Source organism: Triturus cristatus, chromosome 2_2 (genome assembly GCF_964204655.1).
Source record: "Triturus cristatus chromosome 2_2, aTriCri1.1, whole genome shotgun sequence".
Classification (NCBI taxonomy): Eukaryota; Metazoa; Chordata; class Amphibia; order Caudata; family Salamandridae; genus Triturus; species Triturus cristatus.
The window spans coordinates 1,073,406,505-1,073,478,593 of record NC_140582.1 but is presented as its reverse complement, the minus strand read 5'-3'; positions in this window follow the sequence as shown (position 1 = coordinate 1,073,478,593).

The window sequence follows — 72,089 nt, the reverse complement described above, 5'->3', positions numbered from 1 at the left end:
TATAACAACATAACAGGTACTTGGGGGTACAAAGTGATTAGGAGGAAAATTTGCCCCGATCTAATCATTGAGTTCACTCAATCTTCCTAATTTATGTACCATTCTTTAATTTCCTTGTTTCCCTCCGTGCATCTGAATAGAGTCCGGGGACATTAAGTCGATGGTTTATGGGAGCAAACTGTTTGATTTGGTGAGCTTTTTAATAGGCTCATTGGAATTTCAAGGTGTCAAAACAGATTCCAAAGTATATATTGCCCAAGACGGTTCATGTCTGTTGGGGTGGCCACAACAGAGAGATCTATTAATTAAGTTAGATCCTAACCACCCTGATCAGGATCTAGGAGCGCAGGTGAATGTGAACGCGAATGTCAACAAGAGGTGGGATTTCCAAGAATCTTCAAAAAAGAGTTGGATTTACTAAAAGGGCATGTGCAAAAAATTATTTTAGAGTAAGGGGCTTGTCCAAGGGTGCATAAACTGCATACTGCAGCTTTGGTGTTGAAGAAGCCCTTGTAGAGGGAACAACAAAGATTATGTGAGGAAGACATTGTTGAGGAAATCGAAGCCTCCCAGTGGTTGGTCCCGGATGTCTTGGTGAAAAAGAGAAACGGAGACTTGCGCCTGTGTGTGGATCTTTGTGATCTCAACTAAGCCATTTAGGTGGATCGTCACCCCTGATCCAACCTAGGTGATTTGCTGTCAATGATCAAAAGGCTAGGTTTTTCTCCACATTGGATTTGTCGTCAGTGTATCATCAGATCTCCTTATGCCCAGAGTCCAGGACTTTTACACCACTTATTACAACAGGAGGCGCTTATTGATTCAAACTCTTGCTATGTGGGCTGGCATCCACTGTAGCAGTGTTCCAAAGTGCCATTCACCACCTTTTCAAGGAGGAAAATAGTGTAACAGATTTTTAAGGTGATATTTTGGTGTTTGGAGAGTGTGTGGAAGAGCATAACAAAGTCTTACATTAATTGGAGAGAAAGGGGTTGAGTACTTAGATCACTGTTTGGATGCATATGGGGTGGCACCTAAGTTGAAGTTAGTGAAGGTTGTAGAACATGTCCCATCCCTCATAATAAAGACCAGCTATGTTACTTCTTAGGGCTTGGGGAATTTATTCTGGTTTGCCCCAGTGTTTGTAAATAAAACTGAATGCATGAGGAAGTTAAGGGTGAAGAATGTCAAGTTTGAATCGAATGAGGAATGTGAGAATGAGTTTGTGCAATTGCAGAACAGTGTAGAATTGGCCCCAGCTTTAAATCCTTTTGACACATGTGACAGGAGTAACATTTTCACTGATGCTAGCAGTGTGAGGTTGGGGGTGGTCTTCACGTCGTGCATGAATTGCAATGAGGTAACCATTGCATATGCTTCGCTACTTTGGAGGGGCGGAGTTGTTATATTCCACATTCAAGAGAGAAAGATTGGCATGTTGTTGGGATGTGAATCACTTTTGGAAATTTGTTTGGGGAATGTGATTCAGACTAATCATCGCCCCCTGGTGGATTTTTCATTAATAATGGCACCTGTCAGGCTTCATTTAGGATCATGAGGAGGGTTTTGAAATTTTTGGAATTTACCTCCACAATAGAATATGGTACAGGCAAGAAAAATGTGCTGCTGATTGACTGTCAAGGTTACTAGTAAGTAGTCCAGATGAGGTTGGTGTGGGGGAAGGAGAGTGGCTCTTGACAAACATTTGTGCACTCATAGATGGTCGCATATGACATGAGGAGGGACTTCAAGCATTAAAGGATGATGGCACACTGCAAGGGGCCAAGGGATATATGACAAGGGGTTGGCAAGCGGAGGGGGTTGGCTTCTGATTGGGCAGAATCTTTCAGGAATGTGACTGCAGAGCTATCTGTAGTAGGTGAGGTGATACTAAGAGATAAACCCTTGGTTGTACTGGAAGTGTTGAGAGATCACATGAATGAGTGCAGCCAAGTGTAGAGTGAGGATCAAGTATTGGTGTCCAGTATTGGACACGGATGAAGAAAGAGCGATATAAGAATGCGTAACAAATCACAAAGAATGGTGGGCCATCCGCCATTTGGAGTTACAAACTGGATGCCCTGTGGAAAAAAAATTGGTCTACATATTTCTAGTACCTATAGGATTCTAGGCTCTTATCTCAAATTTGCCATGGTAGCCATTTATAATTTTTAAAGATGGCCAGAGTAACATTTTCTGATCGTGTGACCAAGATGTCATCACATTTTTTTAAGAACTATGGGAAAGGGAGGGAATACCTGAGTATGTTGTGACTGACAATGGTGTACAGTTTGTGTCCCATGAGACAAAGGATGTTTTAAAAATCAATGGGGTGGAGCATATGAGATTGTTGGTATATTATCCCCAGAGCATTCGTCTTATTGAGAGATGGTATAGGACTCTTAATGAGGGATTACAATTTGCGTTGAGCCACGGCAACCAGTGGAGTACTGCAGTGAAGAAATTGGTATGGGTATATCGCACTACACCTCACAGCACCACAGAAAAAGTACCTATCGAAGCTGTACGAGGAAGAAAATCTAGAGGGTTGATTTCCCAGGGTATGGAAAAGGACACTTATTGGAAAGGTGGACAGATTTCATGATGACATTTGTGGAAGGAGAGTGGATGCATGTACAGAAGGGGTGGAAAGAAGACAAGGGGTTGGCAAGATTTTCAGAGTCTTTATAGGTGAAGGTGAAAGTCCGGAGTTCAAGGAGTGAGGAGGAGGATTTTATGTGTAGCAGTAGGCAATTTGATGCTTTAGTAAAGATGTAGGAGAAGGTCTGACCGGCTGATCTGGCTTTGCATATGCGAGCGGTGTGTGCAAGTAGAAATCTGGCTGAGCGGAGGTGTCTGGCGAAAGAAGATATGGCTACTGAGGTAGACTGGGCCAGAGATGTAGAGTGCTTCCTTTGAAGGTATGAGTGAGGAGTTTGAACTGTACATGCTTGTGTTTAGGGAGCCAGTGGAGCTTCTTGAGGTGTGAAGTGATGTGTTTACTGTGTGGAAAGTTGAGAGTGAACTCAGCTACCAAGTTCTGAATGGTTTGCAGTCTTCTGCTGAGTTGTTTGCTGATCCTGACATAGAGGGTGTTCCCGTAGTCCAGCTTGTTAGTGACAAGGGCATCGGTGTTGGTGAGCCATTTGAAGATTCTCCACATCATATTCAGGGTGTGAAAGCAGGAAGCTGTAACAGCGTTGACTATGGTGGTCATGTTGAGATTGCTGTCAATAACATCTGAGGTTCTTGGGAGTCAGTTCAGCCAGCCAGGAGGTGGAGTGCCACTGTGATCTGTTTTACTCAAAGATCACAACTTCTGTCTTGTCAGTTTTGAGTTTGAGACAGTTAGTATACATCCGGATGGCGACTTCAGTCATGCAGGCGACAAACATGTTCCATGTATTGGTATACTTGTTCAAAAGGGAAAGTGTGAGTTGAGCATTGTCTGCATCTTTTGGTGCAAACATGATGGGGACATGGGTCTGATGGGTCCCTGGAGTGGATGGACAGTATGGTGATGGCAGTTTCATCTGAGGTGATGGCGGGTTTTGTGGTAATGGTCAAATCCTTGGTTGAAACGGTGAGTCATGTAGTCTGGTCTGCTGGGTTCAGTTGAGGGTCGAAGTTGCTATATATGGAGTTGATCTTGCTTTGAAAAAATTTTGAGAGCTTGTTTCATAGGTCCTGAGAGGGGGTGATGCTGTTGGGGGTGGCCGTTAATAATGTGTAATCTTTCATGATGGTGAAGATCTTTATTTTTACCATTTAAAATAATTAATTCCGACCTCCGTCTCATTGCTTAGGTTTCAACAATCTTTATTGCTACAAAACAGAATGGTTACATAGCCACAGAACACATGAAGTACGTTCACACAAAGACATAAATCGTCTACAACTGGAAATCAGTTGTACATGTTATGTGCCCACCACATCCTTTCAGTGTCACCCAATAAGCCACAAGTCAACAGGTATCACTCTTTGAAGAAACAGCCATGAAAAAGACGAGGAGACAGGGGAACAGAGAGGGAAACAAGGAGGGCAGCCCATGCTGAACAGAGGCACACGTAGAACACAACAAGGGCATCCACACAAGCTGTGCCACACGGACAGTGAGAAAAAGAAAATAGATCTTGAAGTCTCCTTTATCAAGAAGTCAGCCACAGTCAACCTCGGGAAGGACTCCTATCATCCTAATCAAGAAGGACGTCATTGACTCAGATTACTCTCAATCAAGGATTAATGTTTATTTTTACAGTGAACACAAATAACAGAGGTATACGCCTAGTGTTAGTATCATGCAATGTAGTTGGTCTTCTCGAGGTGCCATTATAGGCATTCTTCTTAATTTATTTTGTCATACCATAAACTCTAGTTTGCCACCAGAATGTATTGCACTATGATTTTTTTTGACCCAACTGTGTTCAAACACAGACAGTGGAAGTTTTGCAAGTCTTTTTCAATATCCTATGAGGTGAAAACATTTTCTTTTCACAGTTATGACCCGATTTGAAGTCAGTCTGATTTAGGTGCAGGGATACTTAGTGGCCAGAATTAACATCAGTATCCACGCAACAATATCTGGCTATTACAACTTATATGGCTGTAATGGGAAAAATATGCTTACTTGGAATTATTTGGTCAAGAACTGCATGTAGACCTCTATTGTGTTCTCAATAACAGGCCCATTCCACTCCTTTTTACCACTGCTTTGCAAAGGTGGTAAATGGGAGCAGTAGATTGCTGGAGTATGGGGGCAGAGAGAGGCATGGAGTGCATCGAGGATCAGGGAAGACCACTGCCACCCATGTGGGAACTTTTTTTCATGCTCTCTGTGGAGTGGCAGGTGTTGGGTGGCAGTTGGTCTGAGGCCCACTGGCCCTGCCTTGACTCACATATGTTTTACTGTGTGCTTTCTGCACTGTTCGGAATGCCACACTGCCTGACTTGCTATCAAGCACTAAGACAGAAACCCTCTGGTTTAGAATAAACAAGCGTGAATCCTCTAGCAACGAAGCTAGGAGATGTCGAAATGCTTCTTCACTTTAAATCACTTAGGGGTCTATTACGATGTCGATCGTAAGGCCTAATACTTCAAATCAGAGGCCTTATTACCGACATTGTCGGTTTCAATTCCGACCGTCTGATTTTGATTCTGCTGGTCAGAATTGAAAGCATTCTGTCATTCTGGCTGGCTTCTTAGAACCACCCCATAATCCAAATGGACGGCGGTTTACGCCGTACAGATTACGATGCACGGTTTAAGGAAGGGTTTCCATGCCGCCTTTCAGACATGGAAACCGTGTCGGAAAGCATGTTTGGGGGCCTCTAGCAGGGCTCCCTTTCCTTTGCGACCTCTGGTTGGTGTCCAAGGGGGCACCTATGGTGCTCCCCTGTTAATCCCTGCACCCCTTGGTGCCTGCCACGGTGTAGGTATTAACACCACATCACATTTCCCTATGGGAGTATGTACTCCGGCCGGTTTATGGCCGTAACACAGGCTCCCATATGCAAATGCTGGTGGCATCATACGGAGGCGGTCGATACCTCCAAACGGGGTAGGTTGGTCCCGTTTCCGAGATGGTGTCGTGCAGACGCAAGTCCGCCTGGCATCGTAATAGGCCCCTATGTGTCTCCACATTGCTGTTAGAACCATTTACCATCATCATTATCATTAGGGTGGGGATAAAACACTTGACTTGTAAAACTAAATGACAGGAATTGTCTTAAGTATTCAGTCACTTTAACAATCATGAAAATGAAAATCACGCATTTTTCCAACTAGTAATCCTTTATGGAGCTGTATGTATACTTGTCTTTAGGTCAGAAGTGTCACCAGAGGCTGTGCATTGTGCAATAGACATGAACCAGTATAGCAGAAATATGCATGCAGCTTCTCATTGGAAGGCCACTCGTCATGGGGGATCCAGAGGGGGGAGATATAAGTAAGAGGTGGCATTATTCTGGGGCAGAAAAGAAGCGATTACTGTGAACCCACACCATTTCCACCCACTTGCCTCTTTCTCCAGTGTCATGTTCTCCTGGTCCCCACAGATACACTTTATCTCACCATCTGTGCACTTTATGCGGCACCACAAGTGTGTACATAGAATACTTAGCAACACAACTAGAAGGGGGGAATTTTCACTGAGGAATGTAGTTGGCTCCAGGAGACTCCAGGGCATGATTCTGTGCAGCGCTGCAGAGAGAGGATAATAGAGGGAAGAGACCAGAAATGACGCAAAGGAACTGAGACATAGACACATAAGAAGGAGTTAAGGAGAAATACAGTATGTAGGAAATATGAAACTTAGATCAAAATATTCTAGCTCCTAAGTGATAAACTCTCTGGACCCTACTAACATATATGATCATCCAATGTTTCCCTCTAAAGCCCTGACAAATGTCCACAAATGGTACAAATGCAAACAAAACGTGTTTTTTTTTTTCCTTTGCATACTCACAGCAATTGGCAAAACAAGAGCGTCACATAACACCAACAAGTCTAAGCAAGCATTTTAAACACTGCTTTCTTAAATGCACCATCCAACACACTAAAATAGTTCTTTAGCCAACAGGAGCGTGCATTTGACTCCTCCCTTTCTACAGTTTGAGAAGTCAATCAGGAAAAACGCTCATATAAATGGACCAATCACGATATGATACACAGGCACACGCAGACCTAAAACTTGTCTTTAGGAGGCTTTAGCGGCACCTCTGCAAATTTATATTTTAATATAAAATTGCATTATACCAATACTGTTTGGCTCTGAGTTTTTAGCGATTGTTTATATTTAGATCTTCAAATAAGTATAAACTTCAATATTGGTAATGAGGAGAAAGAAAACACATGGTGTAATTAAGAGCAAGGAAACATACTGAAATAAGGAGCAAGAAAACATATACTGCAGTGAGGAGCAGTGACGCAGGCAGTGTACAACACCATGGCGACTACACCTCAGAATTGCCATCGAGTTATACCTCAAGGAAGGTAGAGCGCTAAATAAACTCTTCTGCTCAAAGTGCATATCCACTCAAAAGAGGATATTTCATATTTTTTCTTTTGCGTGTCATAAAGGAGAGGCCGTGCAATAGGTTTTCTATAACTTTAAGTTATTTGACAGTTGCAATTGTTACAGCTGGCCCCTGTGTCCACGAGCAGACAGGGGCTTTACATCAAACCCATCTGAAAGGTTGACATTTACTGTGATGATGAACCGGGCGGCCGCAGTCATCTATTAAGGAAGCCCTTCCTGTCTGACGTGCTGCTGTGTGCCGGTTTGGGAGGACCCGAGCAGAGCTCTGCAGGCCGCGCACCTTTACAGCCGGGACATTTTTATAAAAAGTCACAAAAACTCGCAAGCGCAGCTTGAACAAACAGTAAGTGTAAATATAAAAAAAACAAAATGAATCGTACGTTATGTATCTTTGTAAGAAACTTTTCCAGCAACACAAATACGGAAATCTTTAATATATCAATTGTTGTTGCTGTTTCAGTAAAGTCCACACTCACTTTGTCTCTCCATGTACCACCCTCTGAAGACCCCAGGATCTTTTCTGCGCTCTTGAAGTCTTTATCCATATGCACAGTAAAATCGCATCACAAGCAGTGCAGGCCTTAAAGAGAAACTGAGAGAAACTGCAGAATGCAGTTTACAATAATGTAATCTAGGAGCTTGAAATCTGTTCACCGTCTAGAAAATGTAACCAAACCGTCAAGGACAGCTTTGTGAATAATTAGCTAGTTCATACAAGTCATTCTCAAATATTGTTGTCTTCATGTCTTATTTCCTGCAACAACAAACAAGCATTGGCATAGCCAATAGGTCTCGCTTTTGGGACCTTATAAGTATTTAGTTATGCAGCACAATATCCTTGGTGCAATAACATCAACTGTTGCATGGCTAAAAACTTATAAGGTCCCAAAGGCAAGACCTATTGGCTATGCCAATGCTTGTTTTTAGAGGCCTGGCATGCAGTTTTAAATGTAGGCTGGTAAGAAAGATGCCAACCCGAGGGGCAAGGTCTAGAGAGAAATACGATAAGAAGAGAGGTGAGTTATAATGAGATAGCACAAATAGAAAGGTGAATCACAGAATGACAGGTCAGGTAAACAAAGTAGCGAGGCAGGTAGAGCCGGTGGGATGAAAAATACAAAGATATGAGAAGTAGAGAAAAAGAGGTGCCGATGAGGTAGAGAGATGAGGCTAGTACAGAGGAAGTGCGAGGGAGAAGTAGAGAATGGTGAATAGGGGAGAGAGAGAGACAGAGGTAAGACAGATGTATTAAACCAGCGAGACATTGGAAGCAGAGAGAGTGAACGGAAACAGTGAAGGAGATAGAAAGAGAGATGAAAGCCAAAGGAGTGATAGATGGAGTGGAAGAGGGAGAGCATTGTAGAGAAAGAAAGAAAATAATGGGAAAGGCGAGGGAAAGAGGACATCAATAAAAAGAGAGACATAGAAGGCCAATAGGTGATGTAAATTGAGAGTCTAGATAGTGTATGAGAAGTGGGGAAGAGAGAGATGAGGCAGTGAGTTGTGAGCAGAGAGAGAAATGAGTGCTCCATATTAAGCAAACTTTGATTCTGAAAGAGACTCCTATATATATATGTCAAGACGCCTAGGGGGTAGATAAACGCGTCCTGATGCTGATACGGCAGAAGCAATATGATGCACAACTAAGCGGGTTTAAATAATACCGACAAGAGGGAAGACGGGGTGTTAAGTCTCCTTACGATGACGCCACTGCGTAACGTAGGTAAATATGCCAATCAAAACAGGAGAAGGAATGTCATGTGATCGCAAATGTCTAAAACAAGTGAAAAAGACTAGAATGTCTATCTTGATGTGATTAAATAGCGAGTACTCTAGTTTTGGTAAGCTAATTGTGAAACAAGCATTGGCCGCGCGGCCGTGAAAGTAACGGCCACGCGGCCGTGAAAGCGAAAGTAATCGCGATCAAAGCGAAAGTGATCGCGATCGCGAGGACGGGACGCGCTGTGTGGTAAGCATGCCAGTGGTGCACGCGCAGCAGTGATTGGCGGCTGCGCGCGTGCACGTTAGTGAGTAATGTTTAAATATATAAATATCTGCATCAGTCTCTCACTTTGTGTATAAGTGGCTGCATGGGTTGGTGAGTAGCTACATGAGTGTCTATATGGGTTATTAGTTGGTTTTTTGAGTATCAGTATGAGTGTCTGAGTGTCTGTATGGTTCGGTGGGGGTATTACTTACTGCATAGATGCATGAATGAGTGACTTACTGTTTGTATGTGTTGAAGACAGCATGTGTGCAGGACTGTATAGGTGGATGAGTGTGTCTATGGGTGTGTTAGTGAGTGAATGACTGTCTCAATAGTGTCTTTATGAGTAATTACATATGTTTTAAACTAGTATGCAACATCAGAACAAACAATGCGAAATCTACTGTAGCTAACCATTTTCAAAAAAGTGGCCACAACATAAGCCAACTCAAATTCATGGTTCTAGAAACGGTTAACAAAACTGAAGAAAGAGACAACCACAAAACATTATTAAAACGAGAAAATTATTGGATTCGTCTACTAAATTCCATGAAACCTCATGGGATGAATGATCGCATGGAATTTACATGTTATCTCTGACTCAGATTGCCTACTTGAAATTATCTTGGAAAATATCATTTAACAGTATTTTTAACTACTATTAACACCCTGTATGTATCAAGCACTATATGTTTTTTTTCATATAGTTTGTGGTATGAAATCAAGTTGTTTATCTGATTACATTGAAACACACGCACTACTAGATCCATAAACCTCCGCTCTAGTCAACTCACATCACCCGCCGTCACTTTCACAGTCTCATTTCGATCTTTACACCTCTAGCACATTTAACTATACGCCTACAGACGTACTGACATCATCCACATGGAATCTCCAATTCAGCCACGGACACCGAAGGAGAGTGTTTGGCTACCGATACACGTTTACGGAACCCATTTGAACCGCATCACACAGACTCACTAGTAAGTATTTATCACGAAATATTTAGTGAACCGGGAACATTCATTAATCAACATACACATAATTGTATCTGTCTCATGAATACCAACCGACGAACATAAGAGCACCCGTACAATTCACATAATCATGAAACACCGGAACAGACTAATAATTCACACAACCACAAATACCGGAACACGTTAGAGATTCACAACAAACAGGAAGAGCCACAAACTTATGTTATGTACCTCACACACTTAGTCAGACCACGAAAATGTAAATAGATTGTTTTTTGTTCTTTAAACATACTGCATAAGGGATACAATGAGTTTATTTTGTTCATTTTGTTCTAGACAAACCCCTGACGAAGGCTATATTTCTAAGCCGAAATGCATTGGGATATGTGAGACCCGTAGAACTTGTTAATCACCGCATCTTCGCTTTAAATAGATTAACTAAAACGTCGTGATGAAATAAACGAACGTTCAACCCAATTGACAACAGTGTAACTTTATTGAAAACTACAATTATTTGTTTATTCGATTCAACAATGAAAAACATTCCTTTATTCAACCAGTGCCCAGGGGACACACCCTATGTTTAGGGTTTGCTATACTAGGATTCATTCGAGGCGCTCACATCAGAGGAGCGACACCCTGGGAGCACGGACAAAAAATTCCATAAAAAATTAACAAAAAATTAGCATCATCTGTTAAACCGTTCTCAAAAGGAGCTGTGTACGTGTCAAACAAATCTTCTAATTGTGAAACAAGCATTGGCCGCGCGGCCGTGAAAGTAACGGCCACGCGGCCGTGAAAGCGAAAGTAATCGCGATCAAAGCGAAAGTGATCGCGAGGACGGGACGCGCTGTGTGGTAAGCATGCCAGTGGTGCACGCGCAGCAGTGATTGGCGGCTGCGCGCGTGCACGTTAGTGAGTAATGTTTAAATATATAAATATCTGTATCAGTCTCTCACTTTGTGTATAAGTGGCTGCATGGGTTGGTGAGTAGCTACATGAGTGTCTATATGGGTTATTAGTTGGTTTTTTGAGTATCAGTATGAGTGTCTGAGTGTCTGTATGGTTCGGTGGGGGTATTACTTACTGCATAGATGCATGAATGAGTGACTTACTGTTTGTATGTGTTGAAGACAGCATGTGTGCAGGACTGTATAGGTGGATGAGTGTGTCTATGGGTGTGTTAGTGAGTGAATGACTGTCTCAATAGTGTCTTTATGAGTAACTACATATGTTTTAAACTAGTATATGTGAGTATTGGTGTATATAAGTGAGTATATGTGAGAGTGAGAGATTAGAAGAGTTCCTGTACAAATAAGTAGGTGTTTCTATAAGTGATTGTTTAAGAGAGTAAGTATGTGTAAGTTTCTGTAGAAGTAAGTGTGGTAGTGTATGTATAACTGCATATGCAAGTAAATGGATGTTTGATACTTTGTTTGCATGTGTGACTATGTGTGTGAGTAACTGTATGGATGAGTGGTGGTATGTAACAGGATGTATAGGTGTATGACTACATATGATGAGTGAATACATGTATGAGTGAGTGTATAGGGCCTGTTGGTGAATGAGTGGATGTGTGTGTAGATCTTGGAATTACTGAATAGGTGTGTTGTAACTGGTATTGGTGTGTCCATTGTTTTGAAAATGTTAGTTTGTATTTTTGAGTGTGTGTATCAAAGGTTATATTAGGGTGAGAGGAGGTCTGCCACTCTATCACAAGTATGATGTCATCAGTGATGTCATTTGAGATGTCATCAGTGATGTCATGAGTGATGTTACTGACCATGTCATGAGTGATGTAATATGTGACGTCATCAGCAGTGCATTGCGGGCACGCGAGTTATAGTTAGCTGAACTAACTAGAACGGGGGAATTTCTATGGTTTTGTACGAGTGAAATGTCCAACTAACTATAACGCCCCTGAAACCTGTTTTTTTCAGTGATATATATATATATATATATCATCTATTTATAATGAGAACTAAACAACAGTATCTTGTGTGTTCGAGACAAAAAATTATGTTTTGTAGGAGGCGAATATGCTTTCATTAGACAAGGTACATCTTTTAGGTATGGGCCCCTGCACATTTATGCAAATATGCGATAGGTGCATGCAGTGGAGTCATTGATTGAGGGAGAGGGAGGTCATGCACCAAGCTTGTACCATGTGCAAGGCTTTGGTGTGGGCACACAGTGCACAACGTTGCAAACACATCTTCAGGCAGAGTTGTTTGAACGGAATCTAGCGCCGTTCACGAATGCCAATCAGTAAGTGCAGTGGCCATTTTGAAGAGCTTAGAATAGTCAGGAGTTTTCAAAGGTACGCTGTGAAGCCATATTTTAGAAATCATATTGGGCTTGTAAGCAGACTCTTCTGTGAGAGCTGGTGTTGACAGAGTGGCTTAATTTAGGGAAGAAGTTAGCCAAGAGTGCATGAAGTATACATTTTGTAGGTTTTTAATTTATACAGTGAGTAATTGGTGCACAGGAAGCACCGTGAGCTTACAAGGCACACATTATGGCTGATCTACGAATATATGAAAATAGGCACCTCTAAATGGCAAAGACATTTTCATTTGCAAAGTGTTATTGCAGGCATGTAAACTGCAGCCCGTCCAGAGCACAGTGGTGTTCCTGGCAGATATATTTGTGTCATGTAGGGGGGTGATGTAAATACACTGCAGCCCACATATCACATTTAATGTTCCGTTGCATGCTTATATTTTGGGCACCATTTCAAATGGACAATAGGGAATACCAAACAGGGGTTCCAGGGTTAAGAACTTGTTTTAGGCACAGGCACAGGTGCTTTACTTCTCTTTTGCAGGTTTCTAAAGACAGCAAAATCAAAGAAGTCACAATTGGGAGGACACGAGAAAAATGGGATTCTTTCTTACCACTGGACACGTGCTGACTCTGCCCCTATTAACTTCCTTGTTTGTGTTCTTCGTACTATCACCATTAGATGCACGCTCATCAAATTACACTTCACTTTCTCTGGATTGTTCAGCCAAAGCCAGTTCCTCTAAAGAAGTGTTCATTAGTCCTAGAAGGTCCATTTTATAGGTGCGGGTGCATCCTTCGGTGGTACAAATGAGAACTTTGCATCCTGACTTCCATATCTTGATTGACAACATCAGTATTGGTTCAAGTTCACATTTGTAAGTTAGATTTACAAATGTAGAAACATACCAGTATGGAGGAACAGCTGTATGTGTATGAGAAGTGTTAAAGACTGAATTGCCATGAATGTTTATATGACTGAGACACTGCAAAACGAGGTGAACACTGCCAAACTTGTAATTTTCCCACCCTCGAAAAACACAAGTGTTTTAGGGCATTAAAAGCGTTAAAAGCAGGAATAAGTGATTTTAATAGTGGGAAAGTGGAGGAAACATTCCCATATTTAAGGAGGATGTAGGAGAAAATGTTTGTCTAAGAGAAAAATATTTTCTCTGTAAAAAATAAAGGAAAATGTGACATGTGCTAAGGCACATTTGAACGTAATTGATAAATGCAGAATACCAGCCTAGTGGACGTTCTGTTCGAATAATGTTCATAACTGGAGTTCTCCAAGAAGTTGTAGTGTCCCGGAAGAACTCTTGAGATTGGCTCCAAAATTGTAATGCTAACTCTTTGCAACAAGCCCGGGAGTTGTGTGCGCGCACGCGTGACGCGGCCGTCAAAGTGAAAGTGATCGCGATCGCGGGCTGGAAGGGTGCCCGCGCACGATGCACTTAATGAGCCATGATGGAAGCGCGCGCCCACGCACATGCACACAAGTTGTAGGCCACAGTGGAAGCATTTTCTGGAGCCCTTACTAAAGGTCTCACTTGAGTTAGCACATGCGCTAGCTCAGGCAAGACCTAAAAATGTCCAAGAGTCGCCCAAGGATTTTTTTTTTAATGGACTAGTACTGGGCCCTACTCTCGAGAAAACCGTCAGGCACAGGTTTATACATCCCGACCTGAACCTACTTTGTATTTTTTACATTCCCAAACATTCTCAGAAGTATTCCTCTAAAGCTGCACCTGGTACTTCTGGGAATGACATGTGACATATCTCTCTGACCTCTTCTCCCTGTAAAGACTTATACACAGCATAGACATACATGCCAAGACATCCGATTTGGACAGGAAACTCCCGAATTTCGAAGCAAAACAAATGGTGCTTTAATTTGGCTGTCTCCCGCCTGAGATTGGCTCTGCTTCAATAGAAGTCAATGGGGAAATACATTCTCCCGTTTTTATTTGTTAATCCTCCCACGTTCCTCTGCTAAAATATAGGCATGAATACACAGAGGTCGCACAAGGAAATGGGGCCTCCTTTTCTCAGCCTGGAATACATTTCTTCCCTGCTCTGCTGGCAAATCCTGCTGAGATCCAGCCATTGGCTGGATACACTTTACAACCACTATCAGGACGAGAAACAGTTAGATCGGAGTTCGAAAATGCTAAAAAACATACAAACTTACATGTCTGTTGACGTTCACAAACTTCCAAGTGAAACCACATCTGGGAACGCACTTGTGGGGGGGGGGGGAGGCCTGCAATGGTAAATTCATTTACACCAGCCATGAGTCCTTTTAGGAACTCCAGGCAGGTGTAAATTATGTTGTGGTCATGTTTGCAGATATTGGGAACCCCGAAAAGACGTAGACCCTCATTAGGATGGTAGTAGGGAAGCCTCCGACCGACATCCATGGTTTAAAGTCCGACCGCCTACAGAGCTCGTCGACCAGTTGGACACCGCACATAATCCCCTATGGATGGCGTTTCCGCCGTCGGGATTATGATGTCGGTTTCCGACAGGCTTTTCATGTCGGACTTTCCGACATGAAAAGCCTGATGGAAAGGGACTTTGGGAGCCTCTAGCAGGGACTACCATGGAGCTGCAGCCTCTGTTGGGGGCCTGGGGGACACCTATGGTACCCCCCTGTAAATCCCAGCACCGTGTGGGTGGTGCGTGCCACACAGTGCAGGGATTTACATAAACTCCCATTTCTCTATGGAAGCTTGTGCTGCGGGCGGAAACCTCCCGCAGACAAAGAGAAATGGGAGTCTGCGACCACACTATGTGCAGTCGTATCATAATACGGTGTGCGGAAGCACCGACCTATGGTCAGTCAGTTCCCACACCGAAACAGTGTCAAGCGAAAACAAGTCCACCCGATATCGTAATAGGGCCCATAGTGTATACCAACAGTAATTATTCCACATTTATAAAGCTCAAACGTATCACTCCTAAGGGTATCCAGGCGCTGATGGGCAGCCAGGGAAATTAAGTGAGTTATTGCCCAGAGTCGCATGATGCTAAGCTTCCACTGGTGATCGAACCGTGAGCCCCGTGCTCCAGAGTTAGCTTCTCTGGTCGCTGCGCCACACCTCTCACAGTAATCATACAACTATAAGATAGTTTCATTTTATTTTGGCAAACTGCTCATTAAAGTGGTTGTGTGCTGCAGGAACCATATAGGAATAGTTCCTAAGAATAGTATGACTGCTGCACTAGTTATCTAGGATCATTGAAAGAAGAGATTTTGAAAGGGTTCATCCTGTGAATGATCTGACTATAAAACTCAGAATCCTGCTTGCCATTCTCAGACAAAGTAACATTGTAGAATTCCAATTTTTGGTGATTGTCATACATGGAGGGCTACATAAAGACACCTATTTTTTCTCTCGACTTTAGGCCATTTTATGCATTGTCACTTCAACAAAATATTGTATATAATGTATATAATGGTGGTGGTATAGTAACGAAATTCTCTGTTGCTGATGCAGTTTTTTTTAGCTCAACAATAACATCAGTGATTTAAGTATAATTTCTATGGTGTTCATTAATATTTTGATGATATTGAAAAATATTTGTTTTTATTATTCATGTATAGTCAGATAAAAAGCAATGGGTAGCAAGAAAATAAAAGTGGTCTTTATGTGCAAGCAACTATAAAGTTAAAGAAATAAAGAACATAAACACCCAAGCTTGTATTAGTAAAAAATATTGCAAATGGGACATGTTAAATACTGCAATGATGGAGAAATTCAGAAAAGGCATCTGGATTTTATTAAAGAAAGCTAAACCATGCCAGGAAAGAATGATAAAGGATATTTCAACGTAAAACATAACTCGATAAGAGCGATTGAAATCTAGAAAAGACAGGTCATTTAAACCCAGCTGTACTCTACAAGTGAGGATTACTTGCTGATATATGTTTACTGTCTGAGGTTGGGAGTTTTGGACAGTCAAGGTTTTTAGCTTCACACTTAGCAACTTTTCTGTCAGTAGATTTGACCCAGTAAGTCGAGCCAAGGTGCTTGTGAGTCAAAATTCAGAGAGGTAAAAAATCTTCAAGTGGCACTATATTATCCTTGAGCTAGCAATAATTAAAGGTTTAGGACGGGTTCTCTTCAATCCACTACGGTCTATCAAGACCACAAAGATAGTTCTTTTCCCTAGAATGTTGATAATTTACTATACTAGCCCAAATGTCTCTTTAAATAGGAAACAGCAACAGTCCCTATCCATTTGGTTCCTGTTCAACCTTTTCCCAAGAAGTATTATAGTAAATCTATTCTAATTCAAGACATTTACAGGGGGTCTTTAACCAGTTATCAGTACGCCAAAGACCCAATGCTCCACCAATCTATTGGAGTTTTATTGACTGGGCAACAGGCTCCTTCTCTTCCAGGAGCCACCGAAACTGACACTACTAAATTAGAGTCCATAGCTCGGTCCCAGTTGTCCATAGCAGACTAAGTCTCCAATATATATCTGAGTCTTTCCACAGCTCTGGGGACGTCTCTTATGCAGAATTACTGTGAATATTCAGGACAGTGGCTATATTTCTTCCAGATCAGAAGCAGTTTCAAACAAAAGTAGTGACACTACTTTCTATTTCTTCCTCGCTTTCAAATGTTGTGCTTCAAGCATACATTTTTTTGACTGTACATAATACTAGTACCCCTAAACTAGTTCTTAGCTCGTCCTCTGACGTTCCATCCCTTCTTTTTTATTTGTGTGATGTAATTACAGCTCGATGTGATTTTCGTTATAGCAAAGGAAAGCTCACAGAGAACATACTGTAATTTCCAAGACTGTGAGATTCTCCTTTGTGTCTCAGAAGTCTAAACACGGTGGTGTTACTTACAAGAGCAATCCACTTGCACTACAAATATATTTCTTACTGTACTGAATGAAGGTATTACCCAATGCATATAAACCATTTGATCTGTGCACTATTAGGTGGCCGTCCAGACACAAGCAGCAGACAACCTAGAACAGGCCCAATAAGGTGATATAACCTAATCCAAAAGATCATCAAACTGTGGAAAATGTCCTAAAGTTACATAACATAACAATAAACCCCACCTAGGAGTTTGAGGGGAGGGCAATGGGTAACAATGTCAATAAATGCTACTGCAAAGATCACACAACAACCTGATCTCAGGAACTCCACAGAGGCAAACCAAACTCTACAAAATCTATCCTTTGTTTCACCTTTTGCTAGTACGTACCAAGCACAAGACATGCTTTCGGAGAATTATGGGCAAAAGGCATCAACAACGCAGTTAAGTGATGATAATACCAACATGGTTGTCGTATAGCATTTCGTGTCATAGTTATTGCTTTCGCTAATCTCTGTAAAAAACAGCTGCTACCATTTCCCAATTTAATGGTACTCAGAAGGATAATTTGTCATTTCCAATGAAGTATCTCCCACCACATATGTGAGACTACATAGAAATATGGGCACAGACAAAGTTCCTCCACTTTGGGCACAGAGCTCCTGCGCCCACATTGGGTGACAGAAATTCAACCAATAATGAAGTCATTGCTGGATTTTGCAAGATAAGTTTTCTCCCAAAAGTGGTTCCTTTCTTGGTGGATTTACCCACTTGGACAGAGAAACCTGTGACATCCTTGCAGAACACTCTAAGCATGGTGGATTTCCCACTGCCACCTTGGGAGGAGTAAAGATTCCACCACATTGGCAGCCAGAAGGTGAACAACTCGACCTCTAAATCATCTTTTATACCATGTGGTACTTTCAGTGGTAAAGTTGGTGCATGCTGAAGCCTGTTATTTTGCCTCTGTAGCGTATAGCAAAAGCCCAGTATGACAAAGTTGCAGGTGATTTCTGAAGAGGCTTATACAGCATTCAATACATTTGTTGGGAGTCCCCAGTGAAGTAGAAAAACTACAGACAGTACAGTGTGTCTCCACAGATGATTGATATGTAAATACCAGCTCATGGTGGTGCCTGCTTTCAGGGGCACATGCATCAAGCATTTTACCGGTCGCAAACGGGCCGGTTCGCAGAAGCGGCCTGTTTGCGACCGGTAAAATTCTATTTGCAATGCATCAAGCCCAAAGGCATTCACAAAACAGGTAAAAGCAATTTTTCGATTACCTATTTTGCGAATGCAGTTAGGGAATCGCATATTGTGATTCCCTAATTGCGATGCATAATGCATTCGCAAATTGCGTTTTTGCAATTTGGAATCGCAAATTACCATCAACTTAAAGTTGATGGTAATTTGCAATTCTTTTGAAAAATGCACAAAAATGCACTTTTAAAAGTGCAATGTGGTGCATACACATGCCCTTAGGCCTTGTGTGTGCACCACATTTGCATAATTATCTTTGTTGGAGGTGCATCAGGGTGGCCTTTTGGCTCCCTTGCACCCTTGAAATTGCATGCGCAATTTGCTATTGCCTATTTGGTAATCGCAAATTTTGAATGCTGTCCCATTCATTGGGCCTCTAGGCCCATAGGAATGAATGGGAAGGCAATGGCATGCCTTAATTGCGAATCGCAATTTGCGATTCGCAACTAAGGAATGTGTAGGAATCGCTAATATTTTAGCGAAACCTAGATGCATAAGGAATTGCGATTCCTTAATAGCGATTCCTTAAGAATCGCTGTTAAGGAATCGCTATTCCTTAGCTGGATGCATGTGGCCCTTAGTCTTTTCTTCTTTTGCAGATTTTCTGAGGTTTGGACAGGCTCAATAGATACTTCATTGGAAAGTTTAAAATGGGATCCATATGCCTGGTAGCTCTTGCAGGAATGCATTTATAACCTTGGATTTCTTTTGGGCAGGATAAGGCACTCTTTCAGCAGGTAGAGGTTGAGCTCATCCTAGCAGGGCTGTTCTGGTCCTCCAGTTGTTCTCCAAACTCAGTCAAAGATTTTCTCTGCAATAATTTTATTGCTTAGCATTTTATGAAGGATAGCAACAGAACTTACCAACCGGCTTTTGGAACACTTTCGGGCGGATTTCAGCAAAGTCTATTCAAAGGGGCACAGATTGTTAACAATGACCGCAAACTGTATATGCAGGTCTAGTTACCCCCAACATCACCTTGGGCCAGGGGTGAGCTCTGACAACTCTTGGCTTCAGGTGGCTCTTGTAAGTGTGTGGCTCTTCAGTCATTAGGGGCATACAGCTTCCAGGCATGGCACATGGAGTCTAAACAACAGATGGTCAGCTTCAATGTCCAGTCCCAGTAGGGAGAGATTAGGACATGTCAACACAGTAATTTACTTCTCAAGAGAGATCGGATCTCTACTTCCGTGGTACCTGCAGGGAATTTATTAGGCCATTAGTAGCAGTAAATGCAGCATCCCTATTGGTGCAAACTCTAAGTTCAAAATGAAGCAAGCATAGGCTGTCCCTAAGCTTATCTCCACCCTGTTTTGCTAAGATGTGGCTGCACAATATTCTGATATAGTTAGTTGAAGGTAAACTCCCCCAGCCTATTTCTAAACATTTTCATAGTGGAAATTACTGTTTTTATTACTCTTCCTTCTTCTTCAAAGGCACAATAGCCTGTGTAGGAGAGGGCCTTGTAGGTGGGCTGACAGAACGTAATCCCTTGTGGACGTTAATGGAATGTATGTATGCATGTATTGGTACATCTGCAGTGTAAACCTTGCTGCACAGCAATTGGACTGTGTGCAAGCAATAGAGCAATATTGGATCTAAATGGGAAGTGGCGTGATGATTTGGGATAAAGTACAATACTAGGGGATTCTCTGAAGTATCAAATACATTTTAAATTCAGCAGGTATCATATTAACGACCAGTTCTTTCTTTATCTCACAGTATTTATCAGCTGTGAGAAAGTGTCTCCTTTTGCGTTGTCACCCTTTTTTCTATTTTGACTGACGCTGCTGGATTTTGAACTTTGCACTTTGGGGCACTGCTGTCCAGTCCCCAGTGTATGTGCTCTGACCACTTAAACATGGTAAAATTGGCCAACTCCTAATTGGCATATTTAAATTCCAGTAAGACGTAATGTACCAATCGTATGGAAAAGTTAAATTTCACTTGTGGACTGCAGAACATGCTGTCGTTTACACTAGGCTGGCAAAAGGAAACAGCCTGACTACTGAAACCTATAAACCTGCTAAACCGGTCACAAATACCCTTTTTGACGGGAAAGAATCCAACTATTAAATATTAGATATTAAATAAGTTACTCCTAATTAGGCTTTGTGGGCCACAAGGTAGGATTTTTGGTATTTAAGAGTACTACATGCAATAATTTAATGTTGCCATTTTCCTACAGTGATTAGCCCCTAAAAGATTTGTTCCCTGTGCAGGGCTGTTGCTTTCCTATGAGAAAAGCCAAAGTTCAGAATAAAATCATAGCTATGCTATCTCTGGTTTGGGACAAGCTAATGGAATTATTCAAACATTCTTTTTAATATTTATTAGAAATTCAATTCCATGGTAAAGTCTACTTTTTAATAAATGTTTAGGAACAATAACTTAAAAAAAGTTAGACCTTAGCTGCTTGAACTTCCAGTACAATAATTAGTATCAGACTGCTGGCAAATGGCCCTGCTAGTGCTTCTTCTGATGTGGTGTGAAAACTGCTCCCAGAGCTGAAAAAGTAGATTAGGTCTTTTGGTATGTGACATGTACCAGCTCAGGATGGGTAGCTGTGGAGGGTTCAGGAACTTCATTAACATGAAAGGTACCAGGGTAAGGCCAGCACAATCATAGTGAAGTCAAAAGGGTGATCTAGATAAGATAAATTTTTGTCTGTGGGCTCTCTGTAACCCCACTTCAGCATCAGTCTAGTGGCAGGGAAAGTTGCTTCCAGAAAACGTTTGGTGTAGTTGAGGTGGAGGATACTCCTCATTTCACTATACATGCCCCTGGCAGGGACACAAGCCACCTACAAGAACAGAATAGCTGTATGATCTTTGATTTTACCTAGCATAGTGCACTGTTGTATAGTTTCAGTAAGGTAAACAGAATGTACTGCAAAAGTGGGAAGGTTTGCCCTTGGGAACGTTTACTTCATTGGTTAGTGTCCAGTAGTCGCCCCCCCCCACTGGCTAGTAAATGTTGCCAAAGTAGCATCTCACCCACAGCTCATCGGCGCCCTTTCAGGGCCTGCAGAAGAACATAAGAGGACTGGGCCTGTTGTCTGAGACCTATATGGTGATCTGAAGGTCTGGATATGTTCACACTTGCCCTCAGGAGTTGGCTGACCTCATGTGTAGCTACAGGATACATATCTCACACAATGTATGGGGATAGTACAAAAGGAAGAAAAAGAGCCATAACAGAAAGAGAGGAACTAGGAAGCACTGTTGTGTTAAGACGAGAACCCTCACTCACCCTAGGGTGACAGTCTTCATCATAGGGTCCCCTCTTCACACTGGGACCGCAAGGTACCCAGTGTGGGCTTCTACTCTCCCATAGGAGAAGAGCAGAGGTTTTTTTTTTGCTGACAACTGCACTAAAAGTTCCATTTTTTGTGGGGAGGGAGGGGCAGAGTGCTAACAAAAACTGTGTGTAGATTAAAACTATCTCTTGATGGGTAAAGACACATTTTATTCTGGTGCCTCCAATAGATAGAGTTCACAACAGGCTTGGTGACATAGGGATATGTATATTCAACAATCTGGTCAACATAATTTTGCCTATATAGACCTCACAAGTTAATGGCATTCCTCAGGACCAAAACTATAAGTCACTCTGCTTGATGTAAAAAGTGAAAACTATACTTTCACTAGTATGGATGAACCTTGTGGTACCAACATCTGATGGGGACCACAAGATACTGCAAAATAAAATAACAGCAATGATAAACATTCCTCTCTCATTTGAGAAAAATTATAAAAAACACCTAGGCGGATGAAGGGTGGCAATGGACAGATGTATGGGGGCAGAAATTTCTGTTTTTCAGGTGTGCGGCTGCCCACAAAAACACAGGACAATTTGGTCCCGCAGAGCGACATATAGGGGCATAGACGTACAGCCCTACTACCCTCGGACCCCGTCTGAAACCCGGCCCAAACTTCTCCGCGACTTCTAGGTACCTTAGGTTGTGCCGCTTTGTCGTCTTCATGAACATACCTAGATTTGTCTAATTAGGTGAAATGTGTGATAACCTGTGCCACGTTTTGGGTTTGAGTTTTTGGGCCTGTAGTTTCACAGGCTAGCTTGTTGTGTATATGTAATAGATACAGTTTTACTCGAAATGTATCTGTGATGTATGCTTTGGGCATTGCCCGCCAGGTTCCACTAAACAAAATACAATCTATAAATTAAAAAAAAATCATACATAACACCAGTGTCCCTCACCAATACTGCAAACCAATTGTGACACAATTATGTGCCAATAGACCTACTAATTTGGTCCTTACCATTTGTAGTCTAACAACATAGCTCCACCTTCATCAGTCCCTTCAGGGTGGGTCAGAGCTATTCTAACTCAAAGCCAACTTTACAGGCTACTTATTTGATGTCAGAAGTAGAATTAACAAAATCAAACAGTTTAGGCAGCCTTGTGAGCACTGCAGTCTTGCCTGCAGTCCCACAGCTTGTTAACCCTTCTGCTTTGTTGTCCCATATGTTGTTGCCTTAAGGCTATACCCAACTTTGGAAATTTGAGATATGTGCCACCTCTACATGTTTTAAAAAGTTTTATCAAGGTCTTAACCAGACGCCAACTTTGCCAATTTATTGTTTTCAATTATATGCTATGTTTAGGTGTAGAATGGATGCAGCAGGAGTCTAGCCAGTAGTCTCTCATTGTATGTAGTGGGAGGCTGGTTAGCAGTCTCTCACTGTAGCAACATCAAAATATGGCAGATATTCATTCAAAATAAAATGGGGAAACCAGGTTGTAATTTTTACCCATACGTCTCCAAAACGTATCCTTCAATATCTTTCCCTCATTATGCTGATGTCTGCTAGTGTTACAAGAAATTACTCTTTTTGCCAGCTTCATCTTCCCAAAAGTACCACCTCCCTAGAAACTGCATTCCTCTGAACAACACTGCTTCATTTCGCTAAAAGTCTTTTTTTCTACACTAAGCATGTTAACTGTTTAATTATTTATATTTCTTTCATTTTAATACTATATTTACTGCCCACAATTGTGTTGCCATGCGCTACACATATTTTATACATGTTCTAATGTGATGTAATATTACATTTGTGAATGTGAGGAAGAGTAGAACAAATCATGGGCAATAATCCTCTGTTTGAATAAATACTTGTGTTGGCTTCTAGCCCCTAATGCAGGCACACATCTATGTGACACTCAGCACTTCCTGTCTGCTCCACTACACCCTCACCAGCCCTTTGATTCAAGGATTGCTTTCATCAAGAAGCCATCGCCTCTCCTGGCGCTTGACATTTTTTATCTGCCCCATTGACCTGACTCGCACTTCAGTGAGCAGGGTCTGGGTGTCAGAGCAGATTAAAGACGGATGGCACACACTGATGCAATGTTATACTTTAACAAAATGATGCGTCAACATAACCAATGAAGTACATTAGATCAAGAGACATTAGGGAAGCATTTAGTCTCAGCAATGAAGAGGAACGGAGGAATAGCAGTCATTCAAAACCAGAATTATTTTTTATTTTTTTCTGACATTAGGGAAATGAATCGCTGAGCTCGCATGCTAAAAAACAGGCAGGTTCTGAGAATATGTAATAGTAGCATCAAATTTCGATATTTTACAAAACATGTGCAAGCAGAAATAAGCATATCAACAATAGGAAGTCATTAAACTGGATTTTTTAAAAATATAATTGAAAAATAGGAGGAAAGAGGCACTCTATGCATAAAAACGTCACAATTCCTACATCGATTACCCAGAAGTTTTCAGCTATCTTTGCAACATGTCTACCGACTGTCTAAACTGGATTACAAATCAAAGTTATGAACTATTTTACATATTTGCACAGAGGTAGAAGTATAGAAAGTGTCTCCATGGTAAAACATACATGAATACTGCCTTCGTGTGATATAGGTGACTTCAAAATCATTATGATGGGGTGAGATAAACGGGACCCTATCTGGAAAGAACGTTTCTATTAACTGGGGAACTTATTCGAGGAAATTTAGGAGCAAGACGCACTAACTAAGAAGAAACAAAATATGATTTACGTTTGGTGTTACTTATTTTTACAGACTTTAGTGCACTTGTACGGTTCCAAATATGAGTTGAGACTGAGGTTGTGTCTATGCTCGTATTGAAAACATGTGGATCAAAGTTGAATTTTGATATAGTGGGGAGAAGTGCACGAAGGGAATTCAGGATTGTGCATGGATGTTTTTAAAGTACAAGGAGCCTAAGTAACAACTGCAGTAGGGTGGACATTCAAGGTGGGACGTCTGGCCCACTCTGCTATATGTTATGTTTTGTGCATTACTATAGAAAACAGTCTGGCCTTGTACAAGTGTTCGTTTTCCAGAGGTTCCATGCGATTTTGATGTTTTCATTGTAGAAAGGAATCTGAACACTGTATATCGGTGGTGCTATATATTGGTTATTACCATCCGGTCTATATGTTGACACTCAGTGTAAGTAGCTTCATGCAAAATGAAAAAGGATCTTGAGTGGTCCTGTTTGAAGGCTGAGTAATATGTTTTTGAGCTGGGCTGTGGGTGTAAGACATTGTCTACAGTGGTGTGCTGCTGTATAGCCTGGCTGGTTACTATGTATACTGCTTGGTAGTTTGAGATAGTCTGGACATAGTGTGCATGTAACTTATGCTTGCGCTGTATTAAAAGACTGTGGGATGTTCTAATCCTTGTGTGGTGGTTAGTGCTGTTGGTGTATCGTTAGTGGATGTCAAGTGTTAGAGTGCTTTTAATATATGAAGTTAATGCAATGAACATGTAAAGTTAACGTTTAGGTCTAAAACAAGAAGCCACAATTTTTAAAAGGCATATGGGAGCACTAGGCTTCCATAGCTAGCCATGTTAAGTTAGAAATGCTTCTGAAAGCAATTTTCTTTGTTCATTTGACTGACCTTACGTCAACATTCTTAGTAATGTGAAGAAGAGTTCAATGATAAAATGTGCTGACTCAAACATGATTTAATAGAAAATGCTACTTTTTGACCTTCCCATAGAGATATTTTCATAGAATAGGCTACTATACTAAATGATGTAGTTAAGTCTTAAAATGTTGTTTCATGAATAAGATTTGCAAGGTAGAATATGTGAGAAAGGTATGATTTAATTTGTAGAATTACAGACCTAACAGTGAACTATGTTTCGTATAAGGTCTAAGGTATAAGTGGAAATCAAACCACGCCTTGTACAATATGTTTTTTAAATGTTATGTTTAAAATACTTAATATCTGTAAGTCTTTTGTTCTGAGACAGCTTAGTCGGTGGAAGCTTTCCATTCCCATGAAGACATCGTATTTTGATTGGAAGATGGACGAATGCAACATTCGTTTTAATTGTAGGCATCAAAATGGTATATCAGTGCATGTTCTTAGACTGGGTTAGGACTCTGTGCTCTGCACTCTGAAGCTCTGTGCTCCGCACTCTGAGCAGACCGTATCAGGCTCTTTACTGATCTCTATGCTGAGACCCATTAATTTCCCCTTCCCTGAATCTATGCTATTTCTGAGACTCCACTGAATTTCTGAACTTCTCTTCATGGTAAGTGCTATTTGAATTGCTTAAAGCTTTTTGCGTTCACCTCTCGATTTAGAACTCTTTATGGGTTCAAGATACTTTTCTCATCTGAGGATTAGAATAGGGATTTCCTTATATGGAACAAGCTTTATGATTTTATTTAGTATTGATTTGAGGTATATAAATTGCTGATTAATAAAGAGATACTTCCTTAAAGATTTGAATAAAATCCTTTAAACTCATCATTTACTCCTAAGATTTGATAATTTAAGTATGATGTGTAAACTGAGTTTGACTTGCAGCGCTTGATTAATTCTTTACCTAAGACCAAGAGCCCAGTAAGAGCAGGGACTTTTCTTTCAGGCATGCTGAGACTAAAATTCAGAGATTGCAAACCAAATATGTATTTAGGCCCTTGCTCCGCCTGAAAGATGTACCATTAGATGTATTTATTGAGTTTGTGTGACTGTTTTAAGTGGCTCATGTTTAATGCATACACTTTGATGTGAATCTTATGTACACAATAGAAAAAATGCAAATATTACATTACATAAAGAGATAGACATCATGTAGTAAAGACAAAGTATAGAGTACAGCCATGTAATATGATACCAACTGTAAGAAATTGGACTACTACCCATCTCAAAGAACAGTCACAGCCCTTGGCAGGACGAACAGTCAAAGTCAATAAATTAACCTGAGCTCAACCCCCTGGTAGCTATGGCGTAGAGCAGACAGGCTTAATTTAGGGCAATGTGTAAATCATCTATGCAGTACCAAAACACTAATAAAGTCAAAATGCACGTCTGAAGCACCCCCAGAAGCAAAGGGAACACAAGTATACACTCATAGTATGTCAGGCAGAGGCCAACAGTAAGATCCAGTTACTACGGGTCACTGGGACAGTTGCAGGAAAGGCCTTTTATAGCTTGTCATACGCCTGTTGCTTAAAAAGGAGGTCAGCCTACGACCCTTAGAGTCCACGTCTCTTTTCTGGTACAAGAGGGGCAGGTCCAGACTTTCAGGGTTCCTCTCAGGTCTCAGACAGCAGGTTCAGTCCTTTCTGATATCCCTCAGGTCCAGTGTGTTCCATGGGGGATACTGGGGGTGCCACATTTATGTCTGGTACCAGCGTGTGGATGGGGTTGACTCCTTTATCACTAATTCGGTAAAAGTTCCCAAGGTTTCTCTTCAAGTCTTGCATTCCTGTGTGCTCTGCTTCAGACAGTCCCACAATGTCATTCTCTGCCTAAATCCAAGATAGGGAACCCATTCACTCCTTCTGCAGAACCTCTGTGCCCATCCCAGAGGTGTGGCCAGAGGAATGATCAACCCCTAATCTGTTGTCACTTCAAAACAGTTCTGAGGCAGCTCCCTCCCATTGGGATTGGAGTCTGTCTGAATAGGAGAACAACAAATAAAGGTGCCTCTCTAGGTCTTATCTGACATCTTATGACAGTGAAGGTCCCTTTGAAATTAATTACGTTTCTGCACTGCCCTAACGGTCACTCTGTCAGTGGAACAAAAACACCTCCCACACCCAGGATTTTGTCTCTGGTCCTGGTCAAGCAACAGCCACTATCCCTTGCGGGGTGAACCACAAAAAGTCACTAAATTAACCAGTGCTTAACGCTTGGTAGCTTGGCACAAAAAGCAGTCAGGCTTAAATTAGAGGCAATGTGTAAGGTATTTATGCAACACACAGACTGCAATAAAGTGAAAACACCGCACAAAAAAAAACACTTTAGAGAAATAGAGTACATTTTAATAAATTATTTGACACCAAAACAACAAAAATACAAACAGTAGAAATGGAGTTATGAATTTCTAACGTTTTAAGTGAAATCTAATTCCTAAAATATCAAACCTCCAACCCCAGATGTCTGGTCACCCCTAACTTAGAAACATTTTGGAAGAAAAAAGCCTGAGAAGGATGAAGTTCAGTGGGGCAAGGATGCAGAAGTATCCGTGAAGGGAGCGTTTTGTTCGAATGGCCGTGGAACAAAGCTGTGCCTAAGATTTTTATCTTTGGACTTGCTTGCCAAAATGGAAGTCGAAGCAGAGGGCGGGTAACTGAAAATAGTTCCACGAGGTCAGATACCCCTTTGGTGAAGGACCGCTAAAACAGATTTGCTGCTGGGAAGAAGAAAGTAGTGGGAGTAGCTGCAAAGTCAATCTGAGCACCTTGGGCGGATAGGCGAGCAGGTTGGTCCCGGTCTCCTCCTGGTTCTCAGAGCACTAGTAGGCCAAATTTTGTCTAAATGCTCAGATTTGGAAAATGGTCATCTGGACACCTTGACCACCACAACCAAGGGTTCAGGAGCAGATGGTGACCTCTTTGGGGTTCAGGACTCACTCAGGCTGGGTCCAGGTGCAGGTTCAAGATGTTGGAAGCCTGTTATGTGCCTGTGGCTCTATCTAAACAAAAGTCCCGCAAACTAGCCCTTGGAGTCACTTCTGGCAATCCTGGGTATAGGTGAAAATGCCACGGCTCAGCAGGGCTGGCCTCTGAAGGATCAAGATAGGCTTTAGGCAGCACAGCAGTCCTTCTAGGTACAGCAACATTCTGGCAGAGTGCACAGCAGGTCACAGCAGTGGCCAGTCCTCGGAGAGTCCTTCCACAGGTCCAGTAGTGAGCTGAAGACTGGGTCTCAAAGTCCTATTTCCATATCCTGGTGCCCTTCTCCTGGTAGGTGGGAGTCGTTTCGGGAAAGGTTCTTGAAGTGTTTGGAATTTCCTGACTCTCCTGACTCTCCTGCCCTTGCTCCCGCTAAATGCAGTGACAATACAGGGTTGTTAGGCCTATTGGGAGGAGACAGGATACAGCCTGTTCAGGTGTAAGTGGGGCTTTCACAGCTCCTCCCCATCCTGTCAGTAATGGCCCATTGAGGCACACCTAATCCCTCAATTGTGAGACTGTCGGGGAGGAATTAGCAAAGTCTAACTGTCAGCTACACCAAGTCATGTGACCCAAGACAGGCTGCAGGCACAAAGGGCTAAGGACAAGAAAGTCCCAACTTTCTAAAAGTTGTCAAGTAATTGTGCCTACAAGGAATTTATTTCGAAGTATCTTTAGTTAGAATTCTCTAATTCTTAACGGAAGAACAAAAACAAGAAGAGTCAAGTGCTATACCAGCGATGCCTCCCAAGTGTATGTAACATTGTATCTCATGTCCTGAATGCTGTTTAAACAATGCTATCCAATGATCATTGACTGTAATGGTGAACTGAATATATGTTTTAATAAAAAATTGTTTAAAAAAATAATTCTCTAATTCTTAGCGAGATGTCCAATCATAACATAAAGAAACCAATTATGAACAAAATAGTCTGTATTAATAAGAAAAGGGGAAAAACAATCAATCAAAGCAGCCGGGTGTATTTTTTAATTCATTGTATTTCACCCAAAGAATGATGGTTTCATTAGGGGTTTCATTAGTGGTTCAAGACAAAATGTACTTAAAAAAACATTAATAACAGAACGAAAAATCCTTAACAGTTAGATATCGCTAGTTATAAAATGCACAATAGCCCATTTCACATAGTGAACTTTATGGAGACTGTCATAAACATAGGTACAAAATCTCCCAAAATTAAATCTTAACAGGGACTAAAAAGAAAATAAGTTGAACGTCAATGTTTTGGTCTCTTCTGAAGTAAATCAATGAGACCATCCTCAGGAAGGAATATTTCATATGAAGATCTAAGACCCCTTGATCCATGAGTGAAAAAATTCAAAAGAAAAGTGCTCACTGTTTATTTGAGGATTTGTATGCTGAAAGGTGGTGGCATCCTCAAGCAACAAATAGTCAAAAATGATCATGTTATTTGGAAATCAGACAAGTCACAAGGGTATACTGGGTTGCCCTCTTTATATAAATATAACTTTCTAAAAGTGGCATTTTCAAAATTGTATTGAAAAATCCATCTTTACTATTTTAACAAAGTTTTATCATTACAATTCTATAGGTACCAAACACACCATAGATATCTCTTCCTAATTAGGAATTACAGCTTATTAAATTTAATAAGGAATTCCAATGCTATCCTGTGAGAGAGCTAGGCCTCACGGTGGTGAAAAATGAATTTGGGAGTTTTTCCGTACCAGGATATGTAAAATGTGTCCAATCATTTAATTACACGGCACCCAGCACTAGGGGCTATCTAGGGCCTACTTTAGGCGCGACTTATATATAATAAAAGGGGAATTTAAGGTTCAGAAAGGGGGCTTAAATGCCAAGTTGGCATGGTAGTGTGACACTGCATTCAGGCTGCAGTGGCTGATCTGGGACCAATCTAGAGAGCTAATTAAGTGGGTGGCACAATAAGTGCTGAGGGATCAATGGTTGTATTTTATTTACAGGCCCTGTGTATATGATATACCACTGTTCAAGAAATATGCCAAGCAGGTGTAAGCCAATTATACCATGTTTTTAGAGAGAGTGCAAGCACTTTAAGACTGGTTAGCAGTGGTAAAGTGCACATAGTCCTAAGGCCAACAAAAACGTATTCAGATAACAAAATGGAGGGAATGGCCAAAGGTTTGGAGATGACCCTGCAGAGAGGGCCAGGTCCAATGGGTTAAAAAGCAGTTTCAATTTGCAACTCTAATTTTGTCACCAAAAATGTATTTTATAAACCGAGCTATGTACTAATAGATCTGTTTGAAAAATAAGGAATCAGAATTGGTTGGTTATAATCTGGCATACCCAATTAACATTTATTACATAGATCACAAATTGAGACTTACTCAGATGATGACAGGAATGATGGCCTGCATGACTGGCAGACCACCATATCTGTGAGTGATCCTAAATAAAGACAACTTTTTAAAAAGCAAAGCAACCCAATTTGCCTTAAAAAAGCTTTTTTTTTCTGCAAAAAATGGTTTCAGTGAGAGTAAGTAGTAGTTCTCTGGACCACGGCCTACCACTCCTTGAACTTTTACCCCAATTTACAATGAATTAGTTACCACCCTAACTTGGAGGGTGGTAACATTTCAATGGTTTGCATACTCTATTGAAGTCGCAAATCAAATTACTGATTCCTGAAATTGGTTTAGTACATAATAGAAAGTGTTAGAAATTGGGTTACTGATCAAGCAGCAACCACAATTCTTGTCAGCGTAAGGCACAAGCAAACCCAAAATTAACCTGTGCTCAACCACCTTGTTGTTTGGTGCAGAGCAGCCAGGCTTAACTTAGAGGCAATGTTTAAAGTATTTCTGCAACACTTCAAACTGTAAAATAGTGAAAACACCCAACAGAAATGATGTACACCGAATTAGAAAAATAGAGCTGAATTTAATGAATAAAACAAGCCCAAAACAACAATATTTTAATCAGCAGAACCAGAGTTATGACATTTTAAAGAATAAAATGAAAACAATGACCTAAAAGCGAAAAGCGCCAACCATGGCTATCTGATCGTGCTGGACTGAGTCAAAGTCAAACGTTCAGGCCAACCGCAATGGAGCATGGGTCAGATATAGTCCCAAATTAGTCTCAATGAAGGTTTACCTTCTCAAGTTTTGTGCCAAAAGTCCTGTTTGCATTGGAGAAGGTTGCAAGGAGAGTATCATGAGCTGAAGTCGGTTTGGAGCAAAGAGCAGGCCGCGCATCGTGGATGGGCAGGCTGGTGCTTCACATTGGTGGCGCCTGCGAGCGGTCGATGCTGGTGTGTGAATAGATGAGTTGGCATCAGCTCTCGCTTATTTACAGTGCCAGCGGCTCAGTCTTGGTTTCGAACTCGCCCATTCATGATCACAAAGAACCCAAATGCTTGATTTCAAGAGCCCGTAAGCCACACCACTGGTCCAGCACTTGAAAGGTACCACTTGGGGGGCAGTAACTCACTGAGTACGGGTCTGGGAGCTCTTGGGGAGCCTTTTATGTCATGTTTAACAGGGCTACTTAAGTTGTTGGCACAATCAGCCCTATAGCAGCATTTAATGTACAGACCCTGGGCACATGTAGTGCACTTTACTGGAGTCTTTTAAGTAAATTAAGTATGCCAATTGGGTATAAGCCAATGTTACCATGCTTTAAGGAGAGAGCACAAGCACTTTAGCTCTAGTTAGCAGTTCACTAGGAATCAATGCTACTACCAACAAATAATAACTCTGGGAATGCTTAGGCTACTAGTGAGTTACGAAGAAATTATAGGGTTATATTGGGATGAAAAAACAACCACACATACCAGGTCTAACCCTTTTCCAGGGGAGAAACCTTAATATAGTAATAACATAATAACAACATTGGTTCGATAGGATTAATTTAGTATACATAGCACATTGATCTAAGGTGTATTCTACGCAATTTACACAACAAATCTATACATGACCCTTACGTAAATAATGTTTATTTATTTTTTATCAAACAAATTGTACCAGTGATTCCCTCATTTGCCTGGGACAGTATTAGCTTCAATAATAAGATAGAGAATATGAGCTTTAATGAGGAATGTAACATATTGGTTACACTGCCTGTAGAATCTGTCTATACCAATATAATTCAGCAGGCCTCCAGACCTCTAGAGATTTTACATAAATCCTTACAGAACAGTACAAAACATTACAAAATGTTTACAGAACTCATTCTTGAACTTGCTAACATTTCAATGAGTAACAACTATTTCCTGTTTAAAAAGAATACCATGTACAAAAGAAGATAGTGGTAATAGGAGCATGTTTTGTTCCCAGAATAGCAAGTCTCTTTTTAGATTTTCGAAAACTCATTTCTTTCTTCCCCCAAAAAAGAATCCATACCACAGAAAATAAAAGTGTGGTGTAGATACATCAATGGGATAGCTGAAGCTCTGGTGTCTCTCCATGTCCATATGACCAAACAAACATAAAACATGTTAATAGTCCACCATTCAAACCAATCATGTCTGGAAGGTATTCCATTATCCAACCAGTTGGGAAGTAACTTGATTCTTTTTTCCAAACAAAAAGTAAAAAACAGTACAAAGTACAACAGACATTTCCTTACTGGACTGAACCAAGTACAGCTTAAAACTGATGCCAACATCAGACTGTGCACCATCGATGAGGGTAGCCTTCACACTTCCATAACCTACAATGAGGAATGGATGCTGTTGATTGGCACATCTCAAAACAGTAAGTCTAGAAGCAAACAATTCTTTTATACTTGAGTTATTCAATTTCTTTCCATACTACAGCTTCTTCGAATCGGATGGCAGATAACATTTTCCTAGCAGGCAGAACATGTATGGAATTGTCTGGAGCACCTAGTTTCATGATTAGCGTTAAGGAAGAAGACATAATTGGAGATGAAACAGGGAGTAGCAATTTCACAATGTCCATTTCATTACAATATTTGATGTGGGAAGGCCCACAGGAACTGTTACACACCAAACCAAATGTATTCAACCTGAAGCATGCCAAAATCTAATTCACAAACAATCTTGGCAAAAAAAAGATTACGCACCTTGACATAGAAATCACTATTGAAGACACTGACATTTCCATGGCTCTATATCCCAAGACTACAAACAGGAACAATACACCAGTCTAATACACTTTTCATAACTATCCTCTGAAATCCATTCCCACTTACTCTCAATTGTTAAGAATTAAGAGAATTTTGTTTCAAGGAACTAAGGGGCATATTTAGTAGAAAATGTCAGAGCGCAGAGCAACGCCTAATTTAGCAGGGCTGCGTTCAGACATTTCCAAAACGCAGGGATGTGCCGTATTCACTACAATGCGGCTCACCCCTGTGCTGTCCCTAGCACTGGTACTAAAATTAGCTGCCTAGCGCCAATACAAACACCCTTGCACCATAGTTGCAAGGGTGCCTGTGTTGCAGGGAATGATTGTTTATGTGAAGGAAGGTATTCCTTCCTGCACATAAACAATTCATAATGGCTGTTTATTACTTCTATGTGTGCTGCATATTGCAACACACATAGATATAGCTAATCATCATTATTTAATTATTCTTGATGTGCATGAAGGGACACCGTCCTGCACATAAACAATCATTAATGGCTTTTTGCTCTATCTATGTGTGCTGCAGATTACAGAACACATCAAAAAATGTGAAAACGAGGAGGAATAAAACCTTATCTCATTGTGCACCATTCTAATGCCTGCTCTTGCATGGTGCTCCCACAGGGTTACAACTCATTGTAAATCTGGGCCAGCGTCAAAAAGCAATGGGTGTTTGGGTGGAACGCCCACAGCAGCACCTATTGCACACCCCTTTGTCGCAGAGGATTGAGGCGGAAAGGGGCATATTTACAAGGTGGTGTTAAGCCATTGAAAATGGCACCGCGACACTGGAGCATCAAAACAAGTGATGCTCCAGTGGCGATAGGGGCTTGTAAATATGCCCCTAAATAGAAAGAACAAGAATGTAGGAGAAATCAAAGGAAAAATAACATCCTAACAAAACTATGCAAAAAATGAAAAGAAGCACATCTACAAAATTTCAAACAAAATTACTCACAACTAAGGAGAAAAAATGACAGGAAGCATGTTTTTTTTATTTCTAAATTCTTCAAACAAAGCTGAGCTATCAAAAATACACTATTGAAACATTGGCCAATCCTCCAGAATGAGGCTTACAATAATGATTATTTCCACTTCACTCTTATTTATCAACTCGGTGTAAAATAAAGAGTCACACAAATAAACAACCTACAGACAGACTCAATCCAATTTAACTGAACCCAGACATGGAATGCACCCCTGTCAGAGGTGATTAGCAAGCGATACAAAAAATAACTTAACATAACAATAAAAATTCATTTATAAGCAGGCACTTGAGAACAAACTGTGATTAACTCCAGGGAGTACCTTGAGACATCTTGGAATCCCAGCACTGATGGTGTATACCTGCAGATTGGAACATAAAAAACTGAATAAAACAAACAGCCAACAAATAGGAAAAAAAGAACAAGAAGAAAGCTGGAAAAAGTGGGAAACACAAGGGTCCAGGGAGGGGACCAAAACAGCAAAGGTGAGGGGAAGTAAAAGAGGTGAATGAACTATAATGAGTGGGAGGAGCTACAACAACCCAAACGCAATGTAGCAAAGCACCATGGACAGAAATCTCTACCTCCTTATACTGCTCCTGCCAAGCTTGACCCAGATCTATTGTGTGACCTAGTTTTCTTAAAGGGCTGTTGTAGTGATTACACAGAGGCAGGTGAGGGTAAGAGCACTATGTTTATTGACCGTTCTTCTCCACAGCTTCCAGGGAATGGAGCACCAGACCCTGGTGTTCAAACAGTAACATTCTGTAACCATAGAACTGACATCATAGAAGGGGATTGTAGATTAACTAATTACTACAACATCTCCTTTCTTTCCATGAGAGAATAAAAGAGGGGGAAAAAGTACTACAGAGAAACAAGGAAGGAGAGAGAGAAACAGAAAAAGATACAAAGAGGAAAAACAGCCGAAAAACATTGCGTAAGCAAATTTTAAACATACAATCGTTTAGATGGAACACTTTTGACAAATTCAAACGTTTAGGTGGAACACTTTTCCTACCACTCCTGTGTGTGTTAGAAAGTAGGGGAAACCCCTGATGCACATCTTTGACACCATCGCCCACAGCCTTTGGAACAACACACCCCCTTTAAAAGGGTTCTGACACCGAAGATCCAACACTACTCTCAAGACCCATTTGCACATTTCCATGTCTGGGAATCTTATAAATCCTGGTGAGGTTCCACCAGCTCCTCCCATTGACTCTCACAACAAAGCGTGATGTGGCATCTGCCTTAAAGGAGGAGGACTGACCTTTGACAAACCCTTGGCCACATTGTGATTTAGTTTAATTCTCACCCAGTGGCCCACTAGAACCTTGAAGATCAGACCAGAAACATCCTAGGCACATTTACGATACACTTGATCAGTGGCATTGGGTGATGTATTCACAAGACCCGACCTTCAAACGCAAACCCCATTTCCTCATCCAGGCTGGACACATGTCAGAGGGGCTCTCCCACGCAGCAACTCAAACAGGCTTTTTCCCACTGCTTGACTGGGGGTAGTGCGATGCACCCACAACATGCTCTGTACCGCTTCTTTGGCCTCCATCCTATTGGAAATAGCCCACTGCACACACTCAACAAGAATACGTTTCATGAGCTCAATAAAACCATTGGCTTGTGGGTGATATAGACCCACACGGCGATGCAAAATCCTAGATTGAGAAAGAAAGACAGACATTTCCTTTGATGCGATTTGCACCCCGTTGTCCGACACAATTTCTTTAGGGAAACCTTCCACAGCAAACATACTTTGAAAGAATCTGATGACCTGGGTGTTGGGATCAACCATGAAGAGGACATCCCACCACTTGCTGTAGACGTCAGCTACCACCAGAGCAAACTAATACTTATTGGGCAAAGCGTTGAAAGGCCCCACAAAATCAACAGCCAATTTCATCCATGGACCACTGTGAAAGTTCCACCACCTGAACACGGTGGGTGACTGTTTTGATGACCTTGTCGCTGGTACTGCAAATCACACACCCCTTGAAAACATCACCCGCCTGGCGAGCCATTGATTGCCACCAATAAACTCCACAAATCCTCCTTTTGGTACTTGTTTGCCCAAGATGCCCCTCATGACCAGAATCAATGATGCGTGAACTCAAACATTCAGGGGGAACAAATTCACACCCTGCATGATCATCTCACCACCCTCCAACGTGAGATCAACAGCGATTTTGACAAAAGTTCTCCATCCAGATGCTTCTATTTAGGCCAAACTTGAACAATATGTACCTTAACTTTTTTGAGAACCGGATCAGACTGCATGGCATCCAACCATTCTTGTTCAGAAAAGCAACCCACACATGCAGACATCTACAGCTGCAATCAAACACTCTTCATCTTCATCACTTTCAACCTTCTCCCCATTTCCCAAGGGTAATGGTGATCTCGAGAGAAAGTCTGCCCTCGTGTTTTTCCCACCCGAAATGTGCGTCACTTCAAAGTTGTATTGCAACAACTTCGAACTCAATCTCGCGAACCTTGGGGAATGCTCCTTGACAATATGCCCATTAAGAATGGGAATGAGAGGCTTGTGGTCGATCAAAAACTTGAATTTCTTCCCCCACAGAAAGCACCTGAACCTTTCAACTGCCCAGCAGCAGGTCAGTGGCTCTCTTTCAATAACAGTGTAGTTCTTCTCACTCTGCCATAACGCCTGAGAGGCAAACCCAACAGTATGTACCTTGCCGTGTTTGACGTGGGTGGTCATACCACCCAAACCACCCAAACTCGCATCTACTGATACAATACACTGGTTGTGGGGATCAAAAGGGCTGAGAATCTTGCACGTCCCAAGTTCTTGCTCAATGCGAACTAATTCATCCTGGTACACCTGATCCATTTCAAAAGTGACTTACCTCTCAAGTAGCTCTCTCAAATGGACAGTTTTAGCAGCAAAGTTGGGAATGAACTTAGTGTGAAATTCACACACACCAAAAAATGAAGAGACCTGATCTTTGGACTTGGGGCATGGAACATTCACAATGGCCTCAATCAAACCTTCTCTCAGTTCAATCCCTTCACCCAATATACAATGCCTTAAATACTCAATCGATTCCACCCCAAACACACATTTAAGCTTGTTAGCTACAATACTGCTCTCATGGATTCTGTTTAGTACTTCTGTGAGATGCTTGTCCTGTGATCCTTTCCACTTCCCAGCAACCAGAATGTCATCTTGGAAGACCACCGTATCCTCAACATCCTCCAAGACTTTTATCCATTATGCGCTGAAATACAGAGGCTGCCGAGGCAAGCCCTAATGGCATCCTCTTAAATTGAAAAGTCCCCACCGAAAACACAAAAGCAGTCAAATGCTTACAAACAGCGTCCAATTCCACCTGATGGTAGGGGGAGGATAGGTCTATCTTGGAAAAATACTTAGCACCAGCAAACTTAGAAAGAATGTCATCAATGTGGGGAAGAGGATGCGAGTCAACGCAGATTTCCTTCTTCAGACTGCGCAAGTCAATGCACACTCTGAGACTCCCATTCTTCTTGCGGGCAACGACCAACGGAGACAACCATAAGGAAGACTCAACCGGTTCAATAACCTCAGACTCACACATCCTCTTAAGCTCATCAGAGAGATCATCTCTGACACTATAGGGTACAATGCGCAGTTTATGCTTGGCTGGAACTGCCTGGTCCTTCACCCTGATAAGATGTTTGAACCCTTTGATGCACCCCAATTTGTCATCAAACACACTTCTGAACGCGTTGGCCCACACAGTCAGACCTTCTCCCTGACTGTGCTCATACACCACACTTGTTCCTTAGTGCCTGGTCTGAGGGTCATGCCAAAAAGACCCTGGTAATACCACCCCAATATGTTGAGTCCTTTCTTTGCCACATAGACCTTCCCCCGAAGGCACCTGGCCTTAAAAATTAAGATGGTTTTAAAAAAAACTTTAACTCAATCCTCCTACCCTCATAGGATACAGGATTTCTGTCTGGTGCTTTGAGATGTTTGTCCACCCAATTACGCTCAAACAACTCCTCCGTGATCAAGGTCATGCGAACACCAGAATCCACCAACAGTTAAATAGAATTCCCATCAACAACCAAATCCACCACAGGATTCACACAATCATCAGACTTATTTTTGACCACGACAATCAAGTCACTCATGGAGTTCACCACATCCCGACAGGTCACCCTTATCATCTCCAGTGTAAACAGTACTGACACTGCCCGTGGAACCACACACTTTGGCAAAATGCCCTTGCTTGCCACATTTGCGACAGGAGGCATTCCTCACTGGACAGAATTGAATGTTAGGGTAATGTGAGGGGAACCCACATTTTGTGCACAGATTTCTTTCCTGACCCATCTTTTTCTCAGGTCTGGCAGCTGTGTAATTACTGCCCCTCTGCTCACTTTGTTGTATTTCTCCCTGATCTCTGCATTCTTTTAAAGCACCCACAACAGCTTTGTCAGGTTTCAACTCTTTGGGAGCTTATTGAGAAAACTCTATGCTTTTAACAATAGTTATCATTTCTTGCAAAGATGGATTTTTCAAAGTTGACAACTTTTCCTGAACTCTTTTGTCTCTACAACGCATTACAACCTGATCCCTGATCAGCTGAGAGGTGAAGTACTCAAACTCGCATTCTGATGCCTGAATACGCAGGGCTGCCACATACGACACGGTGCTTTAGTCAGTTTCTTGTTCTCTAGTGAAGAACCAGTGTCTAGCTACAACTAGACTGCCTTCTGCATCAAACTGTTTCTCTAACATTGCCACAGCTTGGTCATATTCATTAAGAGGCAACTTCGAGAGGAGGTAAGTGTTTTAAACAGCCTGTCCCTCTAGACCTAGATTGTGCTCCAAAATAAACCTCTTGCGTTCTGCGCTGAATCTTATCCCCACCCATGGCTCCTAAATACTTGGTAAAAGCTCCATGCCATATTTTCCACCTCACCGGTGGGTCTCCTGGAAGCTCTTAAAAGTGTGGAGGGGCTTGAACATTCTGCATACTGACAACAGGTCTTAAACATAAAACTGTGAAAGAGTACTACAATAATAGCACAGAGCAACAATATGTAGGTAAAAACCCTTAACGATCACAGCAGTTGTAAGAACAGAGTCACTTGTGCTCCAGCTGCAAATAAAAATGATAGTAAGTGCATGTAAGTACATGAAAAATGCAGATAGGGAAATCAGCATAAACAATTCTGCAGTATTAGGAAAATCTGCAGCCCTTAACCAGAGAGATGAGTCTCCTGTACTCACGAAGAAAACCAACTGTTCCTGGACCAGTGGAAATGGAGGCAAGTACAGGAGGAGAGAAATTAAGGATCACTTAACCCCAACCCAAAGTTCATCCAGCTTTCACTCTGCACTGCGCACAAGATAAGAACGAACACCCAAAATTCTCACTTGCCAATGCCGCTGTGAGAAAACTTTCACCGCAGAAAGATCACACTGAGCGATCTCCACCTCCGTCGTGAAGTTCAGTGCGATGAGCTCCAGCTTGCCAGTTGAGGAGGAAACAAAGGTGACGACTCCTCGGAGATTCCTGCGTCTGTGAGCTTCAGTGCGCAAGCACAGGAGAAAACAGATTTGACAACTCGCAGATGTTCCCTGCGTTAGGCAGTGCCTAACAACCTAGCCCTGACGTAGACTCGCTAGGGACACGCCGGGCTGTGAGGGACAATGCGTCCCTCATAGCCCGGCACAAAGTGTCCACCAGCGCCTAGCAACCGAGGAATTGGAAGCAGGCGACATGCAGAGACAGCACAGTGTGCGATGCCTTAAGCAGCCGGCTTGTGTCGAACACAAAGGATTCCACTGTGTCATCTTTGGGAAACTGAGGTCGCCACACACAGATCTCTGCGATCTCCCTTGGCTCCAAGTATGGGCACCCAACAGCCCTCCCACATGAAACAGGAAACACGGACACTTACAGTTTTGATTGCCAAGCCCCGCAGCTGTGCACAGACGTGTGGACACACTAGTTATTTCACACGCCTGACAGACTTCACCAAGCTCCAGAGGATTGGTTAGATGACGCTGTCCTCTCTTACACCGGGAAATGATTCCCCACCAGTGAAAACATTTAAATGTTCCTCTGGGCATGTTGAAGGGCTCTCGTGCAGGCAGGATCCGTGCAGGCAGGGAAAACTCCACAGCAGGCAGTTCTGCTACTGCCAGAATCAGGCTGAAACGAACATGGACTTCAGCACCAAGCACAGCACATGTGGGTGGAGAAGTAGAACGGTTACATTCGTCACCAGATTTCTAGTGATTACACAGAGGCAGGAGAGTGTAAGAGCACTATGTTTATTGGCCGCTCTTCTCCACAGCTTCCAAGGAATGGAGCAACAGACCCTAGTGTTCAAACAGTAACATTCTCTAACCATGGAACTGACATCATAGAAGGGGATGGTAGATTAACTAATTACTACAGCTGTTTGACTTGCAAGTGATATAGGCTAGTCTTGTAAACCCAATACCCTTCTAGCTCGTTTTGTGGCATTATATGTAGGCCTGGGCCAAAATTCCGTTCCGCTCGCGGAAATTGCGATAATTTGGCATTTTCGCGTTCCGCGGAAAGCGCGAAAATGTCAAAATTTCCGCAATCCGCATTTTACCGGTAATTTTCTTCTTGCTCGCGCTGTAAAAAAAACACATTCTCGCATGCGCGCGATCGCCTTACCTGAATCCCCGCGTTCGCTGACAAGTTTTCCCGATCCGGTCGCGTTCTCCACAAGATGTTGGATTGTTGGTAGCCATTTGCGCTGTCTTGCGACAGTTCGCGCCCGCATTAATGTCATTTGTCGCGCGATCACGTCATTTGTCGCGCGATCACGTCTTTCTTCTCGCGATCATGCACCGCGAGAGTATGAGAAGGTAGAGATCTCGAACACGTCATTCTCCACCGCGAGCGAGAGCGTGAGGACGCGGGCACGTCCTATGGAACGCGAGCGGGTGGGACAAGTGAAAACAAGATGGCCGCGCCCGTGAGCAACCGTATGGGTAAGTTTGCGAGCCGCGATTACTCAAAAAATACCGCGAACAGGTGGGAAAAAAACTTCCGCGTCTTCGCGATATTTCTGGCGTGTTTGCGGAGATTTTCAAAATTTTCGCGATAGTTTGCGATAGTGAACTTCGCAAATTCCGCCCACCCCTAATTATATGTAGATTCTCTTTTTGTTTTACCCTTGTGATATTCAAATATGTGTGTTTGCCTCCTGCTGCATAGGCGAGGATGATCTTCAAGTTTGATCTAACTGATTCCTGATACCAGTTCACTAGTCAGCTAGCCGGATCCATGGAGTGCCCCGTGGTCTGTAGCAAGCCTGTGTGCATTTGGGCTTGTATCTGTTACAGGGGGATAGACTACATCTGCCTCCACTTGTCATTGAGTTTTGTCATCCTTTCACGTGTCCAATCCTCTCTAACCCTAGACGAGGAGGTCGGATCATCTCCCTGATCCCAGGGAACACACACTTTAACTCTAAGACATTGTCCACAGTGGTACCTTTTTGTTATTGCTTTGCTTGAACCTTCACTGTTTTAGATTCACACAGACATCTAGGGTTGTGAATCGTAAATGTTCCTGACTTGCATTAAAATAACACATCTGGCAGGAAGATTGTATACTTTGTTATAATTTCTTGACAGCCCACAGTCATTGTTTGTGAATATTGCCAGTCAGCATTAATGCTTTGTGGCCATTATATAGTTTGCCTATCCAAGTGCCTAGGTTGTAATACTGTACTGTTGACCACTGCGTTTATTGAGTATTGTGTTTCATATATTATGATTAGTTTGAGTTTCACTTTTGGAATCTACTCTTTATACCATAAGTATATTTATATGAATTATTTTTAAACTGTTTTCTTATTACACAACTCTGTGTGGACATTAATCTCTTTATTACAACTGTAATAATTGTGTTGTATTATCCCTAGATTTGCCCCCACTACTTCCCTTGTGCTACACCTTGACATTTCATCCATACCTACCGCAAAGTTAAGGAACATTACTAAGGCCTAATTTCATCCTCAAATCTAGCACCAGGAACACTAGAGGGTTTAGAGCCCAAATATTTCAATTTTTAGAGATCAGTGTGGTACCAGTACATGCATGCACCAACCACCTATCCCACAGCAGAAACTTACAAACATGCAGTTATATGTTAAACAGCACAATTGTGAAAATGAATACAGATAAAAAAAAAAAAAAATAGCACCCGCCTGGCCAGTTTCTGTAATCTGGCAGTCAGACAGGCAGTGTCTGTACTCTGGCCCCCAGCATCCCTACTTCCCTGTGGAATAAGCACATGATGCCCTGCAACACCAGAGGTGTCCTCAGAAAAAACTGAAGCTGCATACAATTCTGCTCATGGGAATCTGCAACACTTAGGCCAGGTACATTATTAGAGTGGAAGCGGTGCAATATTTCAGGATTTTCATGCTTCCTGCATTGCAATTATGATGTTAATTAATTATCTGTCTGGCACTTAACACCATCCAGAGGCATGGTCGGCCGGCTGGCTGCTGTTCTGCCAGCGGTGAGTAATTAACCTCTCCTCCCGCCCTGGGATCCTTTACAAGATGATCATTGTGTTGATGATATAATTATTATTAATTCGGTTTCTCTGTTTAGTTGACATTGTTAATTACTTGTCGGTAATCAACTAATGTGTAATGTTCCTTGTTGGATGGCTTCTTAAAAGGCTGCGGGCAATGGTTCACCGCCTCCTTCCTCATGACATCAAGTGCCACGGAGATCCCTTCTCAGAATAAATTAGCATTGTCTCCGCGCTACAAAGATCCCTCCCAAATCTGAGGCCTTATGGATCTAATTGCAATGGGGCAGATTTATGTTCCCTGGCGCATCCCTGCAAATCAGCATGGATGCGCCAGGGAAGATGCGTCACGCAAGTTTACCCTTGCGCCACAATAGATGCGCCGCATTTACAATGCAGCGCATCGTGGCGCAAGGATAAACAGATGCGTGACGCATCTGATGGCAGAAGGGCGGCGCATTGCTGGAGTTGCGTCGCAAGCGTGACGCTGCTCCAGCAATGCTCGGGGGTGCCCTATCGGTACAATGCTGCGTCAATCCTTACGCCTGCTTCAAGCAGGCGCAGGGATTTGACGCAGTATGGCCGGAAAAGTGACTGAGTGAAATCTTGTAGATTTCACTCAGCCACTTTTCAGAGGCGTTCCTGCGCCGGAACGCCCCCCCCTGTGAAGGTACGCCCACATGTGGCGCAAGCTTTACAACGTGACTCATCTCCCTAGATGCGTCACGTTGTATATCTGCCGCAGCATGGCGCTGGCTTTGCGCTGCCGCTGCGTCACAAAAGTGATGCAACGGCGGCGCAAAAGTGACACACAGGGCTTATAAATCTGCCCCAATGTTTTTTCCTCCTTGTAAGCTGCGCCAGATCGAGCTGCCGCCAATAAATCAAAGAAACACACAGGATCTTTTTGGTGCCAACGTCAGCATTGATTGCCCTCACAGGGGTGTCAATACCATTTAATGAACACAGTATTATTGAGGCTGCCTTTGTTTATAGAAGACTAGGGTTTCATTTTTTGTGTCTTTTTTTGTGCACAGTGCATATATAATGTTTTAAGTAGTGGCAAGACTAGCGTGCAATTATGTTTCCTTTGAGCTCGTTAAGGAATAAACAGATTTTCATCTAGTTTCAAATTCTCTTGGCATTTTAGAGGTTTATGATTAGGGGCAGCGCATGCATTTTTATCTCATTCAAGTACAGTGCTTATTTCTGCAACACTCTTTACTAATATACACAAATAAATTGTATCTAATCGTTTATGGATATAACATCCTGCAGCTGCCTGCAACTGGCAGGCTGTGGTATGGAGGAGGGTGTGTATTGTTTAAGCATGGGGCCATTATGAAAAACGATAGGCGATAATGTTTATGTGATACATATTTTTGTACAAATATTCACCATACAGAAATAAGGATAAAGGGGATATTTTTGCATTAAAGATGCACTTTATTCTAATCTATTGTGTCTATGATTGCAAGAAAATAATAAGATACAATAAGAAAAATGAGAAGTATGAAACTGGCATGTGAGTTAAATTAGATCTGACCATGGCTTTAATACTCTTCTATATGATATGGCATCATAACTAAATATTTTTTAGAACCCCGTATGTCAAGAATCGGCAGTATTCTATACCTCAAAACCCCAAAATGTAGAAAACGATCGAAAATTGAGAAGTCCTTTGAGGTTGCACTGCAATTTTTGAACACCCTTCTAGTTGCGCTGCATCGAGCACAGACCACCTTCACTTGAAATGAAACATTTTAGGAAGTACTTGACCACTATAGATGTGGGCAAGCCTTTTCCTGGAAGCTCATACACCCATAGCAGTGTTTCCCAAACTGTGGGTTGCGACATACCAGCCTATTTTGGTGGGAAGCGAAAGTCCAGGCAATAAATACAAATACCTTTAAATGTCCTTATTTATCTTGTCACATCTGCTACGCTTCAAAGACAGAGGTCAAATGTCAGTCTATGTCTTCTGACAAATTGCTGTTTTTTTAAAATGGGGATTGGTGTTTGGAAACTCGTCTCACTTTGCAGAAAAGTTAAGTGAATTATGTGACAATAACATGTCAATTTTGCTGGGGTACAGGGAGTGTAAAAGCAAAGGCTGCAGGATGTCAATATTTGAAGCACACAACAAAATGTAAATACCTGTAAATGAACTGTACAGATTCAGCAGTTAGGAAAGCAAAAATTAAGCACATTTTGTAGATGATAACAGTATCAAAACAAATCAAGACACATTATATGGTGATGCACAAATGATAAATATCTGAAAAATACTGATCAGGCACAGAGGTCCATGCAGCACATTTTATGTCCTGCAGAAAGTACCCTCCAAATAGGATGTTTCCTTCTGCTGCACAAAAATGAAAGGTACCTAGAACATGTGGAGTTTTCTCCTGGCATGTCTGGGGCATTTCTCAATTTTTCAAGTTCTCAACCACCGGTGATTGCATAGCGGTCACAAATATGACAAATGAACTTTGGAAGGTTCCTCTTAAATAAGGCGACCCTTCCGGGACATTTGTAAAATTGATTCTGTGGTTGATTGGCTGCTAGTCAAAAGGACCTATAAGTCCTCCCACTTCTCAATGAGGCATGAACTGTGAGTTTGATGGTAAGAGGTATCCACTGATTTACAGCAGATTTGTGTTCCGTAAAATTCTAAGTGATGGTTTAATACTTAAATATTGCATTTTCTTACTGGAATTCACCCAGTGGAAGGTGCAGCCACACATTTTAATATTTATTTCACAGCTTGTGGCCTGCTTCCATGTATACATACAGGGTTGCAATATCTGTACTGCCAAACCAACACATTAACAAGGCATACATTTTGGTACTTCAGCTTTGACCATCCAGATAGTCCCCACCCTAAACTAGCATTCAAATATGTTTCTGACCCTGTAACTAGGGTGGCAGAACTTGCCTTGAGTGAACCAGACTTATTGTTAAACAAAGGCTATTGAATAGGAATACCACTAGGAAGGACTGATGAAAACATCTAATAAAACTTAGACCACCATCAATCTGTGAATTTATTCTGAAAGTGTTAAAGACAATTTCTGACTGCTGCCACTTTTGGACACTTCACAGGTTAGCTCAGGAAGAGCGTGACTAGACAGAGAAAATAATAATATTGATTTCACAGGTTGAGACACAGAGAACAATTTTCTCTCAAATACCTTATAAAAACATAAATTCTGAGTCTGATTGGAGTGAATCGTAGGAGTAAAAAAGTCCATTAGACACTCTACTCATATTGCTCAGTTGTTACCAGTGAAATTAGCTAACACTGAAAATGATAAGTACAATGAAAACTGGAGACAGTTACTATCATGTGTCCCAGTGAGTCCTAGAGGGAAACACTGTAATATTTACAAAATGTACACAATTTTCTTCCTAAAGTTGCCTTCACACTCACACAATTATTTTTTCCACACATTTGCAACCATGACAATGCACATTAGTTTCTACGAAACTATACTTCAGAAGAACACTACCATGCTACCCTAACTCCATGTTCAAGGTTTATACATACGTTGTGTAAATGTGCTTGTTGTTCTCGTACATATGGCAACACAGCTATCTATAACACACAAACAATGGTAGCCTGATTGAAATCTCAGCCCAAGACAAGTATGCCTTTTGTTATAAATAAACATCAATTTCTGGGTATTGGCAGAAGAGCGCTATGCTGTCATTGGCGAGGTCTCTTCATGCTGAAGCTTCGGCCCATCAGCCTGCTGATATCTCTACGAGGGGTGTTCAGTTCGTGACCATGATGGGGACCTACATTCTTTCCCTTCAGTTAACAGGGGTTGGATCATCCAGTAAGGGGATTCTTGGCAGATCACATAAACACATCCTTTACACTTACGTTAGGGGATGCATAGTAGGAATATGCCAGATTTCTATATTGTTTTATATGCTTGCATATATACATTGTTACAGCACGATGGTGGAAGTTTTCATTCTGTTCACTGTTCTAGTACTTCTAATAATTTTAATTGCTTCTGTCTATTGATCATTGCAGCACATAGATTTTTTACAATAATCATGTTGGTTCAATAAGTATTGAAAATGTCCCAATGTGTATTCCTTGTATATTTCTCTGAGAGAGAGAGAGAGAGAGAGAGAGAGAGAGAGAGAGAGAGAGAGAGAGAGAGAGAGCACAAGTGCCTGAGCAAAAGGGTTCTAGATATTTCACCATGATTCCTGGGATATCAGAGTTGTCATGTTCAATGGTTGCCAGAGACATTTGCTACATGTCTAGATTTAGAGGTACATATGGTGGTAATGTGAGCTAGCTGTCCTATAGAACGACATATCCTGAGGGGGTGCTTGGAATCAGACTGGCACCATCCCAACTTTTATGCTGTCCACAAACGCCCATTTTCTACAGTACGGTGGAAACTACACGACATGGCGCCGCCAACGTTGGTTGGGTTGTTATTTTAATGGTTCAGTCGAGTAGTTCAATCGTGCCTTCTCAGAGACCCCTACCTACCTCTTAACTGGAGACATCCAGGGAGGTAGGGAAAATCCTCCTTAGTTGAGTAGGTAACTCCTATGTATTGCCTGTAGGCTGTTCAAGCTTGCACTTTTAAAGAATCTTAATCTCATTGTGTTACCCGCTCTGCAACACATTTTTTATTATGTTTGGAGACGAAGATCGGCAGGCAAGCTTCTCAGTGTGAAAAACAGAAATGTAGAATTGGTGTAACGTTTATTACCTACCTTGGCCATGTTATATCTGGGGAGGGCATTCAACCCAAATTGGAGGTGGCGAGCAGTATAGTGAATGCTCCCACTCTGAGTGATAAAGAACAAGTGGGGTCATTTGTTGGACTCTGCAGAGTTCTATTCAAAGTTCATAAAAGGATTTGCATGTGTGGTTGAACCTATTAGACTGCTTCTTAAAAAGGGAGTTCAGTTTTTGTGGACAGCTGCATGTGATTTGGCATTCAAGGAAGTTAAAAGAGCAATCAGGAAGATGGCTACCTTAGCTCATTTTGACACAAGGTAAAAAATGGTTCTCACCACTGATGAGTCTTAAAGGCTTGGGTGCAGTACTCATTCAAGTGGAGGGTGGCTTGGAAAAAGTGGCTGCATTTGCCTCTAGTCACTTAATAAGGCGGGGGAACACTAGTCATGCATTGAGAGAGAAGCTCTAGCAATAGGGTGGGCAGTGAGGAGTTTCAAATTCAATATGTGGGGAATTCCTTTCTTAGTAAGGACTGACCCCCTGACACTTGTGCACATTTTTCCTGTACCGTTAGTGAGAGGATAATCCCCAGCCGAAAGCATTTAAGTGAAGGCTTGGAGGAGTTCAGTTTACAAGTACATTGCTTGTCAGCATTGCCGATAGAAAGCAAGGGTGAAGTGGCAGTTTTTTATTCAAGTTGTGTAAGCTGGGTCTGGTAGCCTGCGATTACCAGTAACTAGTGGAAAAGAAGTAGTGAACAGGATGTTCTGTTTCTCATAGTCAAGACATATATAGTACAAGGGTTGCCTGATTATAAGGGATTGAATTCAGACCTCAAAATATTTTGGTCATTAAGGAATGAGCTCACATTACACCAAGATGACCTCATGACAGGTGGGAGGGTTCCTTCCCCTACAGGAATGAGATCCCAAATAATAAACGTGGGTCATGAGGGGTCTCTTGGCAGGAGTCTCACCAAGGAGAGGTATTGGTGACCGGGCATGGATTGCCAAGTGGTGGCGGTGGTTAAGGAGCGTCATTTGTGTGCTTTCAATGATAAATCTCATGTTTCCAATTCTGTTCCTTCATCGCCAGTTGTTGTGCCTGAAAAGCCATGGACCAAGTTTGGTCTGGATATCATGGGCCCATTTGAATTGCTGCCACCTACTGAGAGGTTTAGGATTTTGTCGGTAGATTACACTTCTAAATGGGTATTTACTAGGTGCGTGGGCACAGTGAATACAAGTCCAGTTTTAGAGTTCCTCAAGGATGAATTTGCAAGTAAATACTTAGTTACAGATAATGAGGTGCAGTTAATCTCACGAGAGATGCAGGAAGTTTTGACTGATTTTTGGCTAATTCACCAGAAAATGGCTCTGTATAGACCACAGGCCAATGGTATCGCAGAGTAGATGAATAGAGTAGTGAAGTTGTGCGTGCAGAGAGACATGGAAGTTAGAACTCCACTTAAAAGAGTAGTCAGAGACACATAATGGGTGCATCGCTCTGCTCTCAATTGTGTGACACAAAAATCATCTTTTGAGTTGTTGCGTGGCAGGGCAGCCATTTCTAAGTTGAATCCTAAATGGTTACCAACTACGACAGGGAAGAAGCAACAGTGGGAGAGAAAGGGTGTGACTGAATTTATGGGTCCCTTTGGCATTACGTCCATTATGAAGAATGTGGTGACAGTTCACATTGGAAACAGATGGAGCAGGTCCAGGTTGGCAAAGTACCCTGGCAACAAGTCGCCAGTTGGGAAAAGATGAGATGGTTCTGCCAGGAGCAAGGGCACATGGGGTCGGAGGAGCTCATCCAGTGAGTTCCACAGAAGGAATATTCTTGACAGTGTTCCTCCAGTCAGGTTTTCCATGAGACCAAGTAGAGTGCCTGTTCATCTTAGAGCTTACACCTTGAATTGGTGCCTGTGTTGACAGTACTTCCATGTTCTGCAAAGCATCATATTTGCTCTTTTGAAATGTTTTTCTGTATGTATATATCTCTCATTAGGTTAGTTTTTTAATATTACAAAAGTAAAAGTAGCATTTGCATCATAAGTACGTGTACATAATTGCTTTCTTTTTTTTCAATTGTTATGTAAGGGGATACATATGTTGTAGTTGTATAATGGTATGTTTATATTTAAGTGCATGAGGGCAGCTCAAGCCAGGAATATTCACAGTCTCCAGGTAGCAGGGTTCTATTGTATGTCAGTTGGGGACTGGGAGCTGACTGTCAGGCTGACTTTGTTGATGGTGTGAAGTTTATCGAATAAATACTGCTTTACTTCAATGCACACTTTGTCATTTCAACACATTGCATATTACTGGCCCACATCCACTCAAAAACAGCCCCCAAACAACCCTTAAATGCTTTCTGCACATCAGAAACACCATTCTCAAAAGATAGACACATGTGCAATCAGCATAGGTTGCTATCCTCAGACCAAAAAGCTATACCAAATAAGCCAACGGGGACATATAGATATTAAATAAACTCAGACTCAGAGCCGAATCCTGGGGCACCTTGAATTTAAGGGCTTTGATGTCAGAAGAACATGGGGCCATCTAGACTGTTTGACTCCTATTGTATAGGAAGGATTGTATCCAGATCAGTGCTTGGCCCCAACTCCAATGTCCTCTAAGCTTTGAAGAAGAAAGGCGTGGCACAGTATTAAATACTACTGATCTATCTAGTAGAACCATGGTAGCCTGCTCTTCTTGATCTAGTAATATCGTAATAGATTCAGTTACCTCCACAAGTGCTATGCTGAGGATTCCTGACTGTAAAGAGTGCAACAGACTGCACCCTCACTTCTGTGCTGAGGCCGGAATCCTGACTGTGAAGTGTGCCGCAGACTGAATTGCTCCAAATATGCAGATAATTTGGAATTCATCAACTTTTCCAAAATTTTTGAGAAGCAAGAGGAAGAAGTTAGATTGGTCTAAAATTGTCCAGCTGTGTCCCATCTGCTGAATACAAGAGATGTATTAAACAATTGATTAGAAATTGGGTTAATATAATTAATGATTGATGCCAAAATCAAAGGACAAGGGTCATCAGGCGATCCCGATTTGCAAGTGATGATAGAAAGCTCAGGCAACCCTGGCCTCACCTCAGCAGCCAGTCTTACCGGTTTAGACCCTAAATCTGAAACAATATTAACAATCTTGGCTTCAAAGAAGTTAGATAACTTGTCCGATCATTTGAACATCAGGTCCTAAATTCTGAATCCTGATATACTGAATCAGGATTTTGGACTAAATTAATATAAATTCCAGTTACTCATGCTCAACTAGTATCCCACTTTTACCAATGGAACACACAAGGAAAGGGTGAAAATAGCATCATTACTAAACAATGCATACTGCCAGCATCCACAAATGTATAACTTTGTTGGTATCTCACAAATGTTTTTCAGGGAGTTTCCCATTGTAAAAGTACATGTAAAATTATTCTTACAAAAGGCAGAGCTAAGTGTGTTTTAAGAAATTAAACAGAAAAGGAGCACTCCTGTATATAACATAGGGATGTTATATACAGGAGTTCTCCTTTTCAGGGATGGGGTTTCTCATGAGATTCTATGGAAAAGTGCAAACCGAATTGTAAATCCATTCACAACAAAATGGTTGGGTTTATAAAGGAAATCTATTCACATCGTTAATTTCCTTATGGAATCTACTAAAATTCTAATAGGTCTTCAAAAAGGGTAACTATAAATTAAGCCTACTCTTAAATAGGCCTGGGCGGTAAATTCCGTTCCGTTCGCGGAATTTGCGGAATTTGGGTAATTTCGCGTTCCGCGGAGAACGCGAAATTGCCCAAAAATCTGCGTTCCGCGACTTCGCGAAATTTTTTGCTTGTTCGCGTTCTCAATATGCGTGTTCGCGAGATATTTCACCCCGAGCACGCAAACAGCGATCGCGAACAGGAAAAAAGTATTGCGAACAAGCAATTCCGTGTGTTCGCGGAATATCTGCGTGTTCGCGGAGATTTTTTACCGTTTCGCGGAGATTTGCGTAACGCGATTACGCAAATTCCGCCCACCCCTACTCTTAAACTTACTCCTGTGGATTCATTCTAGATATTGTAAATGGATTGCAACAATGTATGTAAATATGTGGGTCTTTAGAGGAGGGGTGTTTGGCCATGAATGTCATCTGTATGGCATACAGGCAAGTTCCCCTCCTGTGAGTTCCTAATTGCCTGTGAACATGTGTGTCACAGACAATATGAGGTTCACGACCTATTCTGGGATGTCAGGGGTGCATTAAGTGTGCTCTCCTAGTGAACAGTAGACTCCTGTACCTGTTTAGTGTTGATCATATAAAACAACAGTGGCAGCGTGCCATATTTAATTATGTGTAGTATGACCAGACCATTTTATCTACCAGTACAGTCTACTGATCACTCTTGTGTAAATGTTTGCTCTTATGTGGGACCCAGAACCTTGAGCAGACATCTAATGAGCATACTTATGCTTGTACATTGTGCCTGTGATACATGTAGGACAGTGTGTGTGTGTGTGTGTTTGTGTGTATATGTGTGTGTGTTAATATGAGTACTGCAGCCATCAGTATCGATTTTGAATGCTCCTGGTTGAGCATTGCACACAATGAAGAATGACAACAGCTTCCCACAGCCAGTAAATTGTATTGCCTACATTCTTGTGGATGGAGGATGAAGATCCAGACAGTGAAGTGAGGAGGTTAAAGACGGGGCTCCCTTTAAAAATTGAATGAAGAATTTTTTCTAAGCACTGCCATTTGGAAGAATGTAGCAGTGAGGGGAAATGCCATTTAACACATGTGTGATGATGGAATTTCAAGGTACAGAGTTGCAGCGGAAGCTTTTTCTCAGTTCTGGGTCCCTCAATCACTTTACAACTTTGTCACTTTACTTCAATACAATACTTCACCCATAGAGGCATTGGTCCTCCAATGGGCATTTCTTCTACACAGTGAAGGATGAGACATCCCAAGGTATTATATCAGACACGTCTTTGTGTGTCAACCGCTAGAGAGGTTTTGAAGTTAAGGAATAATTTGGAATCCATTGTAAACAGTAGCCCACCATTCCTAGGAACATGCAGACTTCTTTTTGGGTAGTTGTTGGACTCATGTTAAGAATCGTAGAAGTTCTTTCTTGTAACACTTTATTTGCTCCTTTTTCAATGTGATGTCCTAAGTACAGTACTTCAGTTTGGCAAAACTGAATCTTAGTCGGGGATACTTTTTGGCCGCTTTGAGTGAGATGATTTAAGAGAGCAATAGTATCAATCTTGCAAGCTTCCTTAGGATTAGACAAAACCAACAGGTTGTCAATATACTGTACTAGTACTGAGTGATTTGGTATTACCAGAGACTCAAGATTCTTTTTGAGAAAATGATTGAATATTGAGTGGTTTTCAGTATACCCTTGTAGGACTTGGCACCATGCCAAAATTCGATTGCCGAAACGGAAAGCAAAGAGGAACTGACATGAAAAGAGAAAGAGAAAAAGGCCTGGCACAAGTCAATGACTGAAAAACCTTCGGCCTTGCATGGAATCTGAAACAATATCACAGCTGGATTCGATACCACAAGACAACATGGAACAACTATTGCATTCATCATCCGCAAATCCTGCATAAAACAATACTGGCCATTCAGCTTCTGCAAGTCCATAATGGTAGAGTCACATGGACTCCCTATAATCTCTTTTAGGATCCTTTGCTCAATCATTGAGTCGATAACAGGAGTAATACTCGCAATAGTATCTGGAGTCAAAGTTTTATTTGAAACTCCTATAACTTGGATACTTTCTTCCGAATGGGGTAGGTTAGGAACCTCTGCTGGTCTTCCAGTAGAACGTGTAGCACCAGTGTCAACGAGGAATGAGAGAGGACTCCCATTTACCTCTCCATTCACAGATGGACCACCCTAGTCTAACTCTAAGGCTGTACCTAGCATGCAGTCCTCCTCTCCCCTCAGGCACCGTCAGGCTGATGGGTCCTGATTAAAATACTCTGTCTGAATTAAATACTGTTATAATGCATTTTGATTTGGGAAAGTGTTTCTATTTCTCTGCTGACTCTGATTCATATTGTACATTTGTACATGAACGTTCTGGTGAGGCATCAGAGTTTGTGGTATCTGCATTGATTGGGATATTTAATGATTTTGAACTTTGTGTCTGTTGAGTCTGGACCATGTTATTTCCCTATGACTGTGCATACCCTCCAATCTGTGTGTATCCAATTTCCAGCATTGTTCACATTAACCCTACACTTGCATTTCCAATACCCCAAATATTCGGACATGTGACATGGATCCATTTTCTTCTAAGCTGCCACATCAACACATATTCTAGAATCTACTGGAACACCACGACCTCTGCCCTGCGACTGAAAATTCTGGTGTTGAAAACCATGAAAACCTTGCATCATTGGAGCATGATTATATCCTACCTGTACCGAAATTGTGCTTTTTAAAACCTGACTGATTCTGACCTTTCTGCACAGCTTTCATTTGTGAAATCATTAGCTTTTTTTTCAACTTCTAAAACTTTTTATGTCGTCTCCACAGTATTTGACACACAATTGATGGACGGAATGCAGAACAAATCAAAACATTCACCCCCAGTCAAGAGATCTGGGTTAAATCCATCTTTCTTATGCTCACCATGCCACCCCAGTTTAGACCTGGCTATATGCAAATCAGTCTTGACCCTGTGCCTTATGGGAACAGTCCAGCCCGAACTGCCAAGCCAGGTCCTCCCTGGACCGGAAACAAGCATCCTAGGACCGGTTTCGGGGTTTCACCCCTCTTCAGCCAGGATAGCTTGATTCCAGTGGCACAGTGAGACTAGGACCCACGTCTGGGCATACCTGGCGCACTTAGGGCGAGAAAGCAAAAGACAAACAATTGATGGATGAAATGCAGAACAAATCAAAACATTCACCCCCAGTCAAGAGATCTGGGTTAAATCCATCATTCTTTTGCTCACCATGCCACCCCAGTTTAGACCTGGCCATATGCAAATCAGTCTTGAGCCTGTGCCTCATGGGAACAGTCCAGCCCAACCTGCCAAGCCAGGTCCTCCCTGGACCGGAAACAAGCATCCTAGGACCGGTTTCGGGGTTTCACCCCTCTTCAGCCAGGATAGCTTGATTCCAGTGGCACAGTGAGCCCAGGACCCTCGTCTGGGCATACCTGGCGCACTTAGGGCGAGAAAGCAAAAGACAAACAATTGATGGATGGAATGCAGAACAAATCAAAACATTCACCCCCAGTCAAGAGATCTGGGTTAAATCCATCATTCTTTTGCTCACCATGCCACCCCAGTTTAGACCTGGCCATATGCAAATTAATCTTGAGCCTGTGCCTCATGGGAACAGTCCAGCCCAACCTGCCAAGCCAGGTCCTCCCTGGACAGGAAACAAGCATCCTAGGACCGGTTTCGGGGTTTCACCCCTCTTCAGCCAGGATAGCTTGATTCCAGTGGCACAGTGAGCCCAGGACCCACGTCTGGGCATACCGGGCGCACTTAGGGCGGGAAAGCAAAAGACACACAATTGATGGGCGGAATTCAGAACAAATCAAAACATTTACCCCCAGTCAAGAGATCTGGGTTAAATCCATCATTCTTTTGCTCACCATGCCACCCCAGTTTAGACCTGGCCATATGCAAATCAGTCTTGAGCCTGTGCCTCATGGGAACAGTCCAGCCCGAACGGCCAAGCCAGGTCCTCCATGGACCGGAAACAAGCATCCTAGGACCGGTTTCGGGGTTTCACCCCTCTTCAGCCAGGATAGCTTGATTCCAGTGGCACAGTGAGCCCAGGACCCACGTCTGGGCATACCTGGCGCACTTAGGGTGAGAAAGCAAAAGACACACAATTGATGGACGGAATGCAGAACAAATCAAAACATTCACCCCCCCGTCAAAAGATCTGGGTTAAATCCATCATTCTTTTGCTCACCATGCCACCCCAGTTTAGACCTGGCCATATGCAAATCAGTCTTGACCCTGTGCCTCATGGGAACAGTCCAGCCTGAACTGCCGAGCCAGGTCCTCCCTGGAACGGAAACAAGCATCCTAGGACCAGTTTCGGGGTTTCACCCCTCTTCAGCCAGGATTGCTTGATTCCAGTGTATTTGGCATAACACAAGATGTCATCAAGTGGTTTATTTTGAAAACAGATTAAATGCTGATAAATCATAGAAAAAATCTCGAGTCTCAAACCATTCATGAATCTGTAAACAAAATGTCCCATATCTTTCTCAGTCACATTTTCCATTCCACTGTACTGTCTGAAAACCTGTATCAATCCCTCGTAATAGACATGAACTGATTCTTTAAGTTCTTGGGTCATTCTGTCAATCTTTAAACAATCAATCTCTTTAGGAGAAATCATGACTTTCATGTGATTTATTTAATACCACTTGAGATGGTGCACCTGTTTAGGATCCCTATTTGCCTCAGGCCAATCCACAGAAATGTAGAGTCGGTCCATTTATCACCTGAAACAACAATGTCAAATAAAGCATTCAAATCATCCATAAAATGTATGACATTTTCACAAACCTTTCAATCTGTCTGTACCATTCCACTGGATGTTCTCTCAATTTCAGGAATTCATTTGTGAATGACAAAATATTAGACCTAGTCCAAGGCACATATAAATATCCTCCACCAGGTACTTTCCGTATAGGAAGCATCTGTATTTCTCCACCTCCTCCATCGATAACAACTGGAGGTGTCTGCATCCTAACTTTCTTTGTTTCCCTCTTTTTCGACCATTTACCTTCCAGTTTCTCTCTCTCACTCCTTTTTTTAAAATCAGGGTCATTAATGCCTTAGGGGCTGATTACGACTAGAGCGGTCCTACGGACTGCTGTAGCCATGGTGGTGGTGCTGGCACCGCTGCACCAGTGGTCCGACCACCCTATTACGAGCTTGGCAGTGAGACCGTCAAAGGACCGCTGCAACCGTAGCACAGCGGTCTAAGGTATGCAATATACTTGGCGGTGTACCAGCAGCACCACCAAGCATATAAGAAGTTTCATGACTGCTACAGTTTTCATAGCGGTGAGCCCGTCATGAAAGTGTTGCAGGGAGGAAACTAAGGCCCCCTGGTGTCTCTGTGCACGGAGTGCATGCAGGGGGCACATGGTGTGCCCCCCGGTCTTTCTGCACCCCACTGTTCCTGCATGGCATAGACTTCACAGTCTGTGCCATGCAGGAACGTGCATTGGCATCCCCTTTGGGTTGCCTTACTAAGGCTCACATATAGGCCTCAGCACAGCACCGCCGTGGGCCAGCAGTCGCAGGACTGCCCACAAGATTTAACTTTCAATTCGGCAGGCAGTGTGTGGACTACTTTGGCAGTCTTGAAGCCGGACGCTGGTGTGGCAGCCCGCCCCAAGACTGCCAAAGTCGTAAACAGGCCATGAAACTGTAATTTCATTCGAGCTTGCTTCATATTATCAACATCTCTGTCTCTGAAGTCTGATCTGTATGTCCTTTTCTAAAACCTTTGATCTCTGAACATCAGTTTCACATTTCTGAGCCAATTCAATCAGCTTCGTGTGTGTCTGTCTAGCTTGTCGGATAATATCTTTACAGAGAAACAACAGTTCCTCCTCCTGGTAGGTATTTAATTAAGACAGATTAAGAGTTCCCAAAATCTAGTTCTTCTAACTCTACCTTTAGCTTGGCCACATCTAATGCTCTTCCATTTCCTGAGACTGGAACTGTTTCTGGACATTGATTATTAATTGGGGCACTAAACCCTTTAGTCAATAATCCAGTTCTTGAGGAGCAAATTCTGATCGTTCTCATGGAGTATTTGAATGCAAGTCTCAATTGGTCAGGTTGCATATTTAATTTGTATGTAACAGGAACTGAAATTCCCATGGGTATAGTAATTTCAGAAGCATTGTAACTTATTTCAGGAGACTCACTTGTTCTGGGAAGATAAAAAGGTGGTAACCTCTGAACCATTCTGCATGCAGGGTCGAAATGTGCCTGATTTAAAATGGAACCGATTCTCTTAGTACCTCTAGTATTGCATTAAGTTGGAACCATATTAATTTGAAGCAAAGATCTCATCAAATCTAGTGGGTTACCCTGTGCAATATTTACTCCAGCAGTTATAGTCAAAGTATGGGCCAAATTTACCTGTGACCCAGATTTAAAAAGAGTAACAAACAAGACCAAAATGACCAACAGTGGAGAAGTGTAGCTCACTGGTTAGAGGAGGCATACCCTGAAGCAGAGATCAGACCCGGGACCTGGGTTCGATTCCCGACGCGGCAGGGTCCAGAACCCAATTGTCCACGGACTCGATAATTCTCGCTTCGGTGCCCACTCTAAGCACGAGTTCACACTATGCAGCTCTGGGCAATAAGCCTGCTTAATCTCCACAACGGCCCCCCGCGGCGGGACGCCTGGCTTTCACCTTGGGGATGCCCAGTACGGGTTATCTTACAGGGAAAAACCAGGACGGGTTCCCACTGCAAGCGCCAAGATGCCCGTAGGGTGATAGCTGCGCTCTATAAGTACCTCAATCAATCAACAGTAATGGGAACAGTTAAAGCATCTGGAGTATTTAAATAAAATGGGTTTAATGGAGCTGTTGTTTCTGTTCCCCCTTACAGGAGAAACAAGTGTGGTCTCTTTTGGTATTTCAGACATAACAGGGGCACTTGGAATTTCAACTATATTTCTGTTTGTCAAACCCTCACTCTGAGATTCATTATATGGTGATGGACGGTTCATCATGAAACCAGTCAAAATATTGTCTTTAATGTCACAGCTTCCTCCTTCTATTTCAGCATCACTCTTTTCTGTCTCAATATGTTTCCACTTATCCTTTCAGTTTCCCCTAATGTTTCCTTCAACTTCTATCAAAAGATACATTCTTGTTCCCTGAATAACATCTTCTCTCTATACTTTCTGTTTAGCATCCCATCTAGCTTCTGCATACTGATCTATGGTTCTCCTATACCTTCCATGATATTTTTCTTTCTCCTTCTGATGAGCTATGCGTTCACAAGTATTTATTGCCTCAAATTGAGTAGGTCTAGGAGGTGGTCTCATATCGTATAATTTCCTCCTTAATTCTCAATGATTCTCAAATTAAATGTCCCATAAAAAGGAAACTGTAGGACCTTGTTTTCTCTGTAATTTTGTGCCATTGTTCAAGTGAAATAAAAGTATGTAATCCTTTATCCATCAGTACGGTGTATCCTGGCGTACCCTCAGGTGGTATATCTTCTCTTACTCTAACAGGTATGGTCACATCTCCTTGTATTAATTTACGTAAAACATGAAAAATGTCATTTTAATTCAATTTTTTATTTCACAAATGTTTTCTGTAAAACCAGGAAAAGAAATTCCCCCACAATTCTCTAGTTTGACAATCACAACTACTAACAGTGCAATTTTCTATGACATGGTCAACCAATCTCAGCGCAGCTTTACACCAACCGATCAATCACAACGCAACACACTGTGACATTATTCTCGCTCCTTGCAGCAGCTCACCCTCCTTTGCAATTTTCTACAGCACATTTTCTAAGTAAATACACAATACAATATGCAAGTGATTTAAAACAACTAAAATCTAATTGCTCCACTAAAGAAAAAAGATGTCTCTCACTCAAAAGGTAAAGTAAATAAATAATTAAATAATAATATTTCTATATCTATCTTTATCATTCACTTCAAATGAGACCTCAACCACTGGAGTCTCACTCTAATTGATACAGTTATTCCCTGTGCACCTGAGATCAACTATACCAACCACTTGCCACTAACACACAAAAGGAAGTCAGTATCCAAAAGATGTTGTCGACAACGTCTCACGACGAACACCACAACACAACAGACAACCTACTCAGGGCCTGATTCGGTTGACGGTCGGTAGGCCTCCGACCGCTCGTCAGAGGCTTACTGACTGAAATCCTTGGTTTGAACTCCGACCGTGGTATTTCAATGATGGCGGTCTGCGTTCAAACTGGCGGTTCAATCCGACTTGCTTCCAACGGGCTCAAGGAGCCCGTCGGACCCCGCATATAATCCCTTTATGACAGCGTTTCCGCCATAGGGATTATGATGTTGGTTTTGATGGCCTTTCCGACATGGAAAGGCTGTCGGAAAGCTACTTTGGGGGTACCTAGCAGGCATCTCTCCTGCCCCCCCCCCCACTGTAAATCCCTGGTTTCCGACCACTGCACAAGCTCCTATAAGGAAATGGGAGTTTGCGACTGCACAATGTGTGGTCGCATCATAATTGTGAGTGCAGAACCACTGCCCGGAGGTCGGTCGGTTCCGCAACCACAGAGATGTCGGTCGGAGGCAACTCCGACCAACAATATAATGAGGCCCTCAGTGTCTTCTACAGTGAGACCACCACGTAGGTGAATATATATTCCTGGATCTTCGATGTGGTGTTCAGACAACATATCCAGTACAAAATATGAACTTACCACAATATCGAGTAAAAAATATTGAGATATAATCATAATCTCAACAGCAAAAATATTGTTGTAAAGAATATTGAATTTAAGGTATGTAACATTGTTTTTTAAAATATCAAATTCATTATATTGTTTACAAAAATATAGGTGGTTATAATTTCATTTTTTTATTATTTTTATGTATTTAAGTATAGATTTTCAAATGTATATCATGTAATTTTTTTGTATAATTATTTTTAAATATTTTTTGATATAGCTGTTAAATCGTTAGTAGTTATTACATTTAATTAAATCCATTTTTGTGACTTTTAGTACTGTAGCGTGTTGTGGGTTTATAGAGGGACAGGGTGGGAAGTAATGTAATTATAATAAATTAATTATTATTTTTACATTATTATTATTTAATTTTTATGTGTGGGTTATGGGGTTTATAGGGTTACAGGGTGTGAAGTAATTTAATTTTAAATAATTAATAATTAATTTTTAACAAATATCAGATATTTGATTTGATCTTTAATTCTGTTAATTGTGATTTTTTTTTTTTTTTTAGGTGATGGTTGTGGGGTTCATTGGGGTACAGGGTGGGAAGTAAATTAATTCTAAGTAGTTTATACTTTAATAATATTTATTTAATTGATAATTAATTTTGTTATTTTAAATTTCAGGTGTGGATGGTGGGTTTTGTATTTTTAAATAATGATAGCTGGTTGATAAATATTTATGTTGATAGTGTAAATAATTTGCTCTTCATAGTTAAGGGCCTTATTAAGATGTCAGATGGACTTAAGTCCGCACAACACCATCTCGGTCCTGGGACCGTCCGACCTCTGGTTGGTGCTCTCGATCGCCTAATTAGGATGTGACCGAACACTGTTTGAAGAATTTATCTCTGCCACTCATTGTTGAAGAATTTATCTCTACCACTTATTGTTTTTAATTATTACAGACATTTTGTGGAATATGAATTAAATAATGTTAAGAATTTGATGTAATTTTTTATATATTTGCTTTCTGATTAAATATTATTGCTTTTTAGAAACTCATTTATTGAACTCATTTCTTGTCCAATATTGTATTTATGTGAATTTAGGTTGCCTGGGAACTATACTTTTCATTGCGAACACTGTTTGGTCGCATTCCTTCATTGCCCTATGGGAGCATGTATTACGGTCGTAAACCGGTCATATTACATGCTCCGATAGGGAAATGGGAGGTACAATTCATACCTGCAGCCAGTAGCAGGCACCTCGAGGTGCCTGTCATGGGGTGCAGGGGTCGACCCCCACAATCGGAGGCTGTGCACCCAAGGGGGCCCTACTAGGGGTCCCCAGACATGCTTTCCGACATGGTTTCCATGACGGACAGGCCGGCATAGAAACCATGTCGGAAACCGTGCATCGTAATCCCAAAGGCGGAACCCTTTGGGATTACAAGCGAGTTCCAACTGGCCGACAGGCTCCTTGAACCTATCGGAAGTCAGCCGGGATGACCGGCCGGTTTATTTTCCGACAGCCATCATTGGAATGCAGTGGTCAGAAAGTAAACCAAGGGGCCGATTACGATGTGCCCCGGAAGGGTTCAACCTTTACGGGCTGCATCATAATCAGCCCCTACATTTAGGGCGGGAAGTAAATGAATGAAAATTATTCAAGAAATTTTATTTAAGAATTTTGTTGTCGTTAATAAATAATTTATACATAAAAATATTTATTTACCTGAAAAATATTTTTGTATTTTAATTATAATAATATTTGTAGTCATTTATGATATGTATTTAACATTATAATATGTATTTATTTTATCTAATTTTTACTATAAAATATATTTGTATTTATTTAACAAATTTATATTTTTATTTGTTTACTATGAGGCTTATTAGGATGTTGGTGGGACCGACACCAACAGACTGCTGTATTATAATTTGGTCGGTTTGACCGGTTGGCTTGACTGCATGGGTGAGGGACCGACTGCTGTGATTCCGATGGGCTGAAGGGGCCCGTCGGCCCTGCAATCGGAATGTAATCCTTACAATGAGGGCAGTGCCTGCTCAGGCACCTCCATAGGGATTACAATGGCCCTTCCCGATGGCCTTTCAATGGCAGCCCAACCCCTATTGAAAGGCTGTCCAAAACAGACTTAAGGGGCCCCTAGCAGGGCCCCGGTCCCTCCCCGGCCTCTACTATGAGGCCAGGGGGGCACCACACGTACCCCTGCAAAAATCCATGCTCCATGTGGCAGGCTGCTTAAGGTGCCTGCCATAGGGCCACAGGGTGCAGGGATGTTTAAAAACATGCCTTTTAGCATTGCGGCTTGTGCTGAAGCCCTTTTCCAGGCCGCAGAATGAGCCTCAATGCCAAAAGGCATGTTTCCGACTGCCTCCACGGTGGTCGGATCCTAATTAGGCAGTCAGGACTGCCGACTATCTGTCGGGCAGTCCCTTTACCGCAATGATGCCGGTCGGACGCTCATCTGACGGCTATCGTAATTAGGGCCCAACTCGTACCCGAGTCTCTGATTTGGAGATCATTAACCCCTTCAGCGCTGCGCGGATTCCCCCGCGGTGCTGAAGGGTTCGAGCGCGGGCGGGGCCATGACGGAACGGTTCCGTCATGAGCACAGCTCAACCGATGCTCATGACGGAACCGTTCCGTCATGGGCATGGAAGGGGTTAAACCTCATCTGGGCAAGGCAGCAGTCTGCGGCCAAGAAAGATTCTACCGTCCGGAAAGCTGTTGGATGAGGTCCCAGTGAAGCCATTGACATTTGGCTGCAAAGTTCTTACAGGGAGAAAGCCAAAGGAAGGTTGCCTCAGCGGCCGGATACTTTTACTGCCTTTGCTCTGTGAGGATTTTTATGTTTGGACTTCGTCATTTTGTTGAAGCTCAGATTCCTCCAGTGAGGCAAGATTGCAAGCTGTAGCCGAACAGGACTCAACGAAGCTAGATAACCTCTCCATGCCCTCCTGCTGAAATGAATTTGCTGCTGTGGAAAGCTCTTAGTGGGAGTAACCTGAATCTTTGGCCCAGGAGCTATGCACCATCATAGGAGTTACTTGCCAGGTCTATTTGGCAGGTTTATCCCGGTACTCTGGAGTTCTTCGGAACCTAAAAGCTTCTAAGTTTCAGGTATTTCAATATGTTATGAGGAGTACACTTTGACACAGCCATCGGCAACAGTAACGCATGTGGGGGTCAAGACTCACTCCAGCAGAAGCCACCAGCAGGGTCCAGGGCAGGCCAAGCTGGAGTTGGTTAGCTGGGCACTTCAGGTAAAGGGCTTCTAGCAGCTCTTTGTGTCCCTGTAGCGCAACAGGAGGTCAGTCAACTGACCTTGGAGTTCAGTTCTTTTCCATGAGTACAACTGGGAGCAGGCCCATCCTTTCAGGTCTCTTCAAAGGTCTGAACTGCATGTGTAGTACTTCTTCTGTTGTGTTCTAGTAGGTCCAGAGGGTGCCCATTTATCCCAGGTATAATCTTGTGATGGGAGTGGCTCCGGATTCTGAACAAATAGTGAAAAAGTTCCAAGGGGTTCTCCTACCCATTTTTGTAGTACTTCGTGTGAACCCTACTGAAAGCAATCCCAGAGTGCCCCTCTCTACCAAAATACAACATGACAGAACCCTTCTCCCTCTGTTCAGAGTGTGTGTGCTCACTCCAAAGGTATGGCAAGGGAAATACACAACCCCTCTGCTGTGGTCACTTCAGACCAGTTCTTCGGTAGACTCTCTCCTAATGGGATTTGAACCTTTTTCACGTAGGTGATAAATGCGGGCTGTGCCCAGGTGTTAGCTAACATTTGCCTGTAGCAGTTCCTTTGAAGTAAATCAAGTTCCGGGGTACAGCCCAAATGGTCATCCAGCCAGAGGAGCAGAATACTTATCCCCAAGTCCTCAGTGCTGGGAGCAACATCATTCCTCATCAATGGGCTATTCAGGGCCAGGTAACAGTAGGACCTCATGCAAATTGGCCTTCAGAGGCTTTAGACATGGAAAAGGTAACTTTCTAATAGCCATTTCCCAAAATATGTATTACAAATTCAACTTCACCAGTAAACTGGGCTTTTAATCAATATTTTCAGAAGTCCGGAAATGACTTTTGTAGCTGCATCCTAATTGGAGATAATATTAATGAACGCAAAATTATATCCAAATGCTTTCCTATAGAGCAGCAAACCATGAATCCTGATTTATGGGCATTTTCATTGTAAGTACATCCTTAATTTTAAAATTTTACATGTCCTACTTTAAAATAAAATTCCCCCTGCCTTTTGGGCAGCAAGGCCCACTTAGGGGTGACTTAATAATATTCAAAAGGAGGCTTTAGGGCTGTCAAAAAAATATTTTTACAGGTTGAATTTGCAGTTATAAAACTGTACAGATTGGGTACAGTGGTAGGCCTGCAGTCATGTTTGCACTATCACTGTAGAAGGTGGCCCAATGGGTGCTGCAGTCCACTTGTGACATTTATTTTATAGGGACTGGGTACACATTGTAATTTATACTAACAGATACAAGGGGCTTATAAGTATGTTACATTTTCCAATTAGGAATATAGTCAATTTCAACTTGCTTAGGGGTTAGAGCACATGAACTCTGCTTAGCATAGTGCCAGTGCACAGTCTCAAAAACCTACAGAATCAAGGAAAATGGAGGTCATCATGCAAAAAATAGGCATTTTTAAACTCAGCCCATCACTGAAACTAAGCTCTCTCTCTCGCTCTCTCTCGCTCTCTCTCTCTCTCTCTCTCTCTGTCTCTCTCTCTCTTTCTCTCTCTCTCTCTCTCCACCTTCGGGTTGTGTGAGACACTGGTGGTACACTGGTTAGAGTAAACAATATCTCTTAACCAGTCTTCTACAGGTAAAAATGTTTGCTGAATTGAGTAGTGTAAAAGGTTGTGAGTTACGTGTAAAGTGTAATTTACGCATGTGAAAAATTGTTCATCTATAAGTAAAATTCCATCCTTGCCCAGATTACTCTCATTTTAGAATCCATATTAACAAAACTGAGATCTTTTGAATTTAGACAGTGTCTCACAATTCTTGAACCCTTCGTTTATGTTGCTCTCCACTTGCATATAGAAGGTGAGTCACAATTGTAGTTTTATATAGAAGCCTTAAAGACACTTCAGAGTACTATTTTACCACCATGACAAAATGCATTTTAAAACATTTAAGAATTATCAGACATTTTGGAAAAGCATTGGAAAAGTCAATAGGTATGGTGTTCACTGCTAGCGTTTTGACTTTGTCACTGCTTGTTTTGTTTTGTCATAGTTTTTGCAAAACTCTCTCATCGATCTAAAAAACAACATTGGTTAAAACGATTTATATATATTTATATACATTTGTTGGCCTCAAACATCACAGATTGCCACCATAATCACTTATACGTAAGGGAGTTGCTTTGTGTGTGGCTGTTCTACTTGTGAAAGGGCAGAATGTCATCACTCACAGGCAAATTAGCCGTGGCTGGAGTGGGCCAACGCATTGGTCCATTCTGTATGCTGTAGTGGGTGGAAGAAAATGTGAATGGCTCAATAACCAATGAATGAAAATGGCTGGCTAAAGTCCCTATTGAGTAAGTATAAAATACATGCCATTTTTTACATATATCATTTTAATAAAATCAGAAGGTATTGGCTAACACCAGACCTAAAAATATTCCTGAAGATATGAATGATTATGTTGGGAGCTTTTAAGAGGTAATCGTATTTTAACACCATTTGTAGAGCAAAAATAAAGATTGGGTCATCACAAATTTGATATTGGCTCTGTCACACGTGTTAAACAGCACAGTTTAAATGTTTCATGAAGTATTGTGAGGGAAAGTATTTGAGAATGTTTAAGGAGAGAGACTGCAGTTGAGGTACTATAATAACAATGAACTATAACACAGTCATATCATGTTACAATAACCCATGAAAATGCTAAAATAATGCAACAATACAAAACAATAACACAGTACATTTACACAATGACTTGAATATGACAAAATGAAATATATCAACACACAAAGTCAAAACAATACCACAAAATATCAGACCAAAAGCAATACTACAACAAAACACATCGAAATTTGACAAGCAAACTCAAAACAATGCAACAATGCAGAAGAGTAACATGATAAAATAGGAAATCCACACACAACAAATCAACATCACAATATATAACAACTCACAACAACTTACAACAAAATAACAAAATAAAGAATAACATTTTAATATAACACCAACATTCTGGCACAACACAGTAGCACGACAATAATAGCACAGTGACTAAATACTGACTCAAACTGACAACTCAGCTCAACTTACCCATATAACACTGCAAAACAATAATGCATCAAACAAAAAAAGAGTACATCAACATAAAGCAATACAACTGGAAAACATTAAATTGTATCATGTCTTTCTCTTCTGCTGTATTAGGCTTTGTTACTGTGTAGACTCAGCGGTGGGTTTTATATTTTATTATATTATGTTGTGGTTAATTGTGTCGAATGTTGTTTTGTTGCTTTCTTGATGTTATGCTTATGTAGTTTTGTACTGTTCTACTATGTTGTACCATTCTCATATTTCTTTGATGCTGTATTCTGTTGCACTTTTCCTGTGTTATTGTGTTGCTGTTTTTTACTAATATGGGCACATTACGATGTTGGTCAATGAGCCTCCGACCGCTTGTTGGAGGCTTACCGCCCAACTGTTGGACTTGGCCCTTCTGGCAGGTTCACCCCTGAAATTTTTTGCTTTTTACTGGTGACTTGGTGTGGTGATTTTTGGTTTCTGCGCACTTTCCCTGTGTCCCAGGGTAAAGTGTGTGCGCACTCTGAGTGCATGTGGTGAGATAGGCCTGCCCTCCCATAGGAATGCATGGGGAATGTATGTGTCCCTAGTAGTTCCTGATGCGTGGGGTGTGCAGGCCTGAGTTTGGTATGTGCGGACTCGTGTGATTGAATGCTGCGCGATGATGTGTGCGGCGTGCATGTACCTAGTGTGGAAGTGCCACTTCTAGAAGTGGGCACTTCTGTGTGCAGTGTGTCTGGCGTGTGATTGGCTGGAGCTGGCTGGTGAGCCTGGCTCCAGGAGTCTGGTTGGGTCTGCCCCAGTGGTGAGTGTGAGATTAGCATGCTGATGGCTGGGGAGGAGTGCACCTTGGACCTGAATAGGGCAGGGCTTTCCCCACACAGTGCTGGCTCCGCCCCCTGTGGTGCGATTGACGACCCTAGCCCTGCCAGTGAATAGAGTGAGGGGCTGAGCACATCAAGGGTGCTCCCCAACCAGCTGCGACTGGTTTTCCCCCTCACCCTGAACCCAGAACAAAGGGAAAAGATGTATAAAAATGGGGCTGTGTCCCCACAGAAGTTGTTCTCTTCCAGGATCCTGAGGGGGGCTGCTGCTTTGCTGGAGGCCAGGAGGAACCGCCACTTTGGACTGCCTTCCTGCCTGGAGGGCCCAGTGAGCTGGCCCCTGGCCCAGCCTTGCCCCCTGCCCACCTTACTAAGGACTTTGCTGGATTTGGTGGTTATTTCACCCCTAAGCGCCTGGGAGCGCTTTTCTCTGCCTTATAGCGCTAGGAGCGCTCTCTCTGTGGCCCCAGCAGCGCCGAGCTGCAATATTTAGCGAGGGAACCCCGGCGTGGGATTCCCCGCTTTTCGGCCGTGTTCTAAAGCGGGTGCCCACCCCGCATTGTGGCGCTTGCGGGTGCCTACCCCGCTTATTTAATTATTTTCCTATGGCGGGTGCCCACCCCGCCGTATATTGCTTGTGACGAGGGAGCCTACCCCTCTGACTGCCGAAGTTTAGAGTCACCGCCGCGGACGGGTAGAACCGGAAGCCAGGCAGCCTCGGCGAAGACCTGGGCAGGACTGTACCCACAGGAAGCGGATGGGAGCCTACCCCGTGCTCCTGTGAGGGAAGCAGGAAGTGAGTTGTGGACCGGGGCTCCCGTGCGCTGAGGGAGCCCCGCGCTGTTGCTGCCGAAGGGAAGGAAAGGAATCCAGGCGGGAGCCCACCCCGCGCTGGATCTAACGAGAGGAGGAGCAGCGCCGCCGAGACCGGAGGAGCCGTCCCGGTGAGTGGGGGCATCCGTGGTTGTGTGCGGAGCGAGTGCGCTCCACCGGTGCATTCTTTGTTGGGTGCGGAGCAAGTGCGCTCCACCGGCAGGCACCGGGACAGTGCAGGTGTCGGGCGGCCCCGGAAGGCAGCGGGCTGCCCCAACGTGTTCTCGAGCCCATCGAGGCTCTGCCTTAAGGGGGCATTTTCGTTGGTTTCTCGAGCCCCAGGAGGGCTCCACCAACGTCAGAGCAATTCTGAGTTTGGAGCCGGAAGGCTCCAAAAGGAACATCGTCGTTCAGAGCCCCGAGGCTCCCACGACGGGGCAGATATTTGCCAAGAGCCTGCGAGGCTCAGGGGCATTTCTTGTCGTAGAGCCTGCGAGGCTCAGGGGGCATTGCTTGTTGTAGAGCCCAGAGGGGCTCAGAAGGCGATAACTGTTCTAAGAGCCCAGAGGGGCCCCACGTGACTGTGATTTATGTTCAAAGGGCACAGTGGTGCCCACGCTCCTTTTCCCAGCTGCCCAGCACTTAGTGGCCAGCTGCAATGTGTAGGTTGTGCTCCCCCCTTTACGCTTTAGCTTGCGCAGCCTGCGCAGCCTTCCCCTGACACTGTGACACAGGGCGTCCTTGCCCCGACAAGGCCAGTTGGCCTAGGGACTGCCACAGGTAGTGGCTAATGTGAGTTTGGCGCTATTCTTGTCCTGCACCTCTGAAGGTATTTTATGCATCATGTGTTTTCCTTTCCTGCACCTCTGAATGTGTTTATGCGTCATGTGCTTTGCTTTACACCTCTGAATGTATTTTATGCATCCTGTGTTTATGTGCTTAGACCCCTACAGGTAGAGTGATACTTAGGTGGTTGTTTTTCTCCTAGTACAGGTGGTGCTGGTGAGGTCCTGATTCCCTGCGCAGTATTTTCCTAAGGTGGTTAGGGTTGCGTAGGTGGTACTTTCTGGTTACCAGGAGTTACTGATTGTGTGTTATATATGTTATTGTGTGCGATGTTCTAAAGTATTATTCCTAAGTTCTAAGAGTGCTAATTTCGGACAGGGGTCCATGTGGCCCTGTCCCCTGTACATATTATCCCTTGTAAATTCTGCCCGTGCCTGTTGGCACATTGTAAAGTGTGTGTTTTTATCTGATGTGTTGTGTATAATACAAAGGCTATTTTTATAGAATACCTTGTGTGGAGTTTCCTTTGTGGTGGGCCTTGGGTGTTGTTGCTGGGTGCGCGCGCAAACGCTTTACACATCGCCTCAGGGATAAGCCTGTCTGCTCGTGCCAAGCTACCAAGGGGGTGAGCAGGGGTTATCTTTGGCGTGTAACTTCCTTGCCCTGACTAGAGTGGTGGTTTCTGCCTGACTTTGGCGCAAGCCTTAGCCAACCAGAAATCCCATTTCTAACATTGGTGGCAGCGGTGGGATTTGGACTTGCGTTTGCGCTGTACCGCAGCGGCAACTGGCCGCACTACAAAACTCTGCATTTAGATAATCACATGGTATAGGGATTATTGTTCTAAATTTGTTTTTAAATGTCATTTCTTTGGAAATGTGTTTCTTGTGCACTGTGAGTTAGAACACCAACGTAGTAGGTTTACTGTCCAACCACTGAATTACAATGTAGGCCATCGAAGTGTCAACCGTACAGTCAATCCGACTGGGTTCTGAGGAGCCTGTTGACCAGTCGGAAACCACACATAATCCCTTACGGATGGCTTTTTTGCCATTGGGATTAATATGTTGGTTTCCGACAGCCTTTCCATGTCAACCTTTCCGACATTGAAAGGCTGTTGGAAAGCGACTTTGGGGGCCCCTAGCAGGGCCCACATCCCTCCACGGCCTACGTTTGTGGCACTGGAAAATTCCTGCACCGTGTGGCAGACACGATGCAAGGATTTACACAAACTCTCATTTCTCAATGGGAGCTTGTGGTGCGGGCGGTTTTCACCTGCCGCCCAAGCTCCCATAGAGAAATGGGAGTTTGCGACCGCACCGTGGGCCCGATTCTCAAAGGCAAAGTGAGACGAAAGTCTAACTTTACGACTTTTGGTATTCACAAAGGGCATTTACTACTCATAAATGCCCTTTGTCAATACCGAAAGTCGTAAAGTTTGACATTCGGTATTCACAAAGGGTATTTACGAGTAGTTAAATGCCCTTTGTGAATACCGAAAGTCATACAGTTAGACTTTCGTCTTACATTACCTTTGTAAATCAGGTTCTGAGTGCGGTCATATTGTAATCAGGTGTGCGGACCTGCTGACCTATGGTTAGTCGGTTCTCACACTGAGATGGTGTCAGTCGGAGGCAACTACCACCAACATTGTAATGAGGCAGAAGTCTTGTTGTTTTGGTATTGCTTAATGGAGTATAACCAATGTTGCTACATTTTCAGCCTAAAGCAGCACATTTCATTAGAGATTTGGTGAAAAATAAACAATTACAACTGATGAAGCAGCTAAAAGCTCTTAAATCAATACTACATTTGACAGCAGATTTTGTCTATGGGTCCAAAAGGAATTACCATATTTCACCGAAGCTAGGTTCACTTCACTGGCTGTCCATTGAAACCAGAGCTCCATACAATATGTCTTGTATCACTCACAAGGCCCTAGACACATCCAGTTCACGTTTCCAAGATGACAAATCAAAGTTATCTAGGGTCATTAAACCATCAAGGAATGCCAAAGAACCACTGATAGAACCCTGACCTTTAAAACCTAACAGCATATGGCACAATCCTTCTCAAGAAGCTCAACCAGAGTATGGAACTTCTTACCTCCATACTTACACACCACAACCTCGAATCTTATCTTTTAAATCTGAGCTGGAAGTCCTTCTCCTTCAAAGACAATTTAGGTAACCTTACCTTAGGGCCCGATTACGATGTCCGGTGGAAAGTCATCTGACAGCGAGTCAGAGGGTTTCCGGACTATATTGATGGTTTCCCTCCAACCTCCATATTTCAATGCAGGCTGGAAACCGGCGGAGAGGATTCTGCTCCACTTCCGACTGACTCACAGAGCCCACAGTGGCAGTGGGCGGAATGATAATCCTATAATGACGGCGGAGCCAGCCTTGGCTCTCCCATTTGGATTACGATGTTAGTATTTATCTGCACTTTCATGGCAGGCTGCCCGCCATTAAAAGGCAGGCGAAGTTTGACTTTGGGGCCCCCTAGCAAGGCCCTCTTACCCACTGGCCCTCCCCTGTGGGGCCTGTGCCGTCTTGACATCCCTGCACCATGTGGCAGGCATTGCATGGTGCCTGCCACACAGTGTAAGGATGTTTACAAACATCCATTTCTCAATGGTAGCTTGTGCTGCAGCCCTTTCCAACCCACTGCATAACCGGCCATTGAAAAATGGATGTTTCCGACTGCCCAGAGGGTGGTCGCATCGTAATACAGCGGATGGAACCACCAACCTGTGGTTGGGCGGTTTCATTCCGCTATGATATCGGTCGGACGAAATAAGGCCCATAGTTTTTACCTCTCTGGTCCAGTCTCTGCACTGTGCAGCACCTCCAGGCTTACTTCTCTATGTCAATTTACTTCAGACGCCATCCAAAATTGGCACCGGTCCACATCCTATGTATAGATTTCTATGACTGCTGCAAATGTATAATTTATATCATACTCTAAAGTTTTTGTTCGTATAAATGTACCAACATCCTTGCATAGTGTAATCTTGTGCCGTCTGTAAAGATCCCTTTCTATACTTTAATGTTCTTGGCTTTTAAATGTAGCAAAATCTTGGATTATGTAAATTTGTGTATTATGTAATGTTCTATTTCTATCGAAATGCACTTTAGCACCTTTGGGTAATGTCTGCGTGACAAAAACCGAATCAATAAATAACT